At 32.7% G+C, this 72,089-nt stretch overlaps 3 protein-coding genes across 3 annotated transcripts in view; 2 read left to right on the plus strand and 1 right to left on the minus strand.

The window, feature by feature from the left end:
* Positions 1-20,406: 20,406 nt before the first annotated feature.
* On the plus strand, positions 20,407-24,523 carry LOC132723793 (uncharacterized). Its single transcript, XM_060708578.1, has one exon. The coding sequence runs from the start codon at positions 20,409-20,411 to the stop codon at positions 24,348-24,350; it is 3,942 nt and encodes a 1,313-aa protein (XP_060564561.1). The 5' UTR covers positions 20,407-20,408; the 3' UTR covers positions 24,351-24,523.
* Positions 24,524-47,770: 23,247 nt separating this feature from the next.
* Positions 47,771-63,800, minus strand: LOC132723794 (leucine-rich repeat-containing protein 74A-like). Its single transcript, XM_060708579.1, has 14 exons — positions 63,691-63,800; positions 61,485-62,140; positions 60,707-60,903; positions 59,494-59,601; positions 58,759-58,852; positions 58,360-58,409; positions 55,892-55,973; positions 55,357-55,442; positions 54,851-55,045; positions 53,660-53,752; positions 52,846-52,999; positions 51,877-51,977; positions 50,063-50,148; positions 47,771-48,010 (listed from the first exon to the last, which is right to left on the minus strand). The coding sequence occupies exons 2-14, from the start codon at positions 62,137-62,139 to the stop codon at positions 47,857-47,859; spliced, it is 2,055 nt and encodes a 684-aa protein (XP_060564562.1). The 5' UTR covers position 62,140; positions 63,691-63,800; the 3' UTR covers positions 47,771-47,856.
* A 6,095-nt stretch (positions 63,801-69,895) lies between these two features.
* The window catches only part of LOC132723796 (uncharacterized), a 3,728-nt gene continuing 1,534 nt past the window's right edge, over positions 69,896-72,089 (plus strand). The window contains exons 1-2 of the mRNA XM_060708582.1: positions 69,896-70,161; positions 71,723-72,089. The exon at positions 71,723-72,089 is cut by the window's right edge and continues 1,534 nt beyond it. Of these exons, the coding sequence (XP_060564565.1) occupies positions 70,056-70,161; positions 71,723-72,089 (473 nt within the window). The 5' untranslated portion in view covers positions 69,896-70,055. The remainder of the gene's footprint in view (positions 70,162-71,722) is intronic.

Below are 72,089 nucleotides of genomic sequence, written 5' to 3' on the forward strand. Positions count from 1 at the left end.
AATAATGACTGATTTTGCAGTATCAATCACTATAAGTATACTGCGTTACTAACGCAGTAAGAGCTAAGAGGTATTTATGTATTTTTAGCTCGACCATTCGCAGATTAATCGAGCTAATGCAGTCACCCATTTGTCGGCGTCCCTGTGGTTAAGTTTTTGCGTGTAAGCTGGTATCTCCATAACTACTGAAGGGAATGGATTGAAACTTCATACACTTGTTCTCTGTGATTATCTAACATGTTTGGCACAAGTCCCATAACTCTATGCCCCCTTTTCAACTTAGAAATTCTTGGTTAAGTTTTTGCGTGTAAGCTGGTATCTCCATAACTACTGAAGGGAATGGATTTAAACTATATACACTTTTTCTCTGTGATTAACTTACATGATTGGCACAAGTCCCATAACTCTGATTTTTTTTTGCATAATTATGCCCCCTTTCGACTTAGAAATCCTTGGTTAAGTTTTTGCGTGTAAGCTGGTATCTCCATAACTACTGAGGGGAATGAATTGAAACTTCACACACTTGTTCTCTGTGATTATTTAACATGATTGGCACAAGTCCCATAACTCTTGATTTGTTTTTTTCATAATTATGCACCTTTTTGGACTTAGAAATTCTTGGTAAAGGTTTTACTTGTAAGCTGGTATCTCCATAAATACTGAAGGGTTTGTGCCTTTTTGGGACAATTTTATGCATTCATAATAATAAAGCAGTGATTAATTCGATAAAACATCTTAATAACAAGCCTTTTAATTGTACCTTTTCGGACAATTTTATGTTTTCATATAGGTAAGCATTATCATACTCAATGAAACACCCTTCTGACAACTTTTTGAATAGTCGAGCGTTACTGTCCTCCGACAGTTCTTGTTTTTACCTCCTTTTGGTAATTTACGTGGAATTTTCATGAAAATAAATATGAATCTGGAGGCATGCTGCTTAAGTGTCTAACATGTGAACAAATTTGATCAGAATTTCATAACGTTTTTAAAAAAGTCATTTTAATTATTATATTTTAGGGAGGTTTTTAATCGTTGTCAAAATAGCGGAAAATAAGTTTAATATTCAAGATATGTTTCCAGGTCATAATAATATGCAAATATTTTGACTTACGGTTTGCAAAATAAAAAGTAGACATGGTGTATACAAGTGCGGGACAAGAAGGGAGCAACGCACATAACCCGAAGTGTCTGTGCACCCATCTGGCAATTGTACCCTATGGAAGGGTATTTTCTGGACAAACATAATGTAGATTCGTTTTTATTTATGACGCCTTTTTACCAAATATTAATAACCCACGAATTTTGCAATAAGCTCTTTGCTCCTCTCTCAAATCACAATGCAACTCGGCCATGTTTACAACCAGTATACAAAACCAAATGAATTTAAATGACGTGTTAAAATGTTATTGCACGTGCAAATCGAGCGAAAATAGACGTAAAAAATATCAATAATCTTTCCAACGGTATATCAATCATGTACTTTTAAATGGAGTTGTTGCTACCAGGCCTTTTTCCTCTATTTTGGGAAAACGCCACATGGCAAATTTGGGAAAATTTGTGTCGTAAAGTTTTCCACTTTGGGAAAAATGTTATTGTGAAATTTGCCAATTTGGGAAAATATGCTAGCATTCAATGTGTTACAATTGTTAAACTGAATCTTACTTAAACTGTTCAGCTTTTTCTGTCATATCAAAAATACAAGGACATGCTAAAATGTGTACAAATGTAAAACTGATATCATTTTTATTCACGAAACATGAATATATTCCGTAACGCTTTTTCGCGACACCAAAATTGAAAATGCAGTACTTTTCCTTTCAAATTGCTGACTTCTAGATTGGGAATTTTTTTGGGATAGGGAAAAAACGTAATTTGGATGGGGAATGGGGCCCATATTCGGACCCTTGGGATAGGGAAAAAAGCCTGGCCACTAATCAAAATACGCCTCTCGTATTTATGCCCCCCCCCCTCCTTGAAAAAAGGGAGGGCATATTGCTTGACTGCTGTCATTCGGTCCACCACAGTTTCTGTTCATTTTCTTCGCATAGGTTGCACATACTGAAATGAAATTTGGTAGAATACGATCGAGCAATTTTTGACAGAGTAATGCCCCTTGGACATTTGCAGTTTCCTTTCATTTCCATTGCAAATTTGGTATACAGGTTTATCATAAGAATATCTAGGTCAAGTTCTGTTTTGGGTACAGTGGAGCAATTTGACAAAACTATGCCCTTGGACTTAGAGAATATTTCCAGACACATATCCAGGGGTGATGCTTAGATCATGTGTATATCTATCATTAGATTTGTTAAACACATAGTATGTACTTGATAGGTTGATGCATCTCAGATAGTACCGATAGATAACCTCTATTGATTTTAAGTTCAAAGGTAAATTTGATATATATTTAAAAGGTATGTATAAATCGTTTCAGATTTTATAAAAATTAAATAAAACTTTCCTAATTGAATATTATGGAACATAGAATAAATTAAGTGACGTTAACAGCGTTTAATGACATACATAATTATTTAAACAACTTCCATAAATTTTGTGCAAGAAACAATAAAATAAAGATTCATTTACTTATTGTTACTTTTAGTCTTTATTATGTTGAAAGCTGGGACTTAGTATGGACAGTTCATACTGTACTTGACTAGAGGGATTATCTTCTTGATAAGTATGATTGCACATTGTATGATTAAATCTCGTAGGTGCTTTGATAGAAAATCGTTACATGTATAAAGGAAATAGATCATATAATCAACAAATTGGAACATAATAAAACGGTGATCCATATCAATTAAAAAAAAGCAGCGTGTTCTGTACTTAACGAAAGCATGCCAAAACAGCAATTCATTAGTTCCATAAATTGGCAATATTAAATATCTATTACATATACAGATAAACATTTCTTTCAAACAGTGAGAAAGAACAGAGGATTTGCTGGAAATCTGTAGTTTTACTAGTAGTAGTACCGTACGTGTCCCTCTGTCGCAATTATGAAAAAAAAAATAACTGTGCTCGAATGTTCTCACAAACTGTTCAGGGGGTTTCTTAATTTTGATATACCGTTGGTAGCTTGATTAAGGGTACTCTGCGTCAAAGTCGTTTGGTTACAAAAAATATATTTTTATTTACTTCATTCAATTAAGCAGTCTGTTGCAGAAAAGTTATAATTCAAGTGCATATACAATGAAATATATCACAATCAAAATATTTTTTTCTAAATTGGACTTTTTTGGATCAAATTTTTGATAAAAAAAACTTGTGCTCGCAGTGGTCTGTGTAGCCACTGCATAGGAGTTTGCTAAAGGGGTGTATATTCAATGTGGGTCCACCCGCCCTCAAGAGCAGCACACACACACACACACACACACACTCATTTATACGGGCAAGTAACTCATATGTATTTTTTTAAATGTAAAAATGAGTTGTCTTCTATATCATAAGGAATTGAGTCTATCAGTAACATAAGTTTACCAGGATGGTGCTTAAATTATAGTAGTAGGAGTATGGAACTAAGTGGTAAAACTAGAAATGTGTCCATAGGACATGGGTGCCCCCACACTCCCCCGATTTGTCAATCTTATGTCTCTAGGTCATTTTTTGGCAACATATGCCCAAGTTGAAAGCTTTTATCAAGTTAAGGGCAGATACTACAAATACTGAATAAATCCACAAGAAAAACCCCAAGGTGCATAAGTACACATGGTGACTAACATTCTTGTAAACTTTCAAGCCTACAGGTCAAATACTTTTTGAGTTACATGCAATCCAAGTTGTATATTGTAAATTTTTACTAAGTGAAGGGCAATAACTCTAAAAATACCAAAAATATCCACACGAAAATACCCAGGTGCAAAACTACACATGCTAAGCAACATACCTGTAAGGTTTCATGACTCTAGGTCAAATACTTTTTGAGCTACGTGTGACACAAAAAGAGAACGGACGGACGGACACGGGTAAATCTAAATGCCCCCCCCCCCACCCCTATAGTGGGGGCACAATTAATCGTTTGTCATGCGCAGACTTCATAATCAAGAGCAGAATCGTAAATGGATAAATGTACGTAGTGGCAACACCACGTGTATACATGTTCACATGTAGATTTCTGAATTTGTGATCAAAATACAATTTGTTACAGATATAAGTTGTAATGCCACCTTCTACAGATGTGTTTCTTCATCTTGGCATACATCATCATGTCATCCATAAATGTTAAGAAAAGCATTTTGAAAGAATAAAATGGGGAAAAAATACAGCATAACATCACCTATAATAGTAAAATATATACATGTTCCTATTATCAGAGACTTATCAAATAATAGATATAATTATATATGCACTTGAAACCCGAGATATGGATATACATGTACATTATATAAATGTATGCGTGATATTTGTTTTATAGATTAGTGACGAGAGGGCTGATCACTTTTGTGCTAGAAAAAACGTTTATTGGAGGAGTTATTTCTCATATTGCAACGGAACCCATTAATAGTTTTAACAAAACTTGCCGCCGTAAACATGACAGTAGTAATATTTTACTGACATAATTACAACCAAACAAATATTTTAACTGTCAATAGATCTAAATAAAATTCAAATTAACTGAATTTCAAAATTAATGTTTAATTGCGTTCAACATAAGCCTTTATTTTTTATTATTTGTCGGAACAATTGAATAGGTTGTCTAATGAAGCTAAAGTAACAGATAATTTTCGGACTAAATAAATTTTACTTATACAACGTGCGACTTTTATTGAAAATAACTTTTGCTTTTCTTTAGATGAAAGAATTCAGGTGACCCTTCGCATGACTCCTGAGTAGAAATACAAACCTTCTGTAAGCTAGCTTAGTTGCTTCCTCGCTTGAAACAATCCAATGCCCTTGGCGAGATTAATGCCAACTGCGGTTAAGAGTTATTTGTTATTCAAAGTCAGGGACTCCCATCACTCAAAAAAAAAAAAAACAGGTCATGGAGGTGTTGGTTTTTTTCTCTCTCTTTATTATCATGAATTACCACATCCTGAAACATAAAAAGTTACAGGTTCCGAAGTAACCTTTAGTGCAAATACTCGGGGGGGGGGGGACATGCTGGAAAGTCGTCGAGACATTTATAATTTCAATCAAGCGCCAAAACACCGTTTGATTTAAGTTTTCGTTGCATTCAGGAAAACTCCCCTTTTCTAGAACTGAGAAATCAAGAGGTATTCTGATTTCAAAGCGGCATTGACCTCTCAATTAATCGAGTAATCTTAAAGCTTAATATCCTTTCCACGACCGACCCTCTTTTTCGGACTGACACCCGTAACGTTTTAAAACGGCAAATTATTTCAAACCCTAAAAGCGGGGTCTGAATTAATGAAGGAAACCCGAAACGTAATAAAACGTGTGTTTTTTCAACAGTCTCAAAAACTGAAACAGAAATCAGCGTAAAAGATTTAAGTAAAGACTTATAAAGCGTAATTTCTGATAAATCTTACGCATAAATACGGTTCAGACTTAATTTCTTGCGAACGAGGAATATACCGTATTTTAACGATATTGTTGTCCATTGTTAATATTGAAAACACCGTCATTTTACGTTATGGGGATAGGTGTTTGTTTATCTCAGACATTTATAAATGTTCATTTTGACGAAAATACGTTTTAGTACGTTACGGGTCATTATGCGGTATAGGTAAATATGATATCCACTACGTGTTAAACCGTAAATGAGAAGTTACCGACAAATGACTGAAACGTAGAATTCCGTAAAAATGATAAATCTAATTAGCAATTATTAATCACCTTGTCTTTAGCAAAATATCATAGATTAGGTTTTGACAATTAAGACAAACATAATTATCTTCTTTAAGGTAGAAACATGTTTTAGAAGCTTTATTATTAATTAAATGGAAAAACGCATGGTTGAAATAAGTTAGTATTTGTAGCTTAGTACTTTACTTGAATTAAATTACCAATTTTATTATCCAATAGTATGATAAATAAACGATCAGTGACACTCTTAAACCGATTTTTATAAAAATGACATAGTACTTTTAAAAAAAACTTGTTTCTTAAACCATTTATTATATTTACCATCTTTTGAAAAATGCTTTCAAAATAGCTTAAATGAAAATATTGCCGGGTTTCCTACGCCAAAATAACATCCGCTTTTGAGAATAGAAAATTTTGACACGTTTTATTACGTTTTGGGTGTTCTTTCGAAAAATAAGGTCGGCTTTTGGAGAAACGAAAAAACGATACGTTTAAATACGTTACTGTCGCGGAAAGGATATCTCTTAGAATTGTCCTATACGTAAATAAATTTATTCTATAATGATATTTTCCAAATACAGAATTAAGTAAATCTATAATTAAAAAAACACAAAAAAAACAAAACAAACGAAACAAAACAACATCATTATGTAAACGGAAAAGAAAAATTTTCTCATATCATATTGGCCGTCCCTCTTGACGTAACTGCTCGGCCCTTTCCGTAAACTTCGGGTTTGTGATAATTGTCGGCTAATAGTTAAACTATGTACTTGGGCGTTTGGATATTTTAAAGAAACACAAAGTAAGTTTTAATTATTCATACTTGGGCGTTTGGATATTTTAAAGAAACACAAAGTAAGTTTTAATTATTCAATATTTTGTTGTTTTAATGATTTATACGTACTGGTTTATTGATATACATTTTTATACTCTCAATAGTGTAAATAATAAATGGCTGTACTTTTATTATTATATTATATTTAATACAAACCATTTCGTCTTAAAAAAAAAACAAGGGTGCAGCTGAAAAATATAGGATAACCCTTATAATATATTCTTTAATTAGATGAAGTAGCAATTACTTGTTCGTATTTTAAACATTAGGGTAAAAATGCTTATCACTATATGTCTATAATTTGTTTTAGTTCAATGGTTAATGTTTACATATGAAGGAAATCTTTGTGAAAAAGGTAATTAAAATGTTGCGGTACAGATCGGAATATCCGTCACTCGCGGGTACCCGCCCATGCTCGGAAATTTGACAAGTTTCGTTACCGAATGGGCGGGCGGGTACCCTCTAACCGAAACATACGCCACATTGTATTTTCGCATCCTTTTTCGCGTTACTTAAGTAGAGTTTAAGTCCTGCTCGGTTGAAAGGCCTAAAACACATCAAGCCGTGACATTGCTGTGTTGACATTCCAATTTTACCCAGACTGAAGAAATTGTTATTCGTGATTGTTATCCCCCGCCGATGAAATCGGGAGGGGGATATTGTTTTGGCGTTGTCCGCCCGTCTGGCCGCCCGTCCGTCCGTCCGAATTTCGTTTCCGTGCTAGTTCTCTGCAACTACTGGCTGGAATTCAACGAAACTTTATGGGAATCATCAATATAAAGAGGAGGTGCGCAATTCGTCTGCTTGTTCCAGTCAGACCTTTTAACTCAGAGTTATGGCCCTTGATTAGTTATGCATTATGCATATAGAGCAAAAATCGTTTCCGCGCTACTTCTCTGCAACTACTGGCTGGAATTCAACGAAACTTAATGGGAACCTTCAATACCAAGAGGAAATGCGCATATCGTCAGCTTATTTCGGTCAGACACTTTAACTCAGAGTTATGACCCTTGATGTGTTAACCACTATGCATATAAAGCAAAAATCGTTTCCGTGCTACTTCTCTGCAACTACTTGCTGGAATTCAACGAAACTATATGGGAACCTTCATTACCAAGAGGAGATGCGCATATCGTTGCCTTGTTCTTGTCAGACACTTTAACTCAGAGTTATGGCCCTTGATTAGTTATGCAGTATGCATATAGAGCAATAATCGTTTCCGCGCTACTTCTCTGCAACTACTGGCTGGAATGCAACGAAACTTTTTGGGAACCTTCAATACCAAGAGGAGATGCGCATATCGTTGCCTTGTTCCGGGCAGACACTTTAACTCAGAGTTATGGCCCTTGATTAGTTGTGCAGTATGCATATAAAGAGGATATTGAATGAGTGTAGGTTTAATACTTATTTATTGAACGAGTTGAATAAAATCATATTATGCGAGCCTCTGGCGAGCATAATATTGTTTTATTCAACGAGTTGAATAAATTTAGTATTGAATCTACACGAATATAGTTTTCTATTTATCACATATATAAAATAAGAACGGTAAACTTTTAACAAGAGTCACTTTAATTTGACGCGCCTATAGTGGTAACGCTAACATTAGCTCGCTTTAACGCTATGTTTATGATTACACTAGTGTAATATCGTTTTTATTTGTTTGGGTCGTCAGACCAAACAAATAATGGTAGCGAAATTTCAGACTCTAATGCTGTTACTTGCAAGTGCCGAAAGTAGTCCGCTTTTTTGAAGCGGTTACTTCCCTTTATATGTAACACTTAGGCCGAAAAATTTAGGGGAGATCACTGCGTAAATATGGTCACATGACAGGCGGATTAATTTTCAAGCAAAATAATTCCCGAATAGTCGAAGATTTCTAATATTGTTTTATTCTTTATAGATGTACATGCTTATAGTAAGCGCCATGATTATTTACACAAGTGTTAAACAACAGTTAGCGTCGTTACAAACCCTAACTAGAATAATATGGTTTTCTTCAGGCCAATAATATGTAAATTTACCGTGGCCGAGGGGTATGCGCGCTCGCTTAGGAAGCGAGATGTCTCGAGTTCGAATCACAGTTTAAGGCAACTCATTTTTTTTCAAATTGTTTAAGTCAAATAAACATTGGATCGAATATCAGTGTTGCAATTAGTCTTATAGCTAATCTACTACAATTAAAACGCTGGAAAGCATTGGTGGCACTATACAAAAACAAATTGTTTTATAATCTAACAACCTTCACCTTTCTGACATCCTGAGACCCAAACAAATTCAGCGCCTTCTGTGCTTTGATTATTAAATGGCTTTATTACACTCCTGCGCCGCGGTTTATGTGACAAAGAACAACAATCATTTCTGCGCTACTTCTCTGCAACTACTTGCTGGAATTCAACGAATCTTTATGGGAACTTTCATTACCAAGAAGAGATGCGCATATCGTTGCCTTGTTCTTGTCAGACACTTTAACTCAGAGTTATGGCCCTTGATTAGTTATGCAGTATGCGTATAGAGCAATAATCGTTTCTGTGCTACGTCTCTGCAACTACTGTCTGGAATTCAACGAAACTTTATGGGAACTTTCAATACCAAGAGGAGATGCGCATATCGTTGCCTTGTTCCGCAGAGCTATGGTTCTTGATCAGTTATGCAGTATGCATATAGAGCAATAATCGTTTCTGCGCTTATTCTCTGCAACTATTTGCTGGAATTCAAGGAAACTTTATGGGAACCATTCATTACCAAGAGGAGATGCGCATATCGTTGCCTTGTTCTTGTCAGACACTTTAACTCAGAGTTATGGCCCTTGATTAGTTATGCAGTATGCATATAGAGCAATAATCGTTTCCATGCTACTCTCTGCAAGTACTAGGGAAACATAAAATTTATGGGAAATCATTAAATTTAAAAGGGGAGCGCAATTGCGCTTTTTCGGCAACATATTAATCAAGTTTGGCCCGATAGTTATGCAGCGATTAAAGCAATAATCGTTTCCCCCCCTTTTCGTGCATCAGGCTAAACAAAAAAGCTTTTTTTGGAACCCCAATCCAAGAGGATCGCATATCTAGCCTGCGGTCAGAACCCCTTTTAATCAATTTTGGCCCCTTTTTTTTTGATACATAAGAGCAAAATCGTTTTCCCCTTTTTTCTTTCATCTACTGGGTGAAATTCAAGAACATTTTTTAAAAACCCCATTACCAAAAGGAGATGCGCAATGTTTCCTGTTTTTCAAACTTAAAATCAGAGTTTTTGACCCTTTATAGTTAGCAGATCATATGAGCCATAATCGTTCTTTTACCCTTTAATACTGTCGGGAACAACAAACTTTTGGGAACTTTTTAAACCAAAGGGGAAAGGATATCGTTCCTTGTTCCGGGCAAAAACTTTAAATCAAGTTTGGCCCTTTTTTATATCAGATGCATATAGACAAAACGTTTCATGCTACTTCCGCAAGTATGACTGGAATTCAAAGAAAATTTTTGGGAATCTCAATAAAAAAAGGAGGCCATATTCTGCTTGTTCGGCAACACTTAATCAGATTATGGCCCCCAATTAGTATCAGACGATTGAGCAATAATTTTCCCCCCTTATTCTGAGTTTACACTGAATTCAAGAAAAATTATTGGGAACCTTTAATACAAAGGGGGTGCAATGTCCTTTTCTGGTCAGACACTTAAACCGAGAGGCCCTTGATAAGTTTGCAATATCATTGAACAATAACATTTTTGCGTACTTCTCGCAAAACTGGCTAAAATTTAACGAAGCTTTTGGGAAAATTCAAACCAAAGGGGACCATTCAGCCCTTTTTCCGGCAACACTTTAAAATTTAATTATGGGCCGATAATAATGCAGTATATATAGACAGTATTTTTTCTGTGCTACTTTCGCAACTACGTCTAAAACAATGAAAAATTTTGGGAATTCCCAAAACAAGAGGGGAAGCCCCCTTTTTCTGCTTTTTTTGTCAGACTTTAAACTTCGATTTTGGCCCCGTCAGTTATGCAAATGCATAAGAGCCATCGTTTCCCCCCCTTTTTCTGTATTAGATGGGAAACCAAGAAAATTTTAGGAAACCCCAATACCAAGAGGAATGCCAACGTCGGCTGTTCTGGTCAGCACTTTAACTCGGGGTTATGGCCCCTTATTAAATTTTCAGTATCATAAGAGCAAAAATTTTTTCCGCCATTTCCTGAACTCGGGGGAATTCAACGAAAATTTTGGAACACAAAACAAAGGAGATGCGCAATTGTCGGCTTGTTCCCGCAACTTTTAAAATCAGAGTTTGCCCTGATTAGTTAGCAGCATCATAAGCAATAAGTTTCCCCGTTTTCCGCATCTTGGTGAATTTAAGGAAAATTTATGGGAACCTTTAAACAAGGGAAAGCCAATCGATCTAATACCGGGAAGAACTTAAAAATCAAGTTTTTTGCCCCTTTATTGTTAGCGAAAAAGAGCAAAAAGTTTTTGTCTACTTCTATGCAACTATGGGGGAATTTTAATTAAACTTTATAGGAACCATTAATATAAAGATGAGATGTTCATAATTTGTTGACTTGTTCAGACCAGACCCTTCATTACAGAGGTATGGTCCTTGATTAGTTATGTAGTATGCATATAGAGCAATATTTCTTTGCAACTGCTGTATTGATTTCAACAAAACTTAATGGGAACCATCGATACAAAAAGGCAGTTTACATCAGTTCTCATTGCCATGGCCAGATATTACTATTTAACACCGAGTTATGGCTCTGTTATTGTCCTTAATATTTATTATGTAAAATGAATATTACTGTTTACGCCATGATAAATATATCAATAAAGCCTTATGTCTTTAATTGTTGTGTTAGTAATAACCAGTACTCGGCGGGGGATATAAATTCAACGAATTTGCTTTGTTTCCTTTCGTATTTTACCTGAAACTTCATTTTTATTTTAGATGCATCGACTTATATGGTTAACCTGTATGTTTTTTATGATGATAGTACATGGGTCAGTTGTGATAGAACTAACAGGTAAATGACAATGATTCACCCTCTTTGATACTATCTCAGATTTTAATACTTGAATAGTCACCACCATTTGCACGTTCAAATATATTTACGTGACAACACTATAGAAACATCTGCACGCAAATATATACTACATCGCTAGTTCCGAGTCATCACTTATTTCACGATAATGGCATACATGTATTTTCATGTGACCAGTACTAAAATTGCTCAGAATTTGCATATTTAATTCATGTGCCTAAACAACAAAGTTTTTGTGTAAAATATTTAAAATCTAGATTTTTATGTAAAACGGAACAACATTTTACAAATATCTGCAAAAAAGTAAATTTGTGCATACGTCTGAAAAAAAAAACAAAAAACAATCATCATTTTCTAAATGTTCTTGTTTGTTGAAAAATACAATTTGAGTTAGAAAGTAAAGATAGTTTTAATATTTAGATTTAAGCAAAATAACATATATGTAGAAATTTTAAGTGAAACATGAAAAAACTGAAGTGTAACACCAATTAATCGCGATTTAAATGATGACATACTCTTTTCAAAATGGCCGACGTGATCTGCGCCTGGTCCCATTAAAACTACGTTTGACTGAATATATTGTTGTTTCCTTTTGTCATATAGCATAAAATATCTATATGTTACAGCTAATGACAATTTTTGTTCGGACTCTTTAGTAAGTTACTTTGATGTTTTCTTTCTCGTTTCAATGCGTTAATTAAGCACTGTGAATTAAGATGAGCACAGTAAAGAGGATATTGAATGAATGAAGATCTAGGCTCAATACTGAATTCATTTAATAAGTTGAATGAATTATATCATGCTCTGCCCATGCCGGAAACTTCATCTTGCATGAGGTGAGAGAACAGTCACGTGCTATGCTATAAAAATCATCTCATTTAGCTCATGTTATGGATGAATTTCGAATTTAAGAATAAAGCTGTATGGCCAGGATAATGTCATTTTGCCGTTATGAAAGGAATTGCAAATTCAAATGCTACTATGACAAAATGGAAATGGATTTCCATGAACAATTTATTAATTGAGGTAAACCATTTAAAATATGATGGTCTAAAATGCAAGACAAAATAATTGCCATAATTATATTTGCGATTCAGATCAGAATATCCGGGATATTGGCTTTGTCTCATTGAATTACTCCTCTACTTTCATTTCCTCAAGGATAGCCGATTTACTCCTGTTTGTTTTTTTTCTGTGTTTTCCAAGGTCCAGCATTAGGTTATGGTCGAATCACTTCTGGGTTAAAGCTTTCGTTCCTTTCAGGTTTTCTTTTGTCTGATGGGCCGGATGTAACCTTTTGAGGTGGTGCTTTTGATGTTACACTAAAGCATTGTTATGTGATGAGGCATTACTTCCTTCTAAAGTTAACCAGATTGTGCTTTTTATTTTTCTGACTTGCATGATTCAGACAGTTGGCATGAGAAAGCAACCCATAACATCATATTTTTGTAATTGGCATTTACTTTTTAAAGATTCGTCATTCTAGCTCTTGAAATTAAAATATACAACAAAGGAAAATTATTTTATCACATACAACAACGTAATCGTCTTTTGAAATCACTGTAAAATAGATAAATACAGAATCCCTAAAGAAAGCCCAACACGGCAAAATTGAAAATGTTGCAGGCTTGGTTTGATTGAGCCTGTTCATGGACGGTACTGGAAAGTGCAAGTTACCGTTCACGCCCCCTAGCACCGACTTAAGCAGAATTCAACATTTAAACATGAAATAGTAAAATTTTGAATTTAGAAACATCCGCAGATGTGTTCAAACGGCGGTTATCATGGAACCTTCAATGTGACACTTCCGTGCCATTCCATGAAAAGCGGCGTATGGTCCCCAAGTAATAAAAAGCGTGTGCCCTAAACGAGAAAACAATGGGCGGAACTAAATAAAATGGAATTTTGAAAGGGGATCAGAGGTTATGAAGCCTGCGTATCACAGATAAGACGTCAAAAGACAAATTTAAAAAGCAGGCAAAATATCCTAAGGGTGATTCAACATTATTCAAGTAGGAATATCGGAACCACCCAACTAGAAAATGCCGAAAAGTTGAAACTAAAAATACCACAAGCGCAACAATAATGTCGTGCTGAACGATCTTCAAGGATCGAAAATATAACATCATTGATTAAATGTACGGGGAGATATTTAACAGCCGCCACACGGCACAAATAACACGGATGTGATCATAAAATAGATAAATACAGAATTCCTAAAGAAAGCCCAACACGACAAAAAAATGTTGCAGGCTCGGTTTGATTGAGCCTGTTCATGGACGGTACTGGAAAGTGCAAGTTACCGTCCACGCCCCCTAGCACCGACTTAAGCAGAATTCAACATTTAAACATGAAATAGTAAAATTTTGAATTAAGAAACATTCGCAGATGTGTCCAAACGGCGGTTATCATGGAACCTTCAATGTGACACTTCCGTGCCATTCCATGAAAAGCGGCGTATGGTCCCCAAGTAATAAAAAGTGTGTGCCATAAACGAGAAAACAATAGGCGGAACTAAATAAAATGGAATTTTGAAAGGGGATCAGAGGTTATGAAGCCTGCAAGTTAAATGTCGCTTGTCATGCTGAGGTTAAGGTATAAAATAAATAAAATAGACCTTTCAATGACGTCTTTCAACTTTAAGGAGAATTCTGACATAATGACTCGGGTGTAGTAAGTTGCTCTTCATAAACTCGTAGCTTCTGGTTTTCTTACTAAATGGCTTATGTAAAGTGGTCAGTGAAAAGAGAAGCAACTACTTTGCATAATGTCTAAAATGATAATGATTGTCAACAGAAAAAAATAACAATAAAACGGAAATGACGTCCGATCAACTCTTCTTCCCGCCAAATGTCATAGAGTCAGATTCCTTGAAGTAACATCTCAGATGTCTGGTAGGGGTAACACTGTCAAAGTCTTTAGATAAGTTCTGCAATTGGATATGTATTTCATCTGGTAGGAATGTGTCCCACTCGCACTGTTGCTTCCTAATCTCTTGTAGTAGGATTTTTGCACGAGTAGTGAGTGGGGTCAGGAAGCCAAGGTTATAAAAAGTCTTCGTTGTTTTCTTGTGTATGACACGTTTTGTTATGAAATAAGCTGTAGTAATGTCTATTGTGCCAAGAAAATCTGGTCTGATATCGGGTCCCATTTCATAGGATATTAGTAATCTTTTCAATTTCGGCTACTTCTTCTGGTTCCGCTAGGTTGTGCAGGAAATTGTTGTTGGAGCTCCACGCAAGTTTAAACCAACAGAAGCAACTAATCTCCGTGTGTTCTGGAAGTAATCAAGTACTGTACTCTCGTTAGAAAAAAACTAGACAATATGTTATCAACATATAAGTTTTTTTTAAGTTTTGCACTCACCTAATTATGATCATCGGCACTCAGATGCTTGGTTATATTGGCATGAAGTGAAAATGGTGAACATGTAGCACCGAATAGCACGGACTTGAATCTGTATGTTGTAAGGTCACTTTTTGGTTTCGTTTAGCCACAGAAATCGTGTGACGTCACGATCAGTTTTGTTGAGCGGTATTTAAGAAAAGCCTTCAGAATATCTGTGCAGACAACATATATGTGTTTCCTTAAGTTTATTAAGATACTTGTCAATTCGTTGATCTCAGGAGTGGTTGTTTCAAGGCAATCATAATCAGGTGTATTGAACATATTGAAAAATGCATTAATTATCACCTGTTCTGATATTTTTTCAGAATGAAAATAAATCTCGATTTCATGTTTTAAAATTTCTTTTGTTTTTATATGAACTATTTCAACAGCAAATAAGTTGACTTTTCATTTGCTAAAAGATACAATTCCACATCTTCTTTAAAAAAAGATCTCAGTGTCTGGTTCGTGATTGTAAATTCTTAAACAAGTATCTTTTCCATGCCTTTTTATGACATTCTTCGCCACAAAGCTATAAGTCATCTTTTCTATATTTGTTAAAAGCTATTTTATATAATTCTCTACCGTTTACCTTGAACTAACTCGGAATTGTCTATGAACTTCTTCTACTATATTTCTATGTAGGGCGAAGCATTTTTGCCCTAGGCAGATTGCGCATGCACGAGAAAATTCTAATTCCGGTCGATTTTTCATAGCAACGGACCGCGTCGTAAAAAGGTCCATACAAGATAACCATTCCATTCGGTATTTTCACTCAAAAATCAACTGCGCATTCATTAGCCACTTGTCGGACCTCATTAGGCGTCAAGCCAAAAAATATATTTGCTGCATTTAGTAAGGACCTAAGGCACTCTCCTGTGAGTCATTGAAAACTCTTCTGTTCCCATAGTAACCAATATATATGTTATAGGACATTTCTGGATTTTATAAAGAAGCGAGTGAGAGTCATTCTGTTAATACATGCTTTGAATTCAGAGGCAACTGATCTAACACTCGTTTTTTTTTTTTTAATTACAACCATTTCCATAGTATTTTCATATACAGAACGAGGCAATTATGAGTTTACACTTGTAGACATGTGCCATCTTATTGCATGAAAAGGAGGAAACTATCTTAAGAGACATTTTTGTAAGAATTGAGATTGATATACCTAGGTGCGTCTTATTTGATTTCAATAGGCCTAAGCAAACTCAAGTTATTGAGCGGAAACTGAATTTCTTTTTTAAGCAATAGTGACCTTGACTTGATCACAGATACCTAGGTAGCGATTCCAAGCGGCCTTTTGATATAAGCTACCCATGCACCAAGTTTGGTGCCATCAGGCCTAAGCAAACTTATGTTATTGGGTGGAAACTGAATTTCTATTTCTAGCAACACTGGCCTTGACCTTATTCACAGACACCTGGGTAGCAATCCCAAGCTGCCTCTGATATAAGCTGCCCTAAGCAAACTAAAGTTATTGAGTGGAAATTTAATTTCTAATATTAGTAACAGTGACCATGACCCTTATCACAGACACCTGGGTATAAGCAATCCCAAGCTGCGTCTTGATATAAGCTACCCACACGCTAAGTTTGGTGTCAATTGGCCAAAGCAAAATCAAGTTATTGAGAAGAAACCAAACATGACGCCTGTCCGTCCGCTTGCCTGCATGCCCGCCGACTCTAGCTTTACAATTCCCCTTTTTTATGTTGAAAACCAGTTTAAAATATGGTAGAATATGCTAGAAAAATATATGACATGTGTTTGTTGTACAGATCGGCAATCCTCTTTATAAAGGTTTTTCGAGCCAGCTCGAATATCAATAGTTTACCTTGAATTTCAAACCAGCTCGACAATAGAAATTTAGAAATATAAAAACTGAATTTCAAGCAGATGGGGTTAAATTTTGAGCCAGCATGAAAATCGAAAATCACAATTTACCTTAGTCGAATTAGGTGCTTGAGTCGAATATTGAGCCGTCTCGGAGGTAGACATTTAATATATTCGTGCTAGATTTGATTTTTTTGACAGTCAGATTTCAAAATTTTTACATTAGCTGAATTTCAAACTGGTGTGAATTTTCAACTACTTCAGTTCGACGATAGAAAATCAAGGTTTATAAAAAAAGTTCGGACCAGCTCGTAGAAATAAGTTCAAAACTTTTAAAAGCTGAACTTCGAGCTAGTTGAGGGTAGAACAAGCTGTTCGAAGACTCTTTTGTAATATTGCCGATGTGGGCAACCGCAAATAAGATATATGGAGGAAGCAAAAAGACAACTCATTATGTTCGTTGTGCTTACTCGTTGAAATATTTAAATGCAATGATTGTTTTTCTCTTAGACCATGTCACTAACGTATTCAAAAAGACTCAGGCCTCCATGTTTGATTCAAAGGAGCTCCTGACAGAATGTGAAAGATAACGCATCTGAATGAAAACGTGAATAACGTAGAGATCTTATCATACCTAAAAGCAGCACACATACATTAATGGAAAACTGCGGTCAGAACATGTGGCTTACTTACTATGGCTTTGAAGATCCAGAAGACTCATCACGGATACCGTGAACTGCGATAAAAGTTAGCACATCCTGACAAAACGCCGATAGTGTGATGTCAATGGTCAAAATCGCAAGGGGCATTCGTTTGCGTTATCGAGGCTGCCGTAGCCGGTATGAACAAAACTTAAACGTAAAAAAATGGATGTGAAGCGTTTTAATAGTATTTTTTTTACTGCTTCCTGAAATAAGAGAATCTTTGCTAATACTGCCAATAGTGTTTAGATTTTATTTACTGACGCTTCCGACGACACCATTTATACAATTAAAATATGTGAATAAAGATCGACAAGGAAGAGCAAAGTACACCACCAATGCAAAGTTTCGACAGTTAAAAGGTATCAAACAATTACTGGTGCACAAAAAATAACTCTTACCCCCCCCCCCCCCCCGCGACACGTTTCCTTTTATGGGGCACTGTTAATAAAATAATTCCCTCCATGTCTAATTTTAACAATTGTTAAAGAAAATGACAAAGAAAACACATAAATGAATGGAAAACAACTTAAAATGATGTGACAGGTCAACTTTCTAACATTTTCAGACTGAGAATATCCTAGGTATTGAAAATACCTACTATATATCTAAATTGCAAAAGACTACTCAATTAAGAAGATCAGCTTATAGCAAATTACACTAAAAGTGGCTAATTTTTCTACAGTTATGGTTCTGTTTAATACTTTACTTTCAAATTAAGCATGTTTGTATCAGGGCACTTCATACAAATATACGCCTATTATAAAGAAATCGAAATTTGAAGCTATAATTATAGTACAATGTTTAAATATTTTATCTTTTTGAAAAGAATACAGCTATTTTTGGCAATCATTTTTAACATTGGTGTTTTTATGACCTTCGTGTTTCTCATAAGAATATCCCAAGAGTTTGTGCAGCTTGTAAGACACAAAAATAAAAATACACATTTTTCATTAAAAGAATTTTATTTCTTAACTGGGGAACCAAGTTGATAACTGGCTATTATTTTAAGCCGATAAATGGATAACATTTAAATGTAGAATTTTTTTTATTTTCTTAAATGTTGAACCAATTCGCCAAATGATTTAATAAAATGATTAACCAAAACATCAAATGTGCTTTCAAATAGTAAACAACTGCAGCAAACATTAAAATAGATGACAAAAGTTGGACAAGCAACCTAAACAAATATATAATATGAACTGCTGATTATAAAATATTTTCCAAATCGTGGTAGACTCACCCAGGAAAAAACAGTCTGAAAACCCGTGCCCTTTTATCTTGTGACTATAGTACCATCTAATGTAGGAAATACTTTACGAACCTTAAATACAGGTAAGTAGACAGATATAAAAGTTGACGTATTTTGACTAAGAATTGATAATATGCAAAATTATAAAGAAATACAAAAAAGGAAACTTAAACAGATGAATTTCAATTTGATACATAGTAAAAAGAAAAAACAGCATACATAAAATACTGTATTAAAAGAAATCCAAAGTAAATGAAATTGTATAATCTCACTAATAATTTTCGGCAGTGGATAGATGATAAGGGAGGAGGAGGTAAACCTATTTATACTATAAACATATTTTACTAGCTGGTAAAACTTTTGCTTTGTTTCCTTTGTTCTCGAAAAAATAGTGAATTGCACATTAATTGCATTATTTACTATAATACGGAATGATCTTATTCCCGAAATGAATAACGAAAGGAAAAGAATAAATGCTTTTGTTTGTTTGTTTGTTTGATTTGGTTTAACGTCACACCGACACAGTATAGGACTATTACTAAGGACATTTGGCGACATTCCAGCTTTACTGGTGGAAGAAGACCTTAGGTGCCCCTTCCGTGGATTTTTTTAGGCACGAACGGGCACCTGAGTAGAACCACCGACGTTCCGTAAGCTAACTGGATAGCTTCTCACATGAAAGAATCCAAAGTCCCTGTCGGGATTCGAACCAAGAGCGATGAGGGGCAAGTGGTTTGAAGTCAACGACCTTTACCAGTCAGCAAATGCTAGTGAACCAAATGCTAGTGAACCATCTAGTCCATAAAATATTTTATAAATAAAGTTCATTTATGGCCGTCGTGTTTCTCATAAGTTAATCCCAAGAGTTTGTGCAGCTTGTAAGACACAAAAATAAAAGAACGCAATGTATACGAAAATGAGTAAATTGCGCATGCACATAATTTATTATAGTACGGAAAGATCTTATTCTCGAAATGAATAACGAAAGAAAAAGAATAAATGCTATTGAAGCATCTTGTCTATAAAATATTTTTATAAATAAAAATCATTTATATTTATCATAATAATCTGTGAAATATAGGTATGTATATGGGAAAAACATTAAGTCATAAAAATAATGTGTGATTGAAAGTCAAATGTGTAATACTGGACAGTGATATGATTTTATTCAAAGTTGTTGTTTTTTCTATGTTACAGTAGGAGTTACACCACGTAACCTTTAAATATCTCAAATAATTTTTATTTGCCCTTCAACTTGAAGTTACTTCTATTCAGTTTATTTTGTATACAGCCTTATCGATTTCATTTGAAACACATTGAATATTTTACTTTCAGTGATATAAGTTTTACCACCTTCCCGGTGTCACACCCTTTGAACCAATTACATCGATAAAGTACAGTAAAAAATATCCTGACCTATACATGGACGGACGATAACAATTCATCCGGAATCCAGCAAAAAAGGTATGTTGTCGGTAGCGAGACCGTAATTAACCAAAACTTCAAATGTGCTTTCAAATAGTAAACAACTGCAGCAAACACTTATAATAGATGGCAAAAGATAACATTTTATCCGGAATCAAGCAAAAAAAGGTATGTTGTCGGTAGCGAGACCGTACGAGCATCGAGGAGTGCCAATCGAAGAGGAAGACGATGATAATGATGATATTTGTGCTCTTCTAGAAGAACTGTCGGCTTATCAAGCTCAAAACGAAATAGACCCTGGGGGAGATTATGAAGTAAATATATCAAGCGAAGACGATATTGTCGAACACTTCGAAAAACTTTCTAAACCAACTGATTCTAAAGATATTGCATGTGGAAGCTGTTCCAAGAGTGTGCGAGTAGATGACATGTCAAGTATTAAGAGAGGACACCACATTTCTTTTGCAGGAAGATTTGGTAGGAAGCATTTATTTGGAAAACAATTGCATATGTACCGTCACCATGCAATTGTGAGTGGCGTCAAAACAAATGAACAAAACTGTAGCAAAGCAGAAATAGAACTTGTTCATTTTTGGCATGATGAGAATGGAAAACTATCAATTATAAAAACATCAGAAAATTTAGATTTACGGAAAGATGAAATTTATATAATTGTCTATTCACAACCAAAATACGATCTTGAAATTTGCGCCAGGAGAGCCGAATTAAAATATGAAAAAGTAAGGTTTAATACACTGGATGGCAATACTGAAGAACAGTTTGTAAAATACAATGTAATCGGACAGAACTGTGAACATTTTGCTTCTTGGTGCGTCATAGGTGACGATGAAAGTTTTCAAGTAAGATCTATTCCAGAAACAATAGAGAAAGTTTTGTCAGCAATATTTGCTAAGAGTTGTACGCTTGCTAGATTCATAAAAAAAATTACTGTGATGTCGTCGCAAGATATTGCAGATAAACTTTCCAAAACTATGAACATCCCACTATATGCTTTAGGAATCTATGGCGGCGTCTTTTTTCTTTACTGTATCTTTATGACCTTATGGTTTCGTAGTCAAAGAAATTCAGGAGTGATGTGCCAGAATTGCTTCACAAGAAAATGGAAGGAGTTATGGCTGAAATTCGTACTCTTTATAGGTATATCAGCAGCATCACTACTTATATTTCATTTTGCAATGTCTTTGTTCATACCCGGTGTAAATATACCGATATTTGTGCTTCTCGTTTTAATTTCTGTTGCGCTACAGTGGACCATTGTAAAACTTTGGAAAAAATTACAGTCTCCGTTCCATTGCAAGAAAAAAGTTATTTTAAAATTAGAGAACTTAAATAAGGGCGACATAATTTCAATGAGGTTTGGATCTAGAGCTATTGATCAATTAAAAGAGAAAACAATGATTGTATCTGCAGTTAATCTGGATGACAGCAGCATAACGGGAATATTCTACGCAAGGAAAAGAAATTCTATTAATAGCACTGTCGTGGAGCAAACCTTTACTGTAAATATTAAAGACAATCCAATAAAACTTTTTGACTTGAACAATACAATCACTTACAATACAGATGAGGTACTAAGTCGCGCAAAGTCTAGAATAGGAGAGGTTAAATGGCATATGCTTTCAAATAGGTCTGAACATTTGTGTTTCTGGGCGAAAGTACGACAAAGCATTGCAGTTTCTGGAGTGTCATGTGATCAGGAAGAGATCATTGATGAATCGGACAACACTGACAGTTCCTTGTTTGTTGGTGAACAAGACGTGCACTCCTTAGATGAAATAGAACCTGGGATTGCTTTAAAGGTGAAATCATATTTTATATTCAAAAGATACTGCATTGTTTTGCGTGTATGTGATATTTTCAGTAGAAGGCGATCTAAATTAGAAGTAATCAGTTTTAAAAACGGACTTCGAAGGGTTCAAAAAGAAGAAATAATTATTGATCTCAATGTTGATAGACTAGGCTTGTTGAGATATCACCCATCTCATTGCCACCCGAAAAGTAAATGTGTAGAACGTGCTAGAGAAATTTTGTCAAATGGGACTCTTTTTTTGACTGGATACACTTTTATTGAGGCATGCTTGATTTCTAAACCTTCGGAATTTAAAAGGATGGAAACAAATTATCAGATTCTGGAAGGAGATGTTGTACAATTTAAAGGAAAAAAAACTGGAATAGTTGTCAAAATAGAAAAAGATGCAAATAATGAACATGCGATGGGAGTAGATCTAGTTATTTACAGGTTTTGGAGGGCAATTACTGTTCACCATTCTTTTGATTTATTAAAAGACGATATACGTTTCAGAAGATACTCGTCAAACGCCTACATAGATAGAAACACAATCAAGGAGCGTGCTGTTGCTTTAACTGAGCGAAAGGTTTATGGAAGACGGTGGACTACAAGTGGTTTTATAAAAGAATGCACAGCTATGACACCAGGTAATGAGTTCAGTGTTTTGCTGTTCAAAGATCTACAACCAGGCGCAGTTGTTGTGTTCAAAAGTCTCACAGGGATTGTGACAGGACTATTAAAAGAAGAAAACAATGGTAAAATAATGACTATGAAAAGAATAGTGTATGACCGTGGCATAGGCATAGTAACAATAAGAGAGGATACTGTCGACCTTTCTGTGGATAAAATTTATTGTATACAGTACAAAGCATTCGAAACGTTTTCGCCTATTGAGAGAATGAGCCGCGCAAAAGCTATTGAGGGCAAGACTATCCCTATTCACGAATGGAAAGACTCTGACTTCATCAATGACTGTATTCTTCTAAAATGTGGCCCAAAAAGATTAGTTTACAGTATTGGTGAACTTCAAGAAGGTAACGTACTCGAATATCCTATCAACGGAATAATAACCAGTATATTCAAACCCCCTGAGACACAAACGCAAAGTCACATAGTTGTAGTGACCTGTACCAACAATGAAGTGAGACCAGAACATGTCTTTGTTGACCTTCAGAAAACAAACCTAGTGCAGTGTGAATATGATTCTTCAGTGCGTTGTGATAGAGAAACTAGTAAGGTAAGGGCAATAGCTTTTGTTGGGAAACAAGACAGAGGACTAATAGATAAATTTATTGAACAATGTATCATGCATCAGAATTTAAAGAAATACGAACCTGTTGATGTGGATGATATTCAATTAGGTGATGTTATAGAAATGAATGAAAGAAAGTTAACTGGAATACTAGTTCAGAAGCAAATAATTAGTAGGGAGAAGAAAAAAATGTTCGTTGTGTGCATCGTTAATGGGAAAAACGAATCTTTTGAAATAGACTTACGCCATGAATGTATCTCAGTACGAAAACACAACAAATCGCAATGTCATTCAAAGGAACATTGTATGAAAAGAGCAATTGCTATGAAGGAAAAAGGAGTATGTTGTAAGTCACAAGACGAATTTGTCAATAAATGTATAGAATTATCTAGAAAAGGCACTGTAGAAGCATATATATATGGGGATTTAAAAGAAGGGGATATTGTAAGTGTCGAGAAGACATCGGGTATAGTTATTCGTCTTAACCAAGGAAACGGCTACAAAAACACAGAGTTTGATATGGAATTAGTTATACATGACGGACAACGATTAATAAGCAAGTCCTTCAAGAAACATAATCTTAGAGATACGAATGTTTTAGTTAACATATACTCTGGCGATGGTCACTTTACGATGTATGAGCGTAGACAAAGAGCTAAAGCTATGAAAGAAATTTACTACGAAAATGACAGTATAACAGAAAAAGAGTTTTTAGAGACATGCATCAAAATGGAAAATTCCGGCAAAGCTTTTCTGTTTGAGGACATATATCCAGGAGATGTTATCAATATAAATAAGGAAAAGGGAATTGTTGTTACATCTTCCAAAATATCAAATCTAGAAATTATCATTTGTAAAGATGGTTGTGTTAAGAAGGAAATCCACAAGGTTAATCTGGCAAAGGACGAAATTTACATTCAGAAGTTTAGGCGTGGTACTACTTTTTCTGCTGAGGAGCGCATTGAAAGGGCACACACCTTATGGAGAGATGCAACCAGTGGTACTAAAATTAATAATTTCATTCAGCTGTGTACAGAATATAAATTCTGAACGATGCAGAATTGCGTCAAAATTGAAGTTATTAGCCGCTGTGTAAAATTAAAGTTGATTGGCCAAATAAATTTTTGAGTCCAGCTCAGACTGGTTTATCATGTAAAAAGCTGAAAGCCAAGCCTCTTTTAAAATTTGGATATATATGGAGTTTTGGTTGTTTTCTATTGGTTCTTCAGTCAAACCCTAACATAATACCGGCTGGCCGTGGCGAGCCGGCATCATAGTCACAAACAGCAAATTGGCGAATTCTGCAAAAAATATAAATTAGAGTTTACAAAAAATATGTGTTGACAAACCAGTCTGCCCGTTAACACAGCCGTATATTCGCATTTATTTTTATTTAGGAAATCAAAATGTGAAAACAGAGCCTTAAAATTGAAAGCAACTCTTATAGTCAAAAGGATTATTCGTTGGGTTACTGAAACATTTGTACAAACACCTATTCGGACATAAATTCACACTTACAACTAAAGAAAGATTTTAAACTTGGAGAATGCGACTGTAAACATTCCATGTTAGGATCTTTAAAAAAACAGGAAATCAAACATGATTTACTATTTAAGCAGACATCAATACACAGGCAAAAGCAGTAATTAAGGTCCACTTAAAATAGTTTGCAAGCATATCACATCAGACAGCTTCTAATGACCATAACCAACAAATAGCAAATTAATGTATAAAGACTGGAGCAACACCAATAAAACTATTTAACTGTTTAATCAAATATGTATCATGGATCTTGAAAACAAAATGAAAAAACAAGATCATCAAGGAAGGGTGGCGTTCAATGAATGCAAGACAACGGCTACAAAACACATATCTAGATATGGAATTGGTTATACATCACAACATTTAACAAGAAAGTATTTAGTAAAAGTTAACTTTAGAGATAAGACGTTTATAGTTGAAAAGTACTCTGGTGTTCGTTACTTTACGATGAATACGCGTGGACATAGATAAAGATATTTACCACGAAAATGCATTGGTGGCAGCAAAAGACTTTTTGGAGGCATGCATCAAAATAACAAGTTCCTTTCAAGATCGTACTGTTATGTTTGATACATATTTCAAGAAGAAGTTATAAAAATAAAAGGCGAAGAAGGAATTGTTGTAAAATCTTTCGACAACAAATCAAATCTAAAAACTATAATTTGCAATGCTAGGTCTGTTAAGAAGGAAACCTGTTAGGGACTCGATTTACATTCAGAAGTTTATTGCAAAAGTTTTCTCTAAACTAAATACTCTATGAATCATTGAGATTACCAATAAGAAATGTCAGGATAATCACGTAAAACATTAAAAAGCAAAGGGATAACTTGTTTGATATCTAAAACATTTGTAAATATACATATTCAGACATGAATTTAGTCATACAGTAACTGAGTGAAGATTTGAAATTAGGAGAAAGCGACAATAATCATTCCATAAAAGGATTAGAAGAAACCTAGGACATCAAATATGTTGTACTAATTAAGCATACCTCAAGACACAGGCAAAAGCAATAATTCAGGTGTACCTGAAAAATATGTTTTCTAGCATATCGAATCAGAAAGCTTCTAATGGCAATGACAAACAAATAGCTTTTAATGTGTTAGAACAAATCGACTCATTCCTACGATTTTATAAATTAATAATTAGCTGTGACCGCAAAAGCGGCTACAATCTGAAAACAACAAGAAAGGCAACCATTTACTCTTCTAGCCCCGGTGTAAGCAGTATTCAACATTTAAGCATGAGAATGGTGAAATTTGGAATTTAGGTATATCTCACCTGAGGATTTGGCACAATACAGGGGCTTGGAATATTTGGGATTTTGAAAGATCTGAATAACTTTTACAACAATCAAAGGATTTTGCTTATCAAATGAACTTCAAGAATAAAAGAATTACCCTGCCTTGGCGACTAAGTGAGAGCATTTAAAACATAGACTAGTCATTAAATCTTATCGTGTACATTATTCACATTGTAAAATGACAAGTATGCATTGTTAATAAATGACTGGAACAACAACAGAAACTCCTGCTTAATTATTTTACGGAAGATCTGTAAACTTTCTCCGGTACGAAACAAACGAAACAAAAAAAGACATACATGTCAGAGAATGTGTTAGAAAATCAAAAGAAAATGAAAGAATATACATATATAAAGCAATGCCAGAAAAGGGAGTTTCAAATTTGTGATAGTCTGATAGTTAAGCCTAACAAATAATTAACCCTCTAATGGCCCTCTAACCCTATAAAGCTTCTGAAGAATAAGGACAAGATGTTTTGGCGAAACGAAAAGAGAAACAGATCGCTCAAATTTATCATTATAATACGTTTTAACACTTTTTAAGCCCAAAATTTATAGAAAGAACTGCAAAATCGATGATGTTCATCAGATCATTAGTGTAGTAATGGACCAATATACCAAACAATATGCACAGAATAATATTTTGCATCGTATAAAATTTCTTCATCCCATGATTAAGATCTGTGAGACAGAGACAATACTAGACTATTTAAACGAAAGTGTGCGTAAATAGTGTAAAAAGTGGTATAGTAATTCAATAAAGATTGAAAAAACGTATAAATTATATTCATAAATACAACTCAATAAGTAGGCCGTTATTAAACTGATCAGTGTGTAAATGAATTCTTCGAATTAATTTTACCTTTGTGCCTATCATCAAGCGATTCATTATTTGGACAGATAAATATTGGAAAGATGAATTATTAGACGGTATAAACGGAAAATTCATTTTTTTAATTGACGTTATCGGGCAACTGATTTTACAAAGAATATCAGTCAAAGGTCGGCTTGAAACCTGAAATGTTCAAACCATTTTACTCTGTAATCATTATGGCGAGAAAATTCATGTTTCAGCAGGATGGACAATATTCTAAGATTTGTTGATGAATTTGACACATAGGAAAAAGAATCTGTTTAGAACATTTCAACGCGTTCTATCATTTGTTGGAGAATTCGGTTCCACAATTTATGCCAGGAAGTTCAAAAGTAGATAACATAAGTGGACAATATACTATACGAATGGTTATAAAATATTGATACAGAAGTATTCCATTCATCCATGGCAAAGCAGTGAAATGAAATTAAACAAACATACCAAAAACGAAATTTGGCATGCAAAAAAGGCTTTAAATTGAGATTTAAAGAGAAGAAAATGCTACAATGACTGTAAAAATTTTATTCACGTGCAAAAAAATGAATTATGTTTATGCAAACAAAGGAAGCATGCTTTAGCCACCAATTTAATTTCCAGAACACAAAATTATGCAAGGTCAATAACGATAAAGAAAAGAGTCTGAAAATATGTATCAAATATTCAAATACAAAAAACAGGCATGTGTTTATTGAATATACCAGGAAGTGCAATGTAGAAGATAATTACATTGCAGAGTGAAATAAATGGGAGCTATCTAGCATTCAGGAAATTGCCATGAAAGGAAAAGAAAGTATTTATCTGTTCTGTGTGGTCTTTTGTTTATTGACATCACAGAAACACATTCAAGAGATCAAACAGTATTTACTGTCGCGTTTTAATTTTGTCGTAACCCGAGACATTGAAATTGTAGTATTTTATATTGAAGTCGCCTTTACATGAATTTGAAAAGTACCAGAAGTAATTGAACGAGGAATGTTAAAATATGATGTTTCTGAGCATGTAAAATTTTATTCTTTGTATGTTTCACTGATTTTTGTATTTTGTGCAAAGTATTCACCTCCAGTAGATATACATGTACAAAATGTCAGTCTCTATCTCAATCTTTGAAGGGATTTTTATAGTCATTTTAAGTATATTATGAAGACACCGGAATATTGAAGACCCGAGGTGTTTGCGCTGAACAAATATTTAGCTTTTAGACACAAAAAGAAGTCACAAAGGGCAAAGTAACCTGAATACCCAGGATAGGGATCATAGCGATTTTTTCTGCTTCAGAAAGTCTTGCACAAAAGAAACATTGTGCGATGATTCGTTGCCATGCAGAAATATCACATTGGTCAAACATGTTGCAGTTTCGTTTTTCAAAAGTATTTGAATAGGTTTTGAAAATTGAAAAATTTTTGTCTTGTAAAATTTCGCACTAACATATAGAACAGCTAGTTGAGCGGAACCGGATTTGTAAAGAAAATGTCATACATTACCTTTTTATACTGACTCATGTACTTACTATGTTACATGTACGCACAAACAAGCAGACATCAATGTGAATCGGCTAGTGAATACATGTCCTAATGTAGGCACAAAAAGTACGTTTCACTTTCGAGTACGGACCTGAGACATGACACTACTATTGTCCGGAAAGGTAAACTTGCAGAATCAAGCGGTGATTGATAATTACTTGCAATTTTACGGAGTATTAGCCACATAGATGAATTTTGTGCCGGAATGTAAGTCATTGCACTTGTCAATGATACATAGGGTTGTTGGTGTTAGTCCAAAAGAGCTGCTTACTAGGATCTGGCGCACCCTAGATTCCTCCCATGTCATAATAGATTTGTAAAGCCACTCCATTTGGATTCAGTTAGCTTTTTTAATCTTCTTCCAATGTTCTGTGCCTCTCAAAGACATGAACGTACCGAGATAAAGGGAGAAAATAAACTAAAGTATACGTTATTCCATTCCTTTAAAACACCAGAAAAAGTAAAATTGAAAATGTTGTAGACCCAATTTGATTGAGCCTGTTTATGAATGGAAGTGGTAAGTGCAAGTTACCGTCTAGGACCGACTTAAGCAGTATTCAACTTCTAAACATGAGATGGTGAAATTGGAAACACACGGAGATGTGTCCATATGACGGTTGTCTAAGTGACTTCAATGTGACACTTTCATGCGATTTCATGAAAAGTGGCGTATTGTCCCAAAGTGAAAGAATGCGTGCCCTTAACAAGAAAACAATGGGTGAATAGAATGGAAATGTTAAAGGAGATCAGAAGGCTACGAAGTCTGCATATAACATAACACTTAAAAATACAAATTTGAAAACAGGCAACATATTATATGGTTGGAGCTATAATTCTGATAACTTCATACAATCTGCGGGGAGACAAAGAATTCTTTGTTTGACCTGCAGAAACAATATTTAATCCTTTTATCAACAATAAAATTTAAACTCCAATGAGTGATAATTCATAGCCAATGTGACTTTTATCATGAAGCTGCTATCAAAATAAAATAAAGTCACTTAGTACCTGCAACACAAGAAGATGGAAAACAAGACAAGAGGGATCATTACAAGCGATCTTACGAGTGATGCCACGAATCTCCTCATTGCTATAGAAACAAATCGATACATTCCACCATGTCTGAATCACTCAAAACTCAAACAGCTCTAGCAATAGCCATTACATACTCATTCTGGGGATGTGCATCGTTTACAAGATTTTTTTCAGGATAATTAACAGGAAGTTTTCTTACATAGTTCCAACAATAATGAAGGGAGGTGATGGATGTTGGCGAATTGCAATCATACTACACTTTAGTTGTACCAGACAGAGAAGTAACACATAGTGATGAATTCATAACCCATATGCTTGCTGTTCTCCGAAACTATTAACTTGTCATCCTCTTTTTGATTCCAGCTGCTTCCGTTAACATTTGCTAAAATGTGCTTAAAATATGTTTGCACTATCATTAATATACATTTTATTTACTTGGATAAGAACATGACTTTGCAAATAGAGAAATTTGTAACGTAACTCCAAACACTTTAAAACTAAATTGTGCAATTTAGTATAAGCACATTGCCATATAAGTGTTGTATAAAATGTCATATTAAGAAAATCACTTGACTGTTTTACTCAGAGAACTGGTTCTCTAAGAAATGGAAAATACATTAATAAGTCTAAGTGAACATGAATCTTGTCTAAGGTGAGCCAAGCAATAATACATGTATCTGCCGACATGAATACCATTGCAAATCTGCAAATGATTTCAAAAACTATGGTTGTGGCATAGTTTCATCTACATCACTGAATTAGCCATTATTTCAATCAGCGATTTATTTTTGAATTCCGGCAATGCGTGGGGTTCACGCGTTACAGGAAGCATATAAGAGACAATAGGAAACATTTGAATAGGCTGTTTTTCATCTCTTTTATCCGGAATCCTTGGGCCGGTTTAAAATTTTGATGAGGCTCTAGTGATAGTATGATAATTTCATTTCTGCAGTGATCATTACTGGTTTTGGTAAGACAATGGGAGTTTTTGCATTGCATGTAAGTGTGTATAACTTGCGTTACCTGATCAACACCTAATCACCTAGAGTGATAGTAGATGGAACTGCATGTCAATACTCACCAGAGTACTTTCATCTCGTACGTCCTCACTGAATGATTCTGAGACATGCGAGATGACAGAGGGATAACCTCATGTTTGGGAATATCTGGTAGGCATTTATACATCTTGTGTCTAGTATGGATCTCAAATGGGGGATATTTGAGTAGAACAGAGAGTTATGATCCTACAGTGCATAGATTATTGGAAGCTCACAACGCTAATATGGATTTTCTGATAATGAGGCGTGAACAAATTGCTCTACAGTGTCAGGATGTTACATGTGTGTTAAAACATAAGCCGTCGCCAAATCAACAAATAAATGCCGGATCGTCTTCAGGTATCACAACAACAGAAACTATGATAAACAAATTCAACAAGAAAATTGCAAGAGAATTGCAGACTCGGTTTGGTTTAGTCCGTACATGAGGGATAATGAATACGTGCAACATCCCTCACGCCCCCTGGCACCGGCTTGAGCGGTTCCAAATTCATAACACTCAATAGTACTGGCATCAATGATCACGAAGGACCAGAAAAATATAACAACACTGAAGTGAAGTACGGGGCAACTTTTTTACAGCTGCCACACATCACTTCACACCTGCTGTTGTGAAGTATAAAAATCTGGAAACAAAGTGATCCCTCGGGGTTCAAAGAGGGACATATTGGCTCAGGCTTGCCAGGTACATGTTTTGACGCTTGACATAAAGCATTAACAACCATTTTAGCAATACTAGGAGTGCAAACCATCTCACAAATGAGCTGTTTGATCTTCATAGTCACGATTAGTAAAGTATATCGTGTGAAATACTCAACTCTAGCGCTTGAATGTAGATTGAACAACCAATCGATTCACGAAGGATTACGCCATCATATAAGAGAAATTCATTTACAATCTCTTTGAAATGTGAGATATAAGGCTCACTTTACCATTTCCGTTCTTAGTGGTTGTACATACATTTTTCCAAATAACTGCATTATTACTCACGAAAGCAGCAAATGCTTCAGAAGCATTATCCCATTTGTGTTGATACCAGACTTAACATACAGAGAGCCATCAGAAGTTATTTCTTTAGTGTGGGCTATTCCAGGAATGTGTAGACTTTTTAGCCGCGTAAGAAGCTCAGGCCCTCTAACGAAAGCATGGTGTGGAATATTTCAAGTGACATACTGGGTTATGCCGAGAACGTATCTAATATGAATTGCACGGAGTGGCTCTCATCGCTTTGGTAAAATGAATATGGTAATAAACTTTTCATAGTTGAGCGCAACATTCTTCTTTTATAATTTAAAAAGCATTCAATTAGTCAACATTGTACACTTGTATATGATTACCAGTTTATGTGATTTAGATTTGTTGGACTTGTTTTTTGCCAGTAGTTTCGGTATAGAAACATAGGTGTGACTTAGATTTTTTTTAAACAAATATAGTATCATACAGCTATTAAAGTATTCCAAGTGGAAAATAGAACATATCCATAATAAGACAATTAAACATTTTAATATACTACACTCATTCATCTGCACTCTCTCACCGTAGTCAGCACTTTTAATATTGTTATCTGCCACATTTAATCATCTTTTCAGTCATTTTCTTATCTATAAAGCCATTTTAAGCGTGGTAAAAATATAATAGTTTGACGTGTAGATTTGGGATAGGTAAATATAGAGTAAAAAGGTATTGCATATATAGAGAGAATAATAATAAAAAGCAGAAGAATGATAAGAAAACACAAAATATTGTGTTAATTTGCATTAAGGAAAATTAGATAAGAATTTCATGCTGAAATAAAGGTTTCAACGTTGTTATTTATCATTGCAGTCTCTTTTTCAATATTGTAACAATATGTTATATATTTTTAGATCCTACAACTGAGGGAATGCTTTGCATTTTACATTGATAAATATACATCTTAAAGTTAATTAGAATTAGATTTTTAGTTTTTGATAAAGGACTTTCATATGTAAAGCAAAAATCATTTCACCTGCACTTAATGATGGGAAAATGTTCTTTTTTGTTTTGAAATAGATATCAATGATGTCCTTTACAAAACTACATTGCCAAAACAAATCTTCAATAGTTTCGTTTTCATTTTTACAAAAGGTACAAAGAGGATAATTATTATATTTAATTTTATGTAAATAATAGTTGGTGCCAATTATTCTATGAAGAATCCTAATTTGAAACCATTGTATCTTGAAACTTTTATTACTTTAAATGGCATTTCGTATATTTTTTTCCTTTTGCTTTCTTCAAAGTGTAGGTTAAGCTTTGCATCCAGTTGGTTGTGTTTATTAGTATTCAATAAATTGTAAGTATGTTTCGATCCTTCATTGTTTAAAATTATGTTTTTTAAATAAGGAGGCAATTATTTTTACGTCATTCATACTACATGTAAAATTGAATTGGGTCATCATTTCATTTATCTTTTTTTGAATTCCATGAAAGATTAAAAAGTTTGCTTTAAATATAATGAAATAAAAGCACCATAAGAACCAAACATATCTCCGATATAATATACACCACCTTTAGGCCTTGAATTAAGAAATATACTTTTATTGCCAATTAGCAATTTATTGTTATAAAACAATAGAAGTTCTGCGGAGGATTCGTTATTTATAAGATAAATTTAAAAAAAGTCTTTCCAAAAAACGTTTTCCAGAAGTGTTTTTTTTTGCAATTTTATCTATGTAATGTTTTCCACATTGTAATAATTTTTGGCATATCAAATTCATTTGCAATAATGTTTACCAACAGGCATTTGCTAATAATTTTTTTGAAACTCGCTTATCTTTAATGCCATAATAAAATTGATAAATTTTATCTTCGTAGTATATATGTATCATTTGTTTTAAATTTACATCAAAAGTTATGCCCAGCATTTTAAAATTATGTTGGTTCCATGATAATTTCCATTAATTTGCATATTAATTTTCTTTTTTTTTTTTTTTTTTTTTTGTTATCCCCTGTGGATACAATACAATTGAAAAGGAAATGTTGAAAATGTTGTGTCTGTTCGCATCCATAACTTCGAATCTTCTTGTACTTTGGCAGGAATGTAAGCATATTTGGATTGGAACCAATACGCTTGATTAAAATTCACCCACGACTTTTAAGGTTTTCCTTGGCCCGCTCGCTGTCTCTTCAAGGAAATGCATTTTTAAGGAAAATAACCGTTTTGAGCCAGATTTTACATGTGGTCTATAAGATTGTAATGAGGCATACTAGTAAGGAAATGTTAATGTTAATGTTTTAGTGCATTTAGTTATGGCAATTTGATACTAAAACAAACAAAATTATTTTCAGCAAAATAATTGATTTGACACTCATGAAACTCTATATATATGTGTCTTATAGCAAGTGCATCTAATACTATTAAATTCTTATCAATAAATACAATAATTATGAGTTATGTTCCTTTGTAAATTTCAAATAGGCCTTTTCTATTCGAAATAAAATGTGGTAGTTTGAAATATATATCTATTTCACTGAGGAAATTATTAACATGACCAAACTTCATAAAAGTGCATATGTTTGTTTATTGATTTATTGACATAGTAATTTAAAGAGATGAGCCAAAATATTTCAAGGAAATCAATATTGAGATAAATGTTCTAAAATTCTAAGAAAAGTAAAAACATTCAAGATCCAAATTGTATTGTACATGTTATGTGTGCTTTAAGACTGGTTTTGCAGTATTTTATCACCATATTTCTACTGCGTTACTATCGCAGTAAGGGCTGTTTTTGCATATGCTGATCACTTTTCGGTAATTTTCTTGAATTGTAAGTGCCGAATGCAAAATGTAAATTACTTTGTTTACCTCACAATATTTTGCTTTTAAATACATTTCCAAAATTTTCATGAAAATTAACATGAATTTGGAGGTGCGCTGCTTAAAACATCCAAGACAAATTTTTAACTACTCTGTTAATATTTAATCAACATGAATATGAATGTGATGAGGGCATAGTTAATATTAAAAGACATAGTCATTTACAGAGTGTTGTTCAAGTATGACAGTTTTTTTTATAAGCAAATATTTCTGTTTTAAAGCCGTAATTCAGTACTTCTTGAACATTACAATAAGGTTACCTCCCTTTTATAATATCCATTATTTACACAACACGATATTTTTATGCCCCCGCCATGTAATGGCCGGGGCATATAGTGTTACCCTGTTCCGTCATTCCGTCCTTCCGTCCTTCCGTCCTTCTGTCATTCCGTCATCATCAGTTTCCGTTCATTATCTTAAGAACGGTTGCACACATCCAACTCAAATTTGACATATGGATATGTCATGACAAAATACAGGTCAAGTTCGAATTTGGTCATGGTTCGATGATTTTTGGCAGAGTTATGCCCCTTTTACTTTGAAAATAATATGAAATTTCAGTTTCCGTTCATTATCTCCCCAACGGTACAACACATTCAACTCAAACTTGACATATGGATATGTCATGAGAAAATACAGGTCAACTTTTGAATTTGGTCTTAGTTCGATGATTTTTGGCAGAGTTGTGCCCCTTTTACCTTGAAAATAATATGAAATTTTCAGTTTCCATTCATTATCTCCCAAACGGTACAACACATTTAAACTCAAACTTGACATATGGATATGTCATGACAAAATACAGGTCAAGTTCGAATTTGGTCATGGTTCGATGATTTTTTTGGCAGAGTAATGCCCCATTTACTTTGAAAAATAATATGAAATTTTCAGTTTCCGTTCATTATCTCCCCAACGGTACAACACATTCAACTCAAACTTGACATATAGATGCGTCAAAGGAATGCGCAGGTCAATTTTAAATTTGGTCATGGTTCAATGATTTTTGGCAGAGTTATGCCCCTTTCACTTTGAAAGTAATATGAAATTTTCAGTTTCCGTTTATTATCTTCCCAATGGTACAACACATTCAACTCAAGTTTGACAAATGGATATGTTTTTGGAATGGCCAGGCCAAGTTCGAATTTGGTCATGGTTAAATGATTTTTGGCAGAGTAATGCCCCTTTCGCTTTGAAAATAATATGAAATTTACAGTATCTGTTCATTATCTACCCAACAGTGTTACATATTCAACTTAAATTTGACATATGGATATGTCAAAGGAATGGGCAGGTCAAGTTGGAATTTGGTCATGGTTTGATGATTTTTTTTGCAGAGTTATATCCCTTTCACTTTGAAAATAATATAGATACATCTTAGGAATAAGCAGTTTAAGTTTGAATTTGGTTGTGGTTCAATGATTTTAGACAAACTTATCTGTCCTGAATGTTGGAAAAAGTTTGAACTTTCAGTTTCAGCACTCATACTTTTAGCCATTATTTTGGCTACAAATATGCAATATGCTATTTTTAAAAGGTTAAGACTGAATAATTTCAGTGCCTTGAACATTGTATGAAAATGGTTTGTGTTAACATTGAAAAGTATTAAGGGCTTTGAACTTAAAATGAAAAAAATAATTAATGCACCATCTGAAATTTTGGCTCCATGCGTGGGCATCCGTGGCATGATGACACATTTCTAGTTCAAAATGATGTATAACTAATGATGTAGATATATGTACCTGTATATTGATTTATGTGTTGTTGTTTTTTTTTGTTTTGTTTTTTGTATCTTAATATACATGTATTTAAACAAGTCTTGCATGTTCGTTCATGGCCAAATTATATTCAATAATATGAGCATATATTTGCATGTTTCACTACGCTTGTATTTGATTATTGAATTTGTAGTTTTTAGAAATGAAAATACACTTTCATTAAGAAATTTCAGTTTTATCATTATTGTATTGCATGTCATTATTATTATATTATAAAAGGATATCATTTACTGTTACCTTGACATTTTTTATTTTGAAGGTGTTTGTATTATTTATCATATATGAAGTACAGGTAGAATTTCAACTCCTATCATACTTACCTGAGATCGGTAGAAGGTTTCATTCTTGTGACTTGCATCGTATGGCGGTAGATGTGGATATATAGCTGATTTTTATAATAATGTATAACATATCCGGGTTTAGATTGAAAAGGTTGCGTGCATTGTTTTGTTAATAAGATTGCCTAAAAGAAAATGCTTGTCTACAAGGAATTTTTAAACTTTCATACCTTTCATAGTACTATTTACCAGTGTAATTTTGTGCATATTGTCATATTTTGTGATTTAGTCATTCCTAGCTATGCCCATTTGTTATTGTTTTTGTGATATAGTAGAAAAATAATCTTATGTGTGCACTTGAGCTTATTTTTCGTTTTATTTGTCAAATGATGTTATAATCATTTCTAACTATGCCCATTTGTTATTGTTTTTGTGATATAGTAGAAAAATAATCTTATTTGTGTAATTGAACTTATTTTTCGTTTTATTTGCCAAATGATGTATATATTTAAAGTATTATTTGTGTACGTAAAACATGATTTAAGAACAAGTTTAAAGTAATGTAAATCATATTAATCTAGACACATCAAGTATTAATGCAGTTATTTTTTATTCTTAAAAAATCTGTAGTTTTAGATTTTGGTGTTCTGTTATGATTTTCGTAGAGATATAGATAAATCATCACAATGATTATGTATTTTGTATGGAAATTGCAAACAAATCAAGCACTAGTAATTAATACAAAAATATTCTCTGACATATTTAGAAAAATAAATTATTTTTATTTTTATTATTGTTATTTGTTATTTTCAACTTTAATTTTATTTAAAATAGCTATTTTAAATTTATAAATTTTTAAAAGGCCCATGTTTTATTTCTATGTGTTTTTTTACCTGGGGGAAAGTGCCTTTAAAATTTTGTTGCTTATGAAATTCCCCTTTTTGAATTATTTTTCTAAACACTTAAATTTGCATTATTTCCCCAAAACTGTGCCCATCTTCCAATAGAGTCCTTGGACCAGTATCGCCCCAAAAAAATCCTCCATCTTGAAAATTCTGTGCTGTAACTGGAAAGCCAAAATTTGTCCCACTCCCGTAGGGTAGGGGAACTACTCACTCCCTTATTCGAAAAAAATTTAAGAAAATTTTCCCTTTTCGGGCCTTTTTTACTAAACCCGGGGTTGGTTCCAGTAAAAAAATAGGGGGCATCTTTTTTAAGAAAGGGAAAATACTGTCCGGAGAAAAAAACCTTTTTTCGGAAAAATAAAGTCTCGAATGTCGGGATTTTCACTGGTCAGAACACATTATATGCTTGTTTTGCACAGTCAAAGATCTGATTATGAGCATAGGAAAATTACTTATAACCATGGACCATGTTGTATAAATGCAGTCCAACATTAAAGGGACTCCACTGAGGTTATTTTTACATGACGGTACTGGAAATAATTTTTCGAAATATTCCATAAATTCACTTTCCGATTGGCTATTTAAAAGGGCATTTTCGCATAATGCGCGCCTCGGTTTGTTTGTCAAGAAAATGACATAAAAATATTTCTGCAAATATTGAGATCAGGCCTTTACGAAGAACACCGACGATATATAACATTATATTGTAGCTATTTTACTTTTCCCGTTATGTTTGCAGACATTTTACCATGCTGCAAAATTGAGAACAAAATTTCATCAGAATACAAAAAAATGCCACAATTTCTGCAAGCATTCCTAAAAAGGTGCTATATTGATGTTCGTGAAGTTTGCAGCCTAGCAGCCTGAACAGGCCTCGACACTACCTTTTTTAGCAGGTGGTAAGCCGGACCACTAGATTTGAAATTAAGGTGGTCCTTCAAGCAGTCAGGTGGTGAATTACTATTATTATTATTACGTCATTTTACTGCAAAATTAGAAAAAAAGATGCTTAAAATTGATGACAAAGATGTATTATTAGCCTTAAGAAAACAGATATTTTAGATATATACTTGTATTTTTATCTAATCAGAAATTAAGGAGAGCAAGTTAGTAGGTATTCTATCGTAAAGTTATTAGGTTTTTTTATGTCATTCAAAAATACAAAACAGTGCTCTTATTTATGTTAACTTTTATATTGAAGTGATTTCTGTCTCAACTCAAGTTAGGGAATAGTGAAACAATTTGTGTCTGTAATTTTCATATTGTTTTGCTGATACGTGGTACAAATTACATGTATCTTTTATAGATTAACATTTTTAATAAAACTAATAAATTATCTTAAAACAAGGGAATAGCTAGAGGATAAAAAATAATACCAATGTTATATATAACTATAGTTTAGCTTATTTTTCTCACAGATGTATAATACAGAATTGTTACCTGGTTGATATTTATTTTTGACATGAGTATTTTTAACCTTTTAAAGTAATTTTAACTCTGGAGAAAATTGATCTCCATCGTTAAACAGTTAAAATAAAGATAAGTAGCAAAGAATTCCATTTGGCTTGACTGACATTTTATCATTTATACACTTGTAGAAATTCTATAAATATATCTATATTTTTTTTATTGAAAACTTATATATATGATTCATTTATACTTTTCTCACTCTCTGTATTTCATTTATACACTTGTAGAAATTCTATAAATATATCTATAGTTTTTTTTATTGAAAATATATAATATATGATTCATTTATACTTTTCTCACTCTCTGTATTTCATATTCGATTGAACATAAAGAGAACTTAAGTGAGTGACAAAACCTTGATATTTTTACAGCATGAAGTTATCAATATAAATTTAACTAAGCCTGACTGAAAGTGTGTGGATTTATACACTTATTGACATTCTACACATATATCTATATATTTTATTGAAAATTTCATATAAGTTACATATGTGCGATTTATACCTTTTACACTCACTGTTTTTCATATTCAATTTAACAGAAAATTTGAGTTCGGTCATTCGACACATAGACGATTAAATTTATACTTAGATATTGGATGTATATATTCCAAATTTTTTCCCCCGTTGAAAGCGGTATTACTTAATGATGTATTATTTTATTCGACACATATACAATTAAATTTATATTGAGATATTGTATGTATATGTTCCAATTTTTTCCAGTTGTAAGTGGTATTACTTAATGATGTCGAAACTCATGTACATCTTCACATTGTTTAAAAGCCACACTTTGTTTAAGGTTTTTTTTTTGTTTTTTTTATTCGACACATATACAGATATTGCATGTATATGTGCGAATTTTTTCTCCGTTGTAACCTTTTGTTTAAGGTATTACATGTATATTATTCGAGACATATATACAATTAAATTTACACTTTGATATTGGTATATGTTCCAAATTTTTTTACTGTTGAAAGTGGTTTTACTTAATGATGTCGAAACTCATGTACATCTTCACATATTTACAAAAGTCACACTTTGTTTAAGGTATTATTTTATTTGAGACATATATAACTAAATTTTACTTAAATATTGGATGTAAATGTTCCATTTTTTTACCGTTGAAAGCTACATATGATGATGTGCCTTTATAAACTCAAAAACTACATATACTTGTAGATGATTGTTTTGTTTCGTTTTTTTTTGTAGGGTACAAATAAAGCAACCATGCAAATATTTTTCTAAACATTAGTTTAATGTTATTTATACATTGAACACTGAAATTATACTTGAGATTTTTTTGTGCATATCTAAATGTAATATATGTTTTAATTACAAAAGTAAGGTTATTTAGTTTAACATGCGCAATTAATAAATTAAAAACATGAACTTTTTGAAAATTTAAAATTTGTGTTCATACATTAAGAAATATTTGCAATGTCTTATATACTGTATACATATTTACATACAAAACTGCTGTGTTAAGTTAGACGTTAAGCAAGACTAAACCTTAGTCAGCGGTATTTTTTGCTACCTCTGAATTTTTTGGGGTTTTTTTGTATATATAATGCTAAGTTAAGCATCATTATAAAAACTCCACTTAACGGGTTTTTCATTGTTTAAAGTATGAGTCAATCATTCACTTTTTTTGGTTCAATATGTACGTGTCTTCAAAAATTGATTATAGTTGATTTACATTTGGTACTTGTGTTATATGGTAATTTACTTCTTTCAAAACCAATGTCGAGTATTCATGGCAATACAAAGGTTATCTAATTCTGACTTAGAATGTCAAATGGTATAACAATAGCTAGTTTAAATGTACAGGGGATCGGGGACAGTCGGAAAAGAAAAGATGTATTTGGTTATATTCGTGATAAGAAATTTAATATTTATTTTTTGCAGGACACACACTTTACAGACAAAGAATCTAAAATTATTAGAAGTCAATGGGGTTATGAAGCTTACTTTAGCAACTATAGTAGTTCAGTCGAGAGGTGTTGCCATTTTAATCAACAACAACTTTGAGTTTAAAATTACACTCCGTTGAAAAAGACAACGCGGGGAATCTTTTAGTTGTACATTGCGCTATAGCAAGTATAGATATGTCTTTAATATGTGTTTATGGCCCAAATAGAGACGATCCGGATTTTTATAACAGTTTAAATGAGATACTCCGTCGTCTGAATAATAAATGTATAATTGCGGGTGATTTCAACTTAGTACTTAACCCAGATATTGACTGTTTTAATTATGTTAACATAAATAATCCGAAGGCGAGAGACACAGTATTAAGTATTATTTTGGAACACAATTTAATAGACTGTTGGCGTGAACAGAATTTAGAATCTAGACAATATACATGGTTTAAACGTAATCCAGTAAAAAAAGCGCGTTTAGACATGTTTTTGATCTCGAGCGACTTATTTTTTAGATATTGCGGACACTTGTATTTTGCCGGGTTATCGCTCGGACCATTCAATTGTTATATTAACATTAAAACTGGGTGAATTTAAGGCAGGTAAATCCTATTGGAAATTTAATAATTCGCTATTGAAAGATGTCGAGTATGTTAAACAAATTAAACAATTAGTACAGCGTATTATTCAACAGTATGCCTCGGATGATCAAAATCAATCAGTAAACGACTCTGTTACTAATCAAAATATTTCGCTATCTATTGATGATAAGTTATTCTTAGAGACATTGTTAATGCAAATTCGCGGTCACACAATCTCTTATGCCACTTTTAAAAAACGACAGGACAATATCAATGAGAAAACACTTATTAAAGACATTGAAATTTTACAACAGTGCACTAATACAGAAAATGAAAATGCCTTGTTAAATAAGCAACAAGAACTGCAAGATATAAGGAAAAAAAGGTTAGAGGGCTCCTTAATAAGATCGCGAGCAAAATGGGTATTAGAGGGAGAAAAACCGACCAGATACTTTTGTAACCTAGAAAATAGGCATTTCGTTTCAAAAAATATGGCAACCCTTTTTAACAAGACGGGTGAAATTATAAATAATCAAAAAGCTATTTAATGGAAACCATGAGCCATTATAAGTCCTTATACTCTGCAAAGATTACTAACACAGTTAATTTAGATAACCTGTTTCTTGATATAAATGTAACAAAACTTTCTGAGACGACAAAAAATAGTTTAGAGGGTTTCATTTCTCGAGAAGAGGCTTTAGCAAGTTTAAAACGAATGGCAAATGATACTTCGCCTGGTATAAATGGTTTTACTTCGGCGTTTTTTTTAAATTTTTTTGGATTGATATAGGAGACTTTGTTTTTGCGTTTAATTAATTACTCATATACCACAGGAGAACTCTCGCAATCCGATAAATTAGGTGTTATCACATGTATACCGAAAGGTGACAAAGATAAACGTTTCTTAAAAAAATTGGCGTCCGATTTCCCTACTTAATATTACATATAAAATTGCATCCGCGTGTATTGCCAATAGAATTAAATCTGTATTAGACAAATTGATAAGTGAAGACCAAAGTGGATTTATCCCGGGGAGATTTATAGGAGATAATATTCGTTTAATTTATGACTTAATGTTTTATACTAAACAAAATAATATTCCCGGAATGATATTACTAGTCGACTTCGCTGCGGCATTTGATTCCGTGTCTTGGGACTTTATGATTTCGGTTCTGAAATTTTTCAACTTTGGTGACTCTATTGTTTCATGGGTAAAACTATTTTATACAAATATACAATCATCTGTTGTTGTTAATGGCCACCTCTCCGACTGGTTCCCCTTATTTCGAGGCTGTAGACAAGGGGACCCCCTGTCACCGTATATTTTTGTCCTGTGCGCGGAGATTCTTGCTTTACTTATAAAAAAAATAGTAATATCAAAGGTATCAAAATTAAGGGTATAGAGTATTTGAATGTACAATACGCAGAAAGACACCCTTTGATATTTGGGCGGTTTGAAAAAAACCCTCGTTCTACTATAAAATTTTTTTAAAAATTTTTTAGATACTCTGGTTTAAAAATAAAAGTTGAAAACTAGGGCGGGTTTTTGGAAGGTGCAATTTAGGAAAAAAGCGATTTAGAGTTTTTTGTCCCCGGGAAAACGGTTTTTTAAATGGGGGCAAAAGGGCCAATTTAAAATTTTAGGGAAATAACTTTTTTCAACAAAAATTACATTTTATTTAAATGATTTCTTCATTTCCCTTCCCAAAATTTAAATGAAGTTAAAAAACCTTTTTAAAAATATGGTCCAGAAGATTTTCTTTTTTCCTATAGGAAAAATCCCCAGTTTAAAAGGGCGCTTGCTTTTTCCCCAAATTAAAATAACCTTTTTTAACTTTTAACCCCCAACCCTAAATTTTGATGTAATTAAAGACCTACAAAATGTATTTTTCAAATTTATTTGGAATGATGGACCGGATAAGATAAGTAGAATAAAACTCACTCAAGATATATGTAATGGTGGGCTTAGAGCGGTTGACTTAATACATTTCATCAGTGCTTTGAAAATCACTTGGATAAGAAGACTTTTATTTTCAAACACTAAATATGCTTTTCTTGTACAAGAATTGTGTCCAGCTCTTTACCAGTCAACCAAATATGGTAGTGACTATTTGTTACAACATAAAAGTAGAGTAAACAATTTGTTTTTGGAAGGATGTTTTGAATTCATTTTATTTATTTCAATGTAAGATTCGTTCAGGTAATTGGCAGATTTCTTGTCCAATCCGGTATGGTTAAATCCTAATTTCAAAATTGCAAGAAAATCGTTTGAATTTAAACACTACTTAAGAAAAGGTGTTTTGTTTGTCAACGATTTTGTAAATGAAAATGGGTTATTCTATAGTTTTCAAGAATTTCAAAGATTATTTGATGTTAGATCAAAACTTTCTTGAATATGAAGGTATAATACGTTCCTTCAGAAAAACTTTGACGGATTTTCATGTAAATCAAAATGATATCAAAGTAAAAAACCCGATATTGCCAATTGCCATCCAAATACTTAACAAAAGTCGCAAAGGATGTCGAGCAATATACGACGTGCTGGTCAATAATAATCGTCAGACAAAATCAGAAATAAAATGGCAAAATGATTTTTCTAATATTTATCTTAACTGGAAAAGTATCTACTCTCTACCCTTTAAAGTGACTAAGGATCCAAAACTTTTATGGCTTCAATATAGAATAACGCATCGTATTTTAGGTACTAATGTATTACTGAAAAAGATTAATGTTAGGGACAACGACAACTGTACATTTTGTAATATCAATCCAGAAACCATAAAACATTTATTTTGGGAATGTGACATAGTCAACATGTTTATAAGGGAAGTGCAGGGCTGGTTAACAAACAAAATTCCAAATTTATCTTTTTCATTTTTCAGAACAATCTGTCATTTTCGGCTGTTCCCGATCCACAGTTCCAGAGAATAATATATTATTATTATTAAAACATTATATTTACAAATGTAAAATGAAGTCCGTATTGCCATGCTTAGAGGCTTTTAAAAATCAATTACTATTTTTGGTTAAAACAGAAATAATTAATGCAAAAAAATGCTTAGGTTTGAAACAATGCAGGATGTATGGAAAGAATACATAAACTTAATCAATGAAAATGAAAGTACCTAACATTATTAGCTGTAAAAAAATTGTGACACTTATTGTTGTTGTAACTTAACTCTTTAATAATTGAACGTTTGTGCAGAGTAAACTTTGCCTTTTTAAAAAAAATATAATAAGAAAATACATATAGTACTTTGCAAATGTATGAATTTGTGTGTATCATTTCAGAACATTGTTATTACATCAAATTTCATGGTATTGTATTATTGTATTATTTCATGACTTTTATTGTTTGCATTGTACAATAAAGAGAAATAAAAAAAAAAAAGTAGCAAAGAATTACTAGATGTATTTTTCCAGTTCCTTTTGTTTGCTGCCATTATTTAAGTATATGAAATTTTAAGTTTATCTGATATCCCATACAATATCATAATTACCGTCGTCGGATGCCCACGGTTGATTATAATGTAACATAACATAAATGTTACTGGTTCCACCGTAGGTATCCGACGATGCATAATTACTAGCATCATTTGAATGAATTTTGTACCCTAATTGATATCACAAATTCTAAACTCTTTTTACTTGCATAAACAAAATTTTAGCTACTTAAAATGAAAGTTATTGATGACTTAAGAACTTCTTTTACTAATCAGAGAATTAATGAACCATATACATGTACATCGGACAAATTATTTTAAACAAAATGTTAATAACATGTTTTTGACCAAATCACCATTCTCCCAAATGAGCCTGCACCAACCAGAAAATTAAAGTGGTCCGACAAAATCAGGTGGTCTCGGACCAACGGACAACCGCTAATGTCGAGGCCTGCTGAAGTTGGCAGCCTGAAGTTGGCAGCCTAGCAGCCTAAAGAAAGCAAAGGATAGTACAAACATGAAAATGGTCGGAAATACTTTAGTAGCACTTCCTTACATCATTCCACGCCTTTTTATCAATATCGTGATCTTTATTTTTTTTAAGATGTAGAATTTATCTTAACATAATTTTTGCATTCTGACGCTTCGAAATTTGTGAAGTTAGCAGCCTAGCAGCCTAAAGAAAACTAAGAATAGTACAAACGTAAAAATCGTAGGAAATGAATCGGTAGCACATACTTAGACCATTCCACGTCTTATTTCAATATTGCGATCTTTATTATTTTAAATATTGAACTTTATTTTCTTTTCATTTTGACGCTTCGAAATTTGGGAAATCAGCAGCCTGGCAGCCTAGCAGCCTGGCAGCTTAGCAGCCTAAAGAAAACTAAGGATAGTACAAACATAAAAACTGTCGGAAATGAATCGGTAGCACATACTTAAACAATTCCATGTCTTATTTCAATATCGCGATCTTTATTTTTTAAAATATTGAACTTTATTTTTTTTTCATTTTGACTCTTCGAAATTTGTTGAAGTTAGCAGCCTAGCAGCCTAGCAGCCTAAAGAAAACTAAGGATAGTACAAACATGAAAACCGTCGGAAATGAATCGGTAGCACATACTTAGACCATTCCACGTCTTATTTCAATATCGCGATCTTTATTTTTTAAAATATTGAACTTTTTTTTTTTCATTTTGACGCTTCGAAATTTGTGAAGTTAGCAGTCTGGCAGCCTAGCAGCCTGAAGTTGGAAGCCTAGCAGCCCAGCAGCCTAACAGCCTAGAGAAAACTATATAAGCTATATTGGAAAAATATGTACCATCGGAAAAAAATACTTGCCTAGAAAACTATATAAGCTATATTGGGAAAATATGTACCATCGGAAAAAAAATACTTGCCTAGAACAATTACATGATGTATGTTTATAAAACAAATTTTGAAAGATCCAACGAATAATTTGTAAAGGCCATTAGCGATGACCAAATGTTATCTTAAACAAGTTCAAGCTGTAGCCCATCATTTTCTAATAACTATTCCCAAAACAAGATGCATATCACAGCCCATTTATTTAGGATAAAAAATGAATTTTGTGATGCAACGCTCGAGCAAGATTTCAGGTGTTTCTTTTGACAAAAGTCAAAGAACCGGTGAAAGTATTACACAGAAAGATGTCAATACAGTTTTGAAAATGAAGTGTTTGGAAATGGAACTCTCAACAGATTAAGTAAAGATAGCAACCAACGCCTAGGTAAGCTAAGGACTTCTTAAGTAAAAAGGTACGTCTTTTACCAAGTAATTATTACTGTTTAACCTGTTCAGTGCTATTTTAATTCTAATAGAAATATTCTAGTTTGGTATATAAGTTACCTGTTCACGAAGAAAGACTTGGTACAAGGTATAATTATCCTGATTACATTTTCCTTCTAGCAATAATCATATTAAATATTAAGATATTAAAATAAAATTGTACATTTAAACAAGATGTAAATTAACTGCTGATTTGCAAAGAAACAAACTTATTTTGGGATAAAATTTAGAAATGATAATACAAATTACAATATTTTGGATCAATTTTAAAATCAAAATCAATATTTGCAGAGCGGTACAATACGTTTTTAGACGAGGTGAAATGATAAGAGACAGACATGGTGGAGTTTAGATTGTAAACACTAACAGGGAAGATAATTTGACAATAATAATAACTATTGCATCTATATACCGGTATTGCATCTATATAACAAAAATTATCTTCTTTTATGAAATAATAATCTTGCTTAAAATTTGTCGGATTTTCACTGAAGGTATTTATCTTGCCTATACCTGTAAATGCTAATATATTACATTTTTTCAAGAATCATTATAAGTATCTTCCCGCTGAATTTTGAATAGTAAAATTTTGTGATTTATCTTTATTCACTCTAGATTTTCTCTTCGCATTTTGATAGTGCATTTTCATCGTTGATATCTGATAATTGAACTCTTTTCTTGATTTTGATAAACTATTGTTGATCATTTTGAATTTTTATTCTTCTTTACTAATTTTTTACATATAGTAAATATTTCAGAGACTACGAACTTGACGTCAGAGTACCAGGAAAATTCAATAATGAGTTCTGAGGCAGTTTGGTGGAAGACCAAAGGGAAGGCAATCTGTTAGAATGCATTACAACGTTGATGAAAGCCAGATATTTGCTCCGTTATTTTAGGACTAACCATCATGCAAAGACATGCTTTAACGACTTTCATAATTTAACGAGAATTTAATTCAGACAAAAGTGAACACTATTTAAAACAAGGGAGCTAAAAAGTGTTTATTGGATAGTAAATGAATACTCGTAATTGTTCGAATGAACACTCACAAATAAATTGTATTTTACATTAGGATTCCTTCCGATATTTTAGTTACATCTCCTGAATATTTCTTTTGTAAAATACTTTTCGTCTTGTTTTCTCACTTTTTATAAGTGTAATTAGTTACATTGTACATTGATTCATTATTGAATAAATCACAGTCACTAGTCAAAAATTGAGCGTTTCTTCTTGGCGTTGGCTCTTTTCTCTAATTCTATTCTTTCTTGCTTTATTGAACGTCTAAGATGAGTCCTCAATGGCTGCTCTCGTAGAGGGTCTTTCCCACAAATAACTATATCATACACCGAGCAAAGTTCACTGTAAAACATATAACAAAGTACTTGTTTTATAGGAATTATTTGGTGTAGATGTTTCGTCTTGATAAACGAAATCGTAATCTTTTGAGACTGTTTTCATTACTTGAAGGAAATTAGTATGTAGATACTGAATTAATATGGATCAGTTTTGTGGACAATAATTATCTTAGAAAAATGAGGCGAAACACAAAGCTCAAGACAAATTTGTATTTAAAAAGTATTTATCATCAGATCAATAACGTGTATGATAAAAAAAATCTGCTTGAGCTGTTGTACATGAAATAACGTATACGTTATCTTACAACGTTTAACCCATTACTTCATGAGCATTTTGTGAAAAATGGCTGTTTTCATTGAAAAGTCTCCTGTTACAAGTTCAAATTGCTATAATACTATAAAAGCTGCTTCAACGCTAATCAAACTTGGCACAAATGTTGACTGGACCATTGCCCTTGCAACAACATGCTCAGGCTTAAATTTTCTGTTACCATGGCAACGAGGGGACATCTCAAAATTGCCAAAAATCACTATTTTGCGTTGATTTTTTCCATCAAAATTGATTTCAAAGTGCTGCAACTTCTCAATGGATTGAGATAGAGTCAAATGCTTTTCAGCGTTGGTTACACGTTACCTTATGATCAATCTGGGGTCATTTATAGCCTCTCACAAGTCCAAAATTTTCTTGGCGATGAGGGGGACTCCGCCCCCTTCAAACCCCCCAAACAGAAGGGGGCACATCCCCCTTCTGGCAACCCCCTGATGTATCTTTTGGTTGGGGGCCGCGCCGAAAAAGAGGTCACTTTTTTTAACAACATTTCTCAAACAAAAACAAGTGTTGGGGGCCTAAATAAGGCATTTTTTCACCATTTTGAGACAACATAAAGGGGGGGGGGAGGCGTAAAAAGGCGTTAAAAGGCGTGTATATAACGTAATAGGTTAATCAATTATAATTATTATTATTATTTTTTATTTATATTTTTTTTTTGGGGGGGGGGGAGTCGTTGATCAATTACAACAAATATACAAAAGTAAAACATGATTAGTAAATGTTCATATAATGATATATATATCATTATCTTTCCAAACGTGTACTACATCTATTTGGACGGATTATGTATATGAAAAGTATACAAACACGTCCGAGAAGTGAAATACTGTAAATTATAAACAGTCAAGCAGAAAAAAATGGAGTTTGGAAAACTAAAGTAAAAGAAGAAAGAGATTTGAAAACAAGATAAAACTTATTTAATGCTGTGTTCTCACCGCCGATCAGATCAACTCGATCAAGCACGATCAAGCGATCGTGTACCGGTCTAGCTCGGTCTGCATGCGTGATCAGGGTGGTCGGAGCGGTCTGCCTTGGTCGGCATGGTTCGGGCTTCCTACCCGAATTTTTTGACATGTCAAAAAAAATTCGAGTAGCGATCGAGAAGATAAGCGAAAGAGAAGCGATCGTATAGTGATCGAGTAGAAGATCTAGTTGATCGAGAGTAAATCGTGTAACGATCTAGTTTGATCGGGTATACATCTCTTACCCGATCTGTACACGATCATCTCGATTTCTACTCGAGCCTTATCCGATCTGGTCGGGTGCAAATCTGGCAACGATCGAGCAGAGGTCCAGTTAGTCTAGTTGAGATCGTGTATGACCCGGGTATAGGTCTGGGTGATCGAGAAGAAGTCGGGATGTTGGTCGGGTTGTCGTCGAGAAGAAGTCGTAACACATCGTGTAAAGGGTGGACTTGAGGTCGTGTAGGAGTCGCGAATGTGCATTTAATCCAGCTTGGTCGGGCTTCATCAGGGAATTAATGTAATCGGGACGATCGAGTTGATCTGATCGGCGATGAGAACATAGCATAAGCACATATGCAGAAAAAAAACTGCATGTACAAATAGATTTGTTTAGTAAGTACAAAATTATCAGTTAAATCGGAGCAATTATCATTGTGATATAAACATCAGGAATATCTCCCATTATATATTAATGGGCGATCAGAAAGAGAAGATTCATACTAGAACAAGATTTAAAAGGTGTATATAAATATGTCCTTACCTTAGCTGAAATTTTCTCCTCCTACCATACCGTAGTTGACTACGGAGCCGTTGTAGTTTTTCTTGATTTTTGATCTTTCCGCAAAACTACAAACAGAAATTATTAGATGGTATAATACGCACATGGTATAATACGTTCATGGTATAATACCCATATCGTATGATACACACATCGTATTATAATATGCACATCGTATAATACATCGTATAATATGTACATCGTATAATAAGCATATCATATAATACACACATCGTATAGGATGTATCCTTTCGATTTTTGTATTTTCTGATCGCAAGGTCAGTAAATACAAAGCTAACATCCACGGTCTAACACAAAATTTCCTTACAGACCTTACAACGTAAAGTAGTTCTCACTCAAAACTGCTTAAAAACTAGCAATTTAAAAGAAAGAATAATTTTTAATGTAGGCATTTAACTAATTACAGTGCATTAAAAGTTTAGATTAGTCAATAGAAATATGAGGTTACAATCACAAATTTCGCGGATGAATATCTTTTTTACCCAATGAAAAATGTTCGGCTATTTCCGTAAAGCTTCGGATTATCATGAATGCACTCGGATGAATATCATTTTAATCAATGAAAATGCTATTTTTAGCTATGTCGATCCAGAGAGTAGTACACAAATAAATCTGACTGTCGAGTAGTGGAATATATACATGTCGGACTGTTTTGGCGAGAAGATTTTCGCTAAATTATTTTCATCAGTGTAAACCAACAGGTTTTATCGTGAACAAAATACCTCGAAATTAATAAGGATTACAAACACGAAATGGAAATTCTCAATTTAGAATTACATAATGTATTCGTTTTTATTCAAGGTACATACGTATTACTTCACCGTGGTGCAGAGGTAGCGCGCTCGTTTAGGGTGTGAGAGGCCTATGGTTCAAATCCTAGTCGAGGCAATTTTATTTTTTTTGAAGTGTCTTTTTTAAGGAAGTAGCCACGATATGCAAGGATAAAGTGTGGCTGTCATAAAAAATGAAAAATGATTTTTTGATGCAACTCTAGTCATGCAAAATTCCATATGTATCAATCTCAAACTGTTATAGAAAAAAATCTAAACGCTGTCGCTGCGTAAGATGAATTATAGTATATAAAAATAAACTTATACAGGAAAATACATACAGATAGTCAGTATGATTTAGATTGCAAAGATCAGAAAATACCATAGAGCTGCAGCCCTTTGATTATAAATAATTTTTGTAGCTGGTTCCCGCTCTGATGAGTGGCAGCACGGTATAGAATAAATGAATACGAAAACAATATTTTCGCGCCAAATCAGACCCGCTGGCAGCCATTTTACAACGAAGGAATCGTAGACATAAAAAACACATATTTATATTGGTAAGTTACAGGCGCGGAGCAATAAAACATAAGTACCTGGCTGACCAGATTAGCTGTACAATATTCTTACGTTAAACATTCAGGAAATTACCTTGTATTGACGTATATAAACGTATGTGCATCTGAACCCACGTGTATTTCGACATATCAGGTCTACTTATATTTTAAGTTGTACTATAAACATAATAAGATTTCGTGTATTAGTAAGGTAATTGACAGTTTACTAACATAATGCCCGTATTAATGTTAATATCTTTCAAATTATTATATATTCATTGCGTTATGTCATTGAATTGTGTACATGGCACTTTTAAAAGACAATAACCTGATCGTGAGGACGGAGAAACACAATGTTAACAAGGATTTCGAGTACATTAGTTATTGCATGTAAGAATAATAAACTTATCAAAACATTTTAAACAGAGGACAAAAGAGAACTGTTTACCTCTAATGCACACATGGCTTCTTTCACAGTGATCATACATTGGTCATCATCCTCATCTTCGTCATAATCGGGGAACAAATCATATACTTCTATCTCCTCCTCTGTAAAAAACAAAACAAATTTATAATAAAACAACAGACACAGCTTTAATTTTAATGGGTAATATTTCATACAATGTTATTTAGTTTCCAACATGTTGCTAGGTATGCAGACTGTATTATCTGTATTATTCACTTACATTGACAGATGATATGGATCAGTATATGAAACAAGAATTTATTTACGGCCATATAACATGTTTTAAGTCTTTACTGCACACTTGATTGCTATCTATGTTTTCAGTGAAACATAAAAATGACATTTTAGCAGTCGTTTAAATAAATAGTATAAACGTAAAGTGTTCGATTGGCGTAGTTCACTCGTGTAGTATTCTATCAGCATTATAAAAAAATATAATTTGCCTGAAAGAGCACAATCAATAGATAAAAATAAAATGATAGATTTAACAGGGGGTGGAACCCCATATGGATCTCAAAATTGAGCGTCAGAAAATGTATATGTGAATTTTCGCTGATCCAGATGTGCACTATAACATCATATGTAAAAGAGAAAATAGGTCATTCACAGTGTAAGTTGTCAACTTTTAAAACATTTATGTAAAATTCAAAGTTTTTTCAACACCCATGGCTTTACATAAACCCATTTTTGTTTTGGATTTTATGCAGTCTTTGAACAGCGAAATATTCTTTCTGTCGTGGCTTCTGATGTTTCTTAAGCATGCAATGTGTATATGAAGAAAATGGGCTAAAAATACAAGCTTTTAACGAAATCTTACCACCGAACGCTTAACATTCAAACGAAGCCTTATTGAAAATGTATTGATATTTATTTTTTACCGATGCTCAATTTTTGACACTCCCGTTTTTGATATACATGTACTAAATTACACATATGTATATGTGAACGCACCTTCCATGAACTCACACATTCGTTTCAAGTTTTTCGTAAGAACATCTGTGGTAACGTCACGTTTTGAAGGCGGTTGACTGTAGAATACGTTGATGTTATGTACTGCGTGTAATGCTTTGGCGAGACCCTTGAAATCTTCACCTACATCAATTCCCTTTAGAAAAAATTACATTGATGCATTTGTATTAATTAGTATATGTTTTATTTATTTTACCAAAAAGTGCATTTTCAACTGACTCAATATATTATGACATACAATATCTTAATATGTCCTGTATGTATTTTCACCTGCAGACAGGGAGGCTGTGGTTGGGCAATTTAGTTTTCAGAAAAATACATGAAGTTTGTATCTGCTAACATAAAGTAACACCAAAGAAATTTTGACGGAATAAAATGATAAAAAAATTCAATATACCACGCTTATTTTGTTATAAGTACATGTTATTGAAAAATAAACGATGAATAGTCTTATATGATTTGTATAATATAAATATATTTAATTAAACTGGAACTAAACTTTAATATTTTATCTGCTTGTTTAGCAAGGTAATAAATAAATGTACTGATTAACCCTTCTATTTAATTGACAGGTCTGTATATTCCTATATTAAAACAACACTTTGTATGAACGGGTGTTATATTTGCAATTTCTGCAAAGATCTTGTAAACAATGTTACCCATCGACTTTACACATGGTTCATCCCATTCCAATCACAAGCTGTGTATGTTGATTAAAATTGTTAATTCTATATTTAACAATTCATATGATAATAATTGTATCAACACACCCTAACAATCTACTTATTTTTTTTACCTCAAAATTAATTTCTGTAAACGAGTTTGGATTGGCCATTACAGTGGTCAGAAGATCTGTGGCGGGTTTCGAGGTTAGGATATTGTTTGCCATCTGAAAAAGATAATTAATACATTCCCTTAACATATTTCATTTTGTAAATTTCTCTATAGCATCTTGGAACGTTTTTATATTGCTATTTATGCTACAATGTTCGCAATTTATTTTGCAAAATGTTTATGTCTACGTTATGTCTATTTTTCTCCAGCATAATCGTAATTATATTTCTCCAGCATAACCATAATATACTATTTCACTGCTAGTTCTTTGTCTTGTTTTAGAAATCATTCATTATTTCTTGTTGACCCAATGAAGATATAAGTCAACTGACAGTAATTAGGATAGTCTTTTAAGTTTGAAATTTATATTCAAATATATGCAAACAATCTGATATTTCACTATACCATTGCGGTCATTATGCATTTATCTTATCATGCTCTAATTGTAATAGCTGCACTTGGTTGATAGTCATAAAAAAAAATAGAAAGCGTGCGTATTTACTATGTAAATTATAATGTTATTAAATATTTATGACCTATTTATAAAACACAAGGTTAAATTTAATTTATATTTCCAATTCACAGTAAATATATAAAAGCGGTCTTTTATTCTAAGCTGTGCAATTGAGACAATAAAGTACATTGTAAGTATAAAACTAACACATTCTTAGTAACCAACATTGTACTTTATATTGGTCAATCCCGTCAAGATTCAAAATTATCTGCAAGCTCACCGAAAAGTTCATACACATATAATCTCAGAAATTATTAATGATTAACCTTAGGCGACAAGTATGCTTCACTCTTAAGTAAAATATGAAATTAATAGTGCAAGAAACTCTGCGTATGAACCAAGTAGAGATCTATACACATGTTCACAGAAACTTTTATGGTAGACTTTAGTTATCATGCACATGTTGTATTTACAGGTACATAACTAAATATTTATCACATTTGTAGCATGACCTAGTGCCTTACGTTCGCGAAGTAACTCGTTCTTCATGAAACAAATGCTAAGTACTAATGCATTGATAATTCTGTAAAATATGGACGCTTTGTGTGTCTGCTTTTATTTAGTTGAGATTAAAGTTGTCACACAAATAGTAAGGTTAAGTTCGCAAAGTTCACATAACAAACAATCTAGAAGTCTTACATTTATAACTGAAAGGTTGGGCAGTTCATCTAACGATCGTGTAAGGTAAGTTAGGACAGAATCCGTTATTCTATTACTTGAAAGATCAATTTCTTTGATGACACTATTCTCCGTCAAGGCTGTCACGAGCGCTTTTCCACCTTCCTCCCCGAAACCGTTCATAGATGCCAGAAAAATCTCAAGTTCTGTGTTTTTCTTGAAAAAAAAAGAAAGAATGAAATTTGACGAAAGTCATGCACTCAGGTACAAAGATCGATGTCGAAATTTTATTTGGATTATTGTCTATGGCTTTCTTGAAGTCTTCGTCTATAAATTTATTTACACATTTGTGTGTAAACATGACAAGAGAAAATCAATATACACGTACATATATAACTGCATATTTCATGTATCAAATTGGAAAATTCAAAATTAATTTCTTATTATAATGATATGTTCGTTGTCAGTTTGACTTATCTAACATTATTTCTAAAATTATATCAGAATTATTGTTGTACAAACATTACCTTTAAAGCAGAGCATAAGTTTAGAGCACCATTCAGTCTTATGTTATTCCATCCAACTTCTAGTAATTTCAGGGAGACATTATTTACTAAAACATAAAATAAAACTATTGGTAAAAAAGAGCAAAGATAAAACTACTCGTACATGAACAATCATGGAAAAAAGAGCAAGGGAAAATACATATTCAATCATGTTTTCCAATCAGTAATGAGAGAAACATGTTTGGTAAACAGATAGCTTCTATTTCACACAAACAAAGCTATTTATGAATCTATGTAATGTCCAAAAACACATAGCTTAGAAATTAAATTAATTGCACACAAGCGTATTTTCAATTCAGTTTCAGTTTTATAAAGCCAAGCATAATTATGCAACTGTTATAAAAAATTTGAACTGAAAAGAAAAATTCTTTTCAACCATGTATCTATGTACTTCACTCATTTACTTTATAATGGACACTTTTGAGCCTTAGAGGAGAAAAAAAGAAACGAAATGGAATAGAAACATTACACGGAAAGTAATTCAAGACAAAATTACCCAAAGCTTTGCTGATTAGCGTGGCACCATCATCACCGATATCGTTAGCCGCTAGTATAAGCTCCTTCAATGTCACATTGTCCTGAAAATAATAATATACACGTCATTAGATACGAGGAATGATCCAAAATTACTCGGAATTTGTTTATTAGTCTGAAATTTTGCATGTAATATTCATAAAATGTATGCCTATGTAAATGTCAATGTTTCATCTACATCTATTTAATAATAAAATATCATCAATTTAATTTTTTCCAGTACCGTTTCAGTCCGCCTTGAATAATCGTAGTAACCCCACAGACTACTACAGTTAATTTAGTTCATTTTCTTATTTTTGGAGGGGGGGGGGGGGTGGTGTATAACATTTTATTTTTATCAAATTGAATAAATGATATTAAAAAGTCCATGCCTTCAACTATAAGATGCGTATGTATTTTATTTCATTTTTTTCGATTTTTTTTTTTCGACATTTAAACAGTAGTTCAAGGGTCACTTGTTCAGTTGCGAGTGCACTTCGGAGAGTGCTATCTAACAAAAGGACTATTCGTAGTATGAAATAACAATTATTCATCCAATGGGTGCATAGCAAACAACCTTGTATTGCGCACTGAAAACCTTATAGTGTGTTTTTGACGTACGTTTAGACTGCGCTGTATGAGTATATTACTTTGTTTGCTAAGATATGCATGTGTTGAACATAATGTGTTTAAATGTTATAATTTTTGTGTTCATATAACGCTTTAATATAGTGTTTGTTAACGCTTTAATATAGTGTTTGTAATATGAACTTTTGAAAAGCAATGAATCTATGGCTTAAATAATTCCGGATAATTCCGGATCGTCCGTCATACGTACATCTACGTAATTCTCCACAATATTGACACAATAAATGACGCCTGACAAGTGCGAATTTTCTTGGAAAAAGAGGTAGATTATACGTCACTGTCACAAAAAGATCACATCACTGTTAATTAACACAACTTTGACGTTAAGCTGACCAGTTCTTTAACACGATTTAAATACAATGACGACAGATGGTGTGAATTTTGTCATAGCGTAAATTGATATCAGGGAGGGGAAAAAAAGAATAGCTGATTAAGTTGTTTAAGTTGTATGATTGAAACATAACAAAAACGCTGTGCAGCCAAATATTCTATTAAATGAAGCGCTTGCGTGTTGTAACGTTGTCTTTCTTAGCATGGGGTTTAAATGTTATCAGGTATGCTGATGTCTGAATCTAATGTATTCTAAATGAGGTTTCCATCTTATAAGGTATGCTCATTTTGTACAAATGAGATAGATTTCTGACTGACTTACTAGTAATGAACAATCATACGTGAAATGATGCTAAAGATCGGCAGCTGAGTTTGCAAGTAGGACTACAGACAAAACAGAAGGAAATGAATCATTTAGATTTTGTGTACATTGTCATATTATTGCAGGCCTCTTGTTTAAATGGGCAGTAATAGGCCGAATACCTTCGTGTTAAATTACATATCACCTTATAAACTTTTCAGTATTATTATTTATGATATAAACTGTAAGAAAAGATATATGTATTTCCAAATTGAAATTCTCAAAGAAAAAAAAGAGAGAAATATATTTCAAACCATATTTAGTAGAAAAACAATTTCCTTTACCTTAGCTAAAGGAATAGTTGGAACTTTCCTAGAATAAATTTAGTTGCATGCCTTAAGATAACCTAATATATTTCTTGAGAAAACAAGAATAAGATTTTAAGACAAGTAAAAATATTCAAGATTCAAGTAATAACTTACATGTTATGGGCGATTAATGACTGATTTTTTTTCAGAATTTATTATCATATTTCTACTGCATGACTAACGCAGTAAGGGCTATTTGTGTAAATTTTGACTTCTTTATTTTGGAAATTGGATTGTTATTGTTGTTTTCAATATGTAAATTATTTTCTTTGTTCACTTCATAATATTTTAATTTTAAATACATTTTCAAAATTTTTATGAAATTAAGCATGAATCTGGAGGTATACTGCTTTAACTTTGACTTCGTTGAGTATAGTTCTACACGGTATGTTCTTTCAGATGCACATTTATATAATTACGAAGGCTTATTTTCTGAGCATTTTAACGATAATAAGGTGAAGTAGTAAACCAGCAAGATCTATTACCTTTCTAATACGCTATGGTGATGAAAAAGAAGCTATACGTAAAATGTTGATGCTAAAATGATATCTTAATAAGAATTTCAAATTTTGAAAAAAAATCAATACATTGATTTATAAATATCCCAACCTTGTTCATTATACAAATTATAGACGACTGAGGAAATGCCAATATCCGGTAGTACGGGACAGAAGATTTAACATGCGATGTCTATTGTATGTGGGAGAGAAAAAGGATTCACTCTTCCGGCTAGGAAAAAATCAACAATAGTGTGAGAATCTGTAATAAAGCAACATATATGAGTAGTTGAAACATTTACTATACCTCGATGATTCCAGCGATGTATTTTGCACCTTTATCGCCTATGTTATTTTCTGAAAGTAAACAAAAGTAAAACCTGCAGATAGATATGTTATCGGCCAGATCACATGGGACTTTAAAAAATAAAAAAAATTGTCTTGCATACTTTTTTATGATATATAGATATAATAAATATATAATAATTTATATGTTTCGTCTTTCTCCTCATATTCAGTCTGTTAATCATTCAGACTGTCAATTTTCACAAAATATGCATTGATTATACATATTTATGAAATGTTGTATTATTTGTCTTTACGAACTCAAAATTTGTTATATTAATTGTATGTGAAATCAGAAAATAAAGTTACAAGTTTTTAAAAAAAGTTTCACAAAAGATTTGTAAATATGATATCAAAGTACCTGAAATATCTAGTTTCAGAAGAAAACAGTTTCCTGATAATGACGAGCGAAGGTATTTTGCACCTTGTGGTCCAATATTGTTACATCCCAGGTACTGTAAAATATGATTATAGTATGTTTCAACATAGTAAGAATGTCTGTATAAAGTAATTTATAAAAGCAAGTCAAAAAGGTGATGTTTATATCTTAAAGGCTTTGCCCATTTTTCAATTTAAACAAAGGTATTCTTCATTTTTAGGGAAATTTCAAAATATGTACTGACTGACCATGTTCAGACGGTACGGATGGCATCAGCAGTTCAGAATTTTAATTGAGTTCTTTACATATAATTTATTCTTTAAAATATAATAAAGTATACAGTGTCAGACAAGACTTCTCATTTTATATATTAACAATTTATGTTTTCCATTACAGGGTAAATAAACTGAATGGTCATAGTAACCCTTTCACCAAATGACAATGGTTCAAATCCAGCCCGGATGTATAATTCTTTTGTATGAGTTTTGTTCGTTTCTCGTTCATGCTATTGATTAATTATAGACTATGACGTAACACTGTAGTCTGAGTCTGATCATTCATCTTTTTCTTTCCTTTTATTCATGAACATGATTTTGTACAAGTAATGGTAATTGTGTGGTAATATAGATAAAAAAATACGTTATTCCGTATTATTGTCTGATTTTTTCCCTTTCAATATTCAAGTTTCATTCTTACAAAATAAATAATCATAAATACCATTTCTGTAAGATGTTTATTTTCATGGAGAACCTCTTTAAAATACTTCATCCCGTGAGGCCCTATATAGTTATCTTCAAGATCAAGCGTGTTAAATGTCAGGTGATTCTAAAAGAAAACAAGTCTCAAACTGTAGCAACACAATTAGACAATTATCTATAAGTCACGTTTTCAGTTCACGGAAATCACACACTTGATTTTTCTCACTTTAATTTCGCATCGTAAGCAGGCATTTATAGTCAAGCTAGCAAAAATGTAGTTACTAATGGAACCCCAGTTTTTATTTGTTTGGGTCGTCAGACCAAACAAATAATGGTAGCGAAATTTCAGACTCTAATGCTGTTAATTGCAAATGCCGAAAGTAGTCCGCTTTTTTGAAGCGGTTACTTCCCTTTATATGTAACACTAAGGTCGAAAAAGTCAGGGGAGATCACTGCGTAAATATAGTCACAGCATTAATTTTCAAGCAAAATAATTTCCGAATGGTCAAAGATTTCTAATATTGTTTTATTCTTTATAGATCTACATGCTTATAGTAAGCGCAATGATTATTTACACAAGTGTTAAACAACAGATAGCGTCGTTACAAAACCTAATTTAGAATAATATGGTTTTCTTCAGACCGTAAATACATAAATTCACCGTGGCCGAGGGGCTTGCACGTCCGCTTAGGAAGCGAGAGGTCTGGAGTTCAAATCCCACTTAAAGCAACTCATGTTTTTTTCAAACTGTTTAATTCAAATAAACATTGGATTGAATATCAGTGTTACAATTAGTCTTATAGCATCTACTACAATTAAAACACTGGAAAGCATTGGTGGCACTATACAAAAACAAATTGTTTTATAATCTCACAACCTTCAACTTTCTGACATTCTGAGACCCAAACAAATTCAGCACCTTCTTTGCTTTGATTCACTAAAGGTAGGCATACACACGTAAACAATTTAACATACTTGATATTGACAAATAAATAGCACTCATTTATATTTTATTTCATGACGTTTTTATGTGATACCATCAACATGAGTAAAAATCACTTTCAGAGCAAATATTTTAAAGATAATATAGTGATCCATTTTTCCCTCCATTAATTTGTCTAAGTTTTGATTAACAGATTAAGAAAATTCTCCGCACTAGTTTAACTTTCTAAAAATAGCGCTGGTATATAAGAGATAACATGACTTTAAAATAATATAAGGAGGAATACTACCTTGATAAAGTTAGAAATTGTTATTGAATCTCCTTTACTGAGGTATCTATGTTTCATGTACATGTCATCATCAAGACAATGCCGGAGGAAATATGTATTCACATTACTTCGAAATTTACGACAATCATGCTTGTATTCCGGAAATTGACCGTCATTCAAAACCTCTCGTGATTTCTCGTCCGCTATGAGATCGAAACCTGTAATTTGAAAAAAAAGTCTTTGTATTATATGTACTTAAGTTTGATGTCCCTGGAAATCATATACATATCTTAAACTTCCAGTTAACCGCATTTTTTAGACCAGTTGATTGGTCATTTTATAAATGCATTGAATATTATCGTCATTCTGAAAATAGTCTGTTCAATGCAGGGGTGCTTAGCAGAGGTTCCAAAGGGTTGTTTTTTGTTTTGTTTGTTTGTTTCATTTTACGCCTTTTCCCAACAGTATTTCAGTCATATAGGCGGATAGTTTCTAACCATCGTTCCTGGAGAGTTACACCAGTACTAGACTACCTTCCTCCGTGCTAAACTACCAAAGCATCTCCCGGGGATCGAACTCACGCCATCCAAAGGGTTGTAACCCCTCGGTTCTTGCATGATTTAATGAGGGCCAGCTTTGCTCTCACATACCTCCCGGTACCCCCATCCCCATATGGAGCGGGTAAAACTTTCATCGCAAATTCATTTTGCAGTGTTAATTTCCATTACATTATTAAAGTAAGAAATGCGTGTTATTTCACAACGACAAGTATAGATAAATATATGAAATCATAACATACCAAGTTGTTTATCTAAATCTGTATCATAACCATCATCATCACTGTCGGATTTCTCCTCCCACCATTGTTTCACTTCATTGAAATATTTCTGCATCTGTTGTTTAAATTTCCCGCCACTCAGACATTTTTCCTTTGATTCATTGTAACATTCGCTGCTAATACGCGGTGGTTCCCATCTATTAATTCCTTTAGCAGAACCCTTTATTGACATTCGTCTATACGTAGCACTGTTTGCCTTTTTTAAAGGACTTATCTTAGAGTAACAGAGATCAGTAAGAGATTTAGCATCCGCCAAACTGGTCCTTCTCTTTTGTACTACAGGAACTGTATGATCACGTACGGTTAAATAATAACCCTCGTCAGATGTTCGTTTTGAACTTTCTGAACTGTTATCGTCATTACGTTTACTGGATATAGAGTATTGTTTTGAGCGACGATTACCACTTTTGCGGTGACTGCTTCCAAGTCTAAACGAACCGTCACTGGACGCCGAATTCCGGAAACGTTTTTTCTCTATTGTACTACTTGTAATAGACCCTGTGTCAACGGCTCCAATTTTTGAATGTCCTCGGAAAGAAGACATGTAGTCGCTCCCCGGGGCGTCATACCCGGTGTCAATTCTTGGTAACTGAGGTACTGCACCGTAGCTAGCCATACTGAAAACGAAGTAAATATTATTTTGTGTGTGTGTGTGGACAAACGTATATGACATTACATTAACATCTTCACTCTATGAACAGAAAACATTACTTTGAAGTTATTACCGTCGTTTTTTAGTTAAACACACAAACTTGGCATAGAAAGTTCGATTTTTTTGTTGTAGCGTCTATAGATATAATTCATGTATGTCACGGAAATGAAATTACGTTGTATTATCCTTATCAAATTTTCTTATTTTTGGTTCACCTTTTAACAATTTCTTTCGTGTTATTTACTCAAATTATATCGCAAACAATATAGAGGATATTCAAGTTTCTTCTATAAATACAGGATTTATTTTCACCGAGTGATATGAAAATTCATATTTTACGAGTGGGAGTAGCCACGAGTGATATATGATAAGATGAAAATAAATCCTGTATTAATAGAAAAAAAAACACTTGAAATTACTGTTAATTATATATTTTTTCTCTTTTTAAACCTTATGAATTGAGAGAATTCCCTTAAAATTGTGTGTATTGGCTGAATTTAGAAAAAAGTAGTCCGGCAAAACACCAGTGAGACGGAAAATATGTTTCACTGCAGTGAAAAATATTTTTTTAGAGTGAAAATACGGAAAATAAAACAACGCATTTTATTTCATCAATATTTCTCAATATTTCATTTATAAGTATATAATAAATACTCATATTACATCGTAAAATCAGCTTACAGATAAGTTACAAGATTTACTATTTGTTTGTTGATTTTTACCATATATGATCCTTTAGAATTCATTACAGTCTAGAATTTTGAACACCTGTCTCAAAGACACTTCATTTATTTTTATAAAACAACCTAAAGTTGTTAAATGTGCCTTTATTACAGCAGTAAATTTAATGGAAGTATTTACTTTTGCTCTACAAACATGTTTATAGGTTCTTGAGAGCATAGCTATAAATCTTATCTTTTTTCAATTAACTGCCTACATTTATACAGCATTTTCAAGGAATGTTAAAAAAAATCCGTATGTTTAAAATAACCTTTATCACAAACCCGTGCCACTTTTGCGACTCTGTAAAAATGGTATGGCACGGCCGTGCTTATATTTTGACGTGACGTCACTAGCGTTATACAAACATAGCGTAAAAACGCTATAATGTTGGCGTTACGCGCGTCAATGAAAAGAAAATGATTGTTTTAATTGAAAAATGATTCTCATTTAGGTACTGTATGTAAAAATAGAATATTATATTCGTGAATTTATTTTTAGTTGAATAAAAAGAATATGCGTATAATTTTATTTAACTCTTTCAATAAATTCAATATTTAACATACACTCATTCAACATTCAATATTTTTATTATGCACAATAATTATATTCCCAGGAAATAGAGAAAATATAATTCATTGTATTGTTTAATTAATCAGAAAGAAAAACGAAATTATCATAACAAATGTACAGTTTCATACGTACGAACAAAGTATTCAAATAGACTAAAAAAAAACTTATAAAATTATTTTGTTTTTTGTTTTTATGAGATCAAGCTTGTTAATAATCACTAACCTTAACTGTTATAGATAGTTTCCGTTATTTTCCATCGCAAGTATCGTCTCTAACTTTAAACATTCAATATACATATATTCTACAAATATTTAGAATTGCATATTAAATCAGATCGATTGGTTTACTACAAATATAACACATGTTTATGAGAAAAGGGTACCGATTAAGTAAATCTTTCAGAGATTAAAGCGTGTATGAAACGTGCTGTATAAAACGCTGTATAAGTTATAATATTTAGATTTTTATACGTGCATATCCCAGAGTTATATGGCCATGTATAAACGATTGTGAGCTTATATTATGCGCGACTGTTTATATACGACCATATAACCTGTAAAAGTCTATATATATAACGAAACGATGATTTAAAAGATGATTTAAAAATTCGCAGCGCTGGTGTAAATGTAAATAGACATAATAAATGTATAAAAGTTGCGATTTTTTAATAAAATCGAAGTTACACGCTACAGTATTATAACTACATGTATACTGTTTTATGAAACTGACTTTATAATAATTTATTAAGACAATATGACGAGCAATTGTTTTATTATAGTGAAAAGCAGCAACAAATCATAATGATCCATGTTTCAGACGGCTCTATTTATATTATAGTATTATTATACGTTGCATCTAGTTTTAGCTTTTGCAGACAAAATTGTTGGAATTGTTTAATATGATAATAGAATATATTGCAAAAAACGAATACATATTGCACTTAAAACTTAATTTATTCGACTGCATGAATATTTAAAACCAATCATACAATGGTCCAATAGTGTATATATACGTACACCGGTGCAGATATACCAGACAACAATTTTCACCCGAAATCACTGTTAGATGATGGTCAAATCAAGCACTATATTTATGTATTTAGGGGTGCAAATTTCGGGTGCACGCGGACAGTTTCCGAAATTAAACATGTTTATTGCTATTGGCAATAGAAATGTTTTTATCGAAATAACTTATATATTCTAATTCTTCCATTCTCACATTATACTATAAAGTCGATTTATGTGGGAAATAGTAAGATTATGCTTTAAAATTATTTCGGTACACATGTGTCAAAATATTATGCGATATCTGTACGGATTATAGTAATTCTCTATATTATAAAGCTTATTACAGATTTTTCATAGTGAAAATAATTTGCCTGTGGTTAATAATAAAAGTGTCCCTAAATATTTTCAACTAGTATTTATACATATAATCCAAGGTAAAAGCTTTTAAATCAATGCTAATTCCCTCATGGACATTCGTGTCTGTAATTTTAATTCCGAAGGTCGCATGGTAAATAAATAAGACCTGTTCGCGTGTTTAACATTTGAAACATTTTTAGAAAATTGGTTTTTATGTAGCTTTACAACAAAACAGATAATAACACTTCAATCAATCTTAATTTATCAATGCGAAAGGACAAAATCTCGACGTAAGTATCTTGAAAAAAATCTCTATTATAATTTTTCAACTAAAAAAATATCAAAGAAATATGGTGGCTAATTTGCCACGTCGTTTTAATCTTTTTTCTTTCTTTTTTTCTACCGAAAAATGTGAAAACGTGCAGGGACTATAAACGACACAATTAGCAAAAATACAACACTCAAAATATCACTGGGTTTCGCCTCTTATTTGTCGTATCTTCGTATTTTCGCATATTTGTTATTTTCTGTATTTTCCGCTTTTTCGCATCGTCGCGGGTAAGTTAAGAAGAGTTGAAACTTTGCCTTTTTAATGTACTGGGTTGTCGTGCAGTGATTTTTATAGGCAAAAACCGCAGGAAAACAATAAGAATAATGAAAAAGATAGTATCATGATCGCTTTAAGCACGTGTTAAATTGGCAGGCATTCGCTCGTGCAACAGGGACGCGGAAATGCTACAATACATTAATGCAAAAATGTAGACATGTCAATGCAATGTGAAACACGTATTTTTGCTCTTCATTTGTCGTCCATTGAAATCCGGAAATGCGAATCCGGAAAATCTGAAAGCTGAAAGGGATGACTTTGTAGTGTGTCCTCGATTTCATATTCTCGAATTTCGTGGCAAAAATAAATAAATAAATAAAATGAAAAGAACAAAAGACATTATGTAAATGTATCACCTAAGAGAACAGATTTATTGCGTGTATGGTTATTGGATTTCCGAGCAGTGTGACAAATCCTTGAAATCTTCCTCCTATACTAGCAACTAAAATCCCACTTTTTTCATACATCAAGAGCTGCTGTCTACAAATAAGAAAAAGAAAACAAAGACCCCCCCACACACACACACTTTCTCTCAAATTCCCTGAAAAAAATCATTGTCTTTTCTTACGAAACCAACAAATCTTTTGGATTTAGGAATGAGGCAGAAAGACAGACGCATCGTGTATATTGATTAAAGAAAAAATATTACAAAGCTTTACATAATATGAATGTAGTTTTGTCGTGATAGTTACTTATAAATTATAGGAAATGAGGTGGTTAAAATGCGGTGAAGGAGATTCAAGCATATGTATATTATCTGAGAAGAGTGGTGGCAAATTGGTTAAGGTTTCTCCTACACTCAACACATGTTTGGTGGTGTGTCCGAACCCTGATTCGCAGATTTGTCGCCGGACTGCTTTGTTCCAGGAAGCGTTTTCTTAAATAAGGAACAATCCATCTTGAAAATCAGTTAAAACTTAAATGTTTAATCACAGAATATAATATATCAAATGAAGATACTTTGTTTACACGGCGATGATTTGTTTTTGTTGTTGTCTATCTATTTTGTTTGTTTGTATTATAATTATTATTATTATTATTATTATTATTATTATTATTATTATTATTATTATTATTATTATTATAATTTTTAGTACAACTGATATTTTCATAGCCTTATTTGTTAGTGTGTATATTGGAGAACATGAATTTGGGCATGCGTGTTTGCATATGTGTATGTCCATCCGTACATATGAATATATTATAGTTAAATGACATAAAAACAAAAATAAAATAAAGTTGGAATTCAGTCACCGAATGGTACGATCGCATCCTTTCATTCATTCAATCATTTCTATAAAAAACATTAACATATCGAAATCACCGATGATAAACACCTAGAATTATTCCTAAGGGAGTAAGTGAAATGATTTTCATTACTGTAAAAATGTCAGTTTCATTACGTAAAGAACATGTCCAGCATATTTCATTTAAGAGATATTAATCAATATAATTGAGCCGCGTCACGACAAAACCAACATAATGGGTTTGCGACCAGCATGGATCCAGACCAGCCTGCGTATCCGCGCAGTCTGATCAGGATCCATGCTGTTAGCTATCAGTTTCTCTACTTGTAATAGGGATGGTAAGCGAACAGCAAGGATCCTGATCAGACTGCGCGGATGCGCAGGCTGGTCTGGATCCATGCTGGTTGCAAACACACTATGTTGGTTTTGTCGTGACACGGCTCAATTATTTCATTTGTACCAAAGTACAGAATTCTCTATCCGTTTCTAATCTCAAATGACAATCACTGCAACGAGCAAACTGTTTCACATTCAGTGCCATATTGTATTCATGTAGCCATGGCAACGAGAGCTCATCTACTAAACACAACAAGTTGCATCAGATAAGATGTGTTCGAACAAATAAAGCGTTATAATTTTTTAAATGGATAAACAATAGTAAATTTACATAGACAACCACTACTGGGATGGACTTTGGAATTAATAATAAATCGGTGAGTATATTTCACATAATGTTGCGGAGTTGTATTGCGAATGATATTCCCTATTGTTTACACCCGCTTTATTCGGAAAGTGAAGCAATTTGATATCTTCTTATAACAGTTAGCAATGACAAAAATGAAGTAGTCATAAGATTGCGCTGATTCAGATTTATTACCACAGATATTATAGGGATTAAACGAGTCATAATTATCTTATAATACATATCGTTCTCTATTTCTTATTGCATTAGAGTTGTTTAAAGATGTTGGATTGACCGGTGCTCACTTGAACAGATCCAGTTAAGGCATTTTGTTAAATCTTAAAGGGACTCCACTGAGGTTTAAAAGTTTAAAAACATAACATTTGAATTTCTAACATAAATGAGCTGGGGCACTTTAAACAGAAATATATGCAAATATATTTAAGAAATATACTTTGAAATAAATTGAAAATCGTATTTTCATGCTTTTCTTAGCCCGATTTGTGTAAAAAGTGTTTTTAACGCTTTTCCTTTTAGGTCATTTTTTCACAATTTGAATAATTATTCTAGTAAAACGAAGTGCGCGAATAATCTGAAATTTTGCACAAAGATTAGTGGTCTAAACCTACATCAAATGGTACATTTATCTGGAAAAATATTTTCAGTCCCATCATGTCAAAAAACCTCAGTGGAGTCCCTTTAAGGGGAGAAAGAAACTTCTCGGCCTGTGTTTCCCTTTTGTCTTTATCTTAATCATTTCCGATGGGCTTAATTATTTTTAGTTAGTTATGAAGCAGCTGAATCTTAGTCATTTTCTTTCACTCAATTTTGTGATAGTTTTGTGATAGTTTTCCTAGCATAAATAATAAAGTTGTAAAGAAATCAGAAAAACAACAACAATATTCAACATGCATTACACATAATATGTAGATCTGAAAAGTGAAATTTTGACAGTCGGGTTGCTTGTTAATTTGTTATACATGTACATGATTCTGTATACTTGTACATCATATAAAAGAAATAGATAAGAAATAAATTAAAGCATTCTATTAGGTTTTAATCAATTATTTCAATTATTTTACGTTACCCAGTTATATTGACCCCATATTATTTATTTTTTTATTTTTTTTATATAAAATGGATGCTGTGCTAAACGTATTAAAACAAAAAACAAAACATTTATACAAACTATACTTCTTCATGACACCGTACTGTTAGTTGAATTCACTTGACAAAACATCCATTAAATGTAATATGCAGTATCTTTCTCAACAAAATTATATAAAGTGTGTGCAAATGTCCGTGCCTTATCGCTTCAAAGTTCCATATTCTTTAAAAAGGAAAACTTAATGGACATTTTGTTAAAGTACTCAAACGAATTTCATTAAAGTTACATTGTAATTCGTTACGTTCATCTGTTATAACCTTTTATTGTGAGATTTCTTTAGTCCAAAAACAAAGGACAATTTTGACTCATACACGGCTTAATGTTGTGTATAGGTTAAATAATAGTCCCATGCATGTATCTTTACTCTGGTGACGTTATTGGCATTTAACAACATTAAATATCAAATATATTCCATTAATAATACAATAAAGATGTTTATGAAATAAATGAGATAGTCACAAGTCTCCGACAGGTGGCGCTGACTGATTATCATGTTTGATCAGGCATTGTTATAACCATACAATCATGTCGGTCATTATTCTTTATACACATGTCTGGTCAACATTTTCTAGGTGAATGTACAAGAAACAATAATGCAATAATGATATACTTTAAGCATGTAATGTAGCATTATCACTTGTTTAAACAAAATGAAATAAATCCCGAAGAATTTTGGTGCTTGGTATTTCGAGTTGATGATAGTTTATATGTAGAACTAAACCAACTTTTCCCTCTGTTGCCTTTTGGCATGGAGTACAGTTATAGTGGATTAGTATTTTAAATTGAAGTCATAATACTACTTTGTTTACATTTTTTAACTATTTCATATGCATCGCTATGTTCTTCACGACTATCAACATGCTCTAAAACCTGTGCAAGTATAGTTTGCCATTTTGAATAAAAAAAAAGGGAAATTAAGCACTGAAAAACACGCATCTGTTTATGGGAAGATAAAATACAACGATTCTTAAATACGTTTGTCACGCAATAAAACTGTGATGCGAAACAAGATCTTAATCTAGTAGTTTCTTGCGTGCATATGACTAGATCATCATTTTCAAACATTCGTGTTCATTAAAAAAATGTCTTTTAAAACCCTGCGAAAACAACAACACATATTAATGAATTGGGTTGATAAGCGCATGCTCTGTCAATATCATAATACAATGTTGTTAAAATCCGTGCCAAAACTGATAAAATAAGTAATTATTGTAGAATAACACGATGACACGCTGAGATGCTGACGTCATCGCATGAAGTCAATGAGAGGCTGCGAAAAATCTAATTCATTGACGTATCGGGGTATAAAACCTCATCAACGAAAGCCATTGTCATTTTTGTCAGCAGACCAGTGTGTAATAGAGAGCACATTGAAGCACACAACAGAGAGTGTGATTTATATTATGTCTAAATTACTAGCTTCTCATACAGTAAATGAATGATATAAATATTATTTTACGGGAAGATAAATAGTAAGCTGCTTGTCAACATAGGAAATAAATGGACTGTCATTTAACATATGAGTAATAAGGGAAGATTGTTAAAAATCGATTCGAATATGAAAAATTGGAGAAAGAAAATTCAAAACTTGTTTAGTTTCAAAAGGGATTCACAGGCAACTGGAGGTAAAATTATTTTATTTTTTTGTAAAAGGTAAATCAATATTTTCTTTAAAACTCTTTATTTTGCGTTTCTATTCGTGTCCGTCATAAGTAAGATAGTTTCAGTCGATTTTGATTTTGTAAATGATATAACTTTGATTGATTGATATAATTTTGCCGGAACTTTCATTTGCTGAATGCCTTCAATTCGCTGTATGTATGTATGTATGTATGTATAAAAATGTATATCAGAACCAGTAATGCGATTAGAATATAGATGAATATCAATACAAGAGTTAATGTGTATCTAAAATAGTATAATCTAATATAAAACATGTTTCTTTATATTGATTAGATCTCATTTAGCTTTCATAGGCATTTACACGATTATTTTTGTTTAATAAAAATGACATAAGCGTATACATATATAAAATACCCGGTTAAAGATTTTTTAAATATAAAGGATCTGTCGTGAGTGGTTATTTCATAAAGAAAAAAATTATGGCATGTGAAAAAACAAACGAATGTTTAACGCTCTGAAAAGAATAGTTTATTTAAATAGATTTGAAAGTTTTTTTTAATCATATTAATGCAAAACTGCATGATAATAAGAATCATATTAATTAACAAATAGGAGAAAAAAAGTTATAGTTATTTCAGCACTTGTATCTTCTTTCAAGATTATCTTAATTTATACCAAGATAATAATTCGATTGAACTCAGCATTTCGCGGGAGAAACGACAACAAAACACTGAGCATTCTTCGGTAAACAACCGTTGATTAGTGCGTAATTTGATACAAAGATAAGATTATTAGAAAACTATGTTTGGATATTAAATTTGCTATTTTTAAGATTAATGTTCGTAGTTTTCTTTATTAAAAGGCACATTTTGCTTTAGAAATGACTAAATTTTCTTTCTGTAGAAAGGGCAAATATTTTTTTTTATTATTTTGTAATACTTGGTTTTAGAACATGTGCTGTGCTTATCACTTGAAGGAAATAATGCTGAGTTTGAAATATTGGTGACAAAAGTTAAATATTTGTAACAAATTAGCAAAATGTAAACAATGTTATATTCTGATAAATATACAAGATGCTTTTAAATCATTATATCTGCATCATTTGCCAAAACGCAAGAGATGACTCGGCCAAATGGCTAATGTGTATCTTTTTCGAAACAGTAACAGGGTACAAAAATATAAAATGCTTTTAAAATATAAAGATGATAACAGTTGTTTAGGTACCGGTATAATGGTCTTTTAAGGATTTCATATGGCTAGACAAAATATTTTGTACTTCATGTACCTGATTGTTGAATTATGCAAATTATATAATTTCGGATCGTATGAATTTTTGGTGAAAAAAATGTATCCTATGTACTACCTTGTACTTTGAAAACACATAATTTCCTTATTTTGAATACACATAATTTCCTTGTATACGATGCATAAATCAAAGAATAATCATTTCTATTTCTGAAAACGAAGTCTGGTTAAAGAAAATTTCTTTTGATGTTTTCCAAGGAAAGAACAAGACTGAAACCAATAGTAACGTCTTTAAAACCCTGTTGTCTTACATTTCAGCGTATGATGGTGTCATTATGATTGGACGACAAGCAGACCGTAACACATCACAAAATAGAAGATTACCGCCAACCCCTCTATCTATTGCGTCTCAAATGACGATTCGTCAAAAGACTGAAGACCAGATGCCTTCAAACTGGTCAAAAAATAGAAAGGCAACCAACTGTAAAGATAACCTAGAAATACAGCATAAATCGAGGGAAACTCAACGCGAGTGCGGTGTAAAACATAGCTTAAAAGGCGGTAATGCGGTAAACATTAAAAGTAGAAACAATTTAAAGCAAACCGCAGTGAAAGATAATTGCAGCAATAACGCTAATATGACAAAGAAAAGACAATCAGCTGTAAAGGATTCACTGTTTGTGCC

This window comes from Ruditapes philippinarum, unplaced genomic scaffold, assembly GCF_026571515.1.
Source record: "Ruditapes philippinarum isolate M1 unplaced genomic scaffold, ASM2657151v2 ctg2595_1_1_1_1, whole genome shotgun sequence".
Taxonomy (NCBI): domain Eukaryota; kingdom Metazoa; phylum Mollusca; class Bivalvia; order Venerida; family Veneridae; genus Ruditapes; species Ruditapes philippinarum.

Excerpts from the sequence above, each read along its gene's own strand:
- LOC132723793 (XM_060708578.1), top strand. The coding sequence starts at position 20,409 with ATGTTGTCGGTAGCGAGACCGTACGAGCATCGAGGAGTGCCAATCGAA.
- LOC132723794 (XM_060708579.1), bottom strand. The coding sequence starts at position 62,139 with ATGGCTAGCTACGGTGCAGTACCTCAGTTACCAAGAATTGACACCGGG. Across the intron at positions 58,853-59,493 it reads ATAAACATCTTACAGAAATG|TACCTGGGATGTAACAATAT; the intron begins GTATTTATGATT and ends CATATTTTACAG. Across the intron at positions 58,410-58,758 it reads TCTGAAACTAGATATTTCAG|AAAATAACATAGGCGATAAA; the intron begins GTACTTTGATAT and ends GTTTACTTTCAG.